Source organism: Neoarius graeffei, chromosome 18 (genome assembly GCF_027579695.1).
Source record: "Neoarius graeffei isolate fNeoGra1 chromosome 18, fNeoGra1.pri, whole genome shotgun sequence".
NCBI lineage: Eukaryota > Metazoa > Chordata > Actinopteri > Siluriformes > Ariidae > Neoarius > Neoarius graeffei.
In genome coordinates, this window is record NC_083586.1 from 69,567,522 (window position 1) to 69,639,610 (window position 72,089).

Consider the following 72,089-nt stretch of genomic DNA (forward strand, 5'->3'; position numbering starts at 1 on the left):
AGCTGAACAGAGGCTATGGAAGGGGTGATAGTGATGTAGATTTGAATATCATCAGCATTACAATGAAAGTTAAGGCCATGGTTACAAATAATCTGGCCTATAGGAGAAACATATAAAAAGAAGGGGACCAAGGACAGAACCCTGAGGCACACCTTGAGCAACAGTAACAGTGGATGATTTATGAACACCAATAGAAATAAACTGTTGCCTGTTTGCTAGATATGACTGAAACCAGGATAAAGCTAAGCCAGTAATACCAAAAGAAGACAGTCTGGAAATGAGTCTCTCATGATGTACGGTGTCAAAGGCAGCTGTGAGGTCCAAGAGAACAAGGACATTGAGATGACCAGCATCAGTTGAGAGCAGGAGGTCATTAACAACTCTTAAGAGAGCAGATTCAGTGCTATGCATCTTGCGAAAGCCTGACTGAAAGGGTTCATAGAGATCATTATGAGATGTTGATGATTTAGGTCATTGTCCTGACCCTGAAGGAAATCCTTGGCCCAGTTGCTCAAGATGAGACAAAACAGGGACAATAACAACGATAATAAAATAAATCAAATAGAGAGATATTCTTAGCTTGCATGCTAACTTCACCTTTAATATGTTTAACATGAGTGTATAATTATTCTTCAGTAAACACAAAGTTTAAAGGGAATAATTAAACTGAAAGTACTGGAGGTTAGTGGTTCCAAATAAATACAATACAAACATAGTCGAGCTTTTAAACAATTTAAAGCTCAAACTGTTAAATGAGACCTGTGGTATGAGTGTTCTATTTATGCTAATTTTATACACATTATAAAAATGATATAAAGATATTGTTAGCTTTCTTTTATCCAGCAATAAACAAATTGTTTTTATATTGAATGAGCTTGAGACTTTGATTTTTGAAAATCCCACTTCCGGTGTAGTTGCTGGTCTCGCCATTATAGTAGGTGCCTTCACACACTGAAATGCTTTGTGTTGCGTCACGTGTAGAAACATCACGTGAACAGGCTGGACTGAGAGGATTGTAAACATAGATTTACATAGAAGACAAGATTCCTCACCCGAACCCAGAGCGTCCGCACAGGGCGGCCATCTTACCACAGACAAGGGGTGTGGAGACTCTCACACGCCCAGCCCAGCACTCACATCATGATTTACAGGAAATCAAAGTACTGACTTTGATGACAAGATGATGTGTGTGTGTTTTAATTGTAGATGTTTATATCAGCATGTTTAGTTTTATTTTAACTGCACATTGGAGCCTAGTCAAATGAAATTTCAATCTTCTGTGCTAACATATATTGACTTTGACATGATAATCAGCTTTGAATGTTTTTTTTGTAAATGTAAAGATATCTTTTTATCCTTGGAAGTATAACCACATGTGATTAATTAAATGCTTTTTTTTGTCACAAACTACCGTGAGTCGCTGTCACTGTTTTATACTATTACTGACTCGGGCAGTGCATTTGTTATTATGCTATGATGTGAGTTTATATTTGTTATTATGCTATGCTGTGAGTGCATTAGGGTTTTGAGGTGGATGAAGTATTTCTGAAGTTTCAGAAGTGAGTAAGCTGTTTATTTAACTTTAGCTTCCCCTACGGCCCTATCACATGTAAAAATATTTTCACTAAAAATTGGAAATAAATTGTATGGTTATTTGTCCTAAAGCCGCAGTTATCCATAAGTATGCAGTGTTGGGCTTCTCACAGCAGAGGAATTTCAGCATGCATCCTGTCTTACAGTCTGTAGTAGACTGAAATATTTTCGCCAAGCTATGCGTATTTTTTTAAAACATAAAATGATTATTCATCATTAATATCATAAATACATACTTCCGTTTGTTTTATATAACAAACCAAACCGTTTGAATATCGATTGAAATTTGAGGAAGTTACGGTCATCTGAAAAGTACATATCGCTCCCAGCACGGTGGAATGGGTGAGCCAGCTGTCTGAGGGAAGATGGCCGCCATGTGCGGACGTTCCACTTCGTTGACGGGCAGCGGGGACGATTGTAAATCAGTGTGTGGAGAATCAAACCTGAATTAATAATAATAATAATAATAATAATAATGTAAAGTGGGCTGTTATGGCTGAGCCGGGCCGCGCGAGGGCGCTGTGACATCACGTTGCCGGATGTGATGTCACAGCGCCCTCGCGCGGTCCGGTTCAGTCGTGCAAAGTGACGCAGCCACGCAGAAGGTCGGTGAGTAGAGAGAGGAGAGAGAGGAGAGGAGAGGAGAGGAGAGAGGGATTTAACTCCTGCTCATCTCCCAACTCGGAAATAAACAACTGTATAATCAACTATATTCAAATACATTATTAAATGGGTGCGGTGATGTGTGTGTGTGTGTGTGTGTGTGGACAACATAACACTGATATTGTGTGTGTGTGTGTGTGTGTGTGTGTGTGGGGACAACATAACACTGATAGTGTGTGTGTGTGTGTGTGTGTGTGGACAACATAACACTGATATTGTGTGTGTGTGTGTGTGTGTGTGTGTGGGGACAACATAACACTGATAGTGTGTGTGTGTGTGTGTGTGTGTGGACAACATAACACTGATATTGTGTGTGTGTGTGTGTGTGTGTGTGTGTGGACAACATAACACTGATATTGTGTGTGTGTGTGTGTGGACAACATAACACTGATATTGTGTGTGTGTGTGTGTGTGGACAACATAACACTGATATTGTGTGTGTGTGTGTGTGTGTGTGTGGACAACATAACACTGATATTGTGTGTGTGTGTGGACAACATAACACTGATATTGTGTGTGTGTGTGTGGACAACATAACACTGATATTGTGTGTGTGTGTGTGTGTGTGGACAACATAACACTGATATTGTGTGTGTGTGTGTGGACAACATAACACTGATATTGTGTGTGTGTGTGTGTGGGGACAACATAACACTGATAGTGTGTGTGTGTGTGTGTGTGTGGACAACATAACACTGATATTGTGTGTGTGTGTGTGGACAACATAACACTGATATTGTGTGTGTGTGTGTGGACAACATAACACTGATATTGTGTGTGTGTGTGTGTGTGTGTGTGTGTGGACAACATAACACTGATATTGTGTGTGTGTGTGTGGACAACATAACACTGATATTGTGTGTGTGTGTGTGTGTGTGTGTGTGTGTGTGTGTGTGTGTGGACAACATAACACTGATAGTGTGTGTGTGTGTGTGGACAACATAACACTGATATTGTGTGTGTGTGTGTGTGTGTGTGGACAACATAACACTGATAGTGTGTGTGTGTGTGTGTGTGTGTGTGGACAACATAACACTGATATTGTGTGTGTGTGTGTGGACAACATAACACTGATATTGTGTGTGTGTGTGTGGACAACATAACACTGATATTGTGTGTGTGTGTGTGTGTGTGTGTGTGGACAACATAACACTGATATTGTGTGTGTGTGTGTGTGTGTGTGGACAACATAACACTGATAGTGTGTGTGTGTGTGTGTGTGTGTGTGGACAACATAACACTGATATTGTGTGTGTGTGTGGACAACATAACACTGATATTGTGTGTGTGTGTGTGTGGACAACATAACACTGATATTGTGTGTGTGTGTGTGTGTGTGTGTGGACAACATAACACTGATATTGTGTGTGCGTGTGTGTGTGTGTGTGGACAACATAACACTGATATTGTGTGTGTGTGTGTGTGTGTGTGTGGACAACATAACACTGATATTGTGTGTGTGTGTGTGTGTGTGTGTGTGTGTGGACAACATAACACTGATATTGTGTGTGTGTGTGTGTGTGTGTGGGGACAACATAACACTGATATTGTGTGTGTGTGGGGACAACATAACACTGATATTGTGTGTGTGTGTGTGTGTGTGTGTGTGTGGGGACAACATAACACTGATATTGTGTGTGTGTGTGTGTGTGTGTGTAGGGACAACATAACACTGATATTGTGTGTGTGTGGGGACAACATAACACTGATATTGTGTGTGTGTGTGTGTGTAGGGACAACATAATAACACTGATATTGTGTGTGTGTGTGTGTGTGTGTGTAGGGACAACATAATAACACTGATATTGTGTGTGTGTGTGTGTGTGTGTGTGTGTGTGTGTGTGTGTGTGTGTGTAGGGACAACATAACACTGATCTTGTGTGTGTGTGTGTGTAGGGACAACATAATAACACTGATATTGTGTGTGTGTGTGTGTGTGTAGGGACAACATAATAACACTGATATTGTGTGTGTGTGTGTGTGTGTGTGTGTGTGTGTAGGGACAACATAATAACACTGATATTGTGTGTGTGTGTGTGTAGGGACAACATAACACTGATATTGTGTGTGTGTGTGTGTGTGTGTGTGTGTGTGTAGGGACAACATAATAACACTGATCTTGTGTGTGTGTGTGTGTGTGTAGGGACAACATAATAACACTGATATTGTGTGTGTGTGTGTGTGTGTGTGTGTGTAGGGACAACATAATAACACTGATATTGTGTGTGTGTGTGTGTAGGGACAACATAACACTGATATTGTGTGTGTGTGGGGACAACATAACACTGATATTGTGTGTGTGTGGGGACAACATAACACTGATATTGTGTGTGTGTGTGTGTGTGTGTGTGTGTGGGGACAACATAATAACACTGATATTGTGTGTGTGTGTGTGTGTGTGTGTGTGTGTGTGTGTGTGTAGGGACAACATAACACTGATACTGTGTGTGTGTGTGTGTGTGTGTGTGTAGGGACAACATAATAACACTGATATTGTGTGTGTGTGTGTGTGTAGGGACAACATAATAACACTGATATTGTGTGTGTGTGTGTGTGTGTGTGTAGGGACAACATAATAACACTGATATTGTGTGTGTGTGTGTGTGTGTGTGTGTGTGTAGGGACAACATAACACTGATCTTGTGTGTGTGTGTGTGTAGGGACAACATAATAACACTGATATTGTGTGTGTGTGTGTGTGTGTGTGTGTGTGTGTGTGTGTGTGTGTGTAGGGACAACATAATAACACTGATATTGTATGTGCGTGTGTGTGTGTGTGTAGGGACAACATAACACTGATATTGTGTGTGTGTGTGTGTGTGTGTGTAGGGACAACATAACACTGTATCAGTATCAGTGTTATTATGTTGTCCCTACACACACACACAATATCAGTGTTATTATGTTGTCCCTACACACACACACACACACACACACACACACAGTGGACCTCATCTCTCAGTCCCGTGTGTAAATCACACAGACTTCACACATGATTCATGAAATGTTTTCTCTGTCCAATCATAGCAGCACAGTGATCAGATTTTTTTTTTTACATTTTACAATAAAGACAGACAAAAACAGCAGTCATTAAAACATTTGAAACAAAAACATGAACATTTCAGGGGGATTTTCAACTGAGCTCATTAAAATAACTAAATCAGTTACTAATAACTAAAACAGCTCTCTGATTGTGTGACTCAGTCATGGTTTGATGTTCTGCTTCGTCTCTTTTGTGTAGTTAAACCTGGATTTGTGAATGCGGTATCTTGCTGGTATTATGATCAAATTGATGATACAGAATTGTTTAGTTTTGCTGCTGTTGTTATTGTAGAGACCAAACAGTACATTATTCCAAAACAGACAGAACTCAGAATTGATAAAATCAATAATAAAGCGGGACACGTCTTTCCAAACATGAGTGGTATGGGACATTGCCAGAACAGGTGGAGTATGCTTCTCAAAAGGAACAGTTCACACACGTATCCTTCTTAAATTTAAGACAACAATTGGATGTTGATAAATGTGGCGGCTGAAAACCATCATCATTTAAATAACCACACCCTTACATATTCTCATTTTAGTGGCCACACTCTCAGACTTTAAGACATGAAGAGATGTAATACGGCCATGAAGAGAAACTTCTCCGCCCTCAAAATAGAAGTTTGAATGTCTCGTGTCCAAATGAACAACTTTCTGTTTGACAGCCTGAAAATTAGCATCAGCGAACATCAGAAAAAAGCAGTGTGGAAAGAAATCACTGCTGCGTTTAACAGCATTACTGTCGATACTTGAGCTCCAGATAATTTTATTAATTAAATTAAATTGTGGGCTGAAATGTAAAGTGTGATTATATTCAGTTCACTGCTCTCCGATAACCAACGATGGCGTACAGGGATAGCTGAAGGTAAACACATGTTTAAACTTTAGGATTAAAATATCTGACTCCAAAAAAAATATCTTCTCGTTATTAGAAGAAGTGTGTTAACTTAGTGTTCCAGTAACATTTAATTTACAACACTTTCTTGCAGAAGAACTACTGAGCAGATTGAGGTAAAATAACCAGTGGGTTTATTCTCCAAAATACAGATACAGTGTAGGTTCAGCAGGGCGGCACGGTGGTGTAGTGGTTAACACTCGGTGCGTTTACATGCACATCCAAATCGAGCTGCTGTCGGTAATCGAGCTAAGGGTCCCAGCAGGGGTGCCAGAGAAATCCAATCCTACATGCACACAAGGAAATCGAGCTATTGTGTGAGGTACATTGTGCACCTGAGCCACAGGTGGTGCTACACACCCCATCGTGTTGGTACACTTCCGGTTGTCATCATGAAGAAGAGCTATTCAAGAGCGTAAACAAAGTTATCAGTTCCGTGTTCTCCATTGCGCGTTTTTCTCCCGTCCATGAATTTTAATATATTCAACTCCTTAAGCTGAATGAGCATGAACTCTGTCTCCTCATTGCTCCAGAAGTGCACATTTCTGCTCGCCATTTTCTCTTCTTCGTGTGTTCCTCCTGACCTCTTCTGCTGCTCGCTACTACTGTTGTCATGCCGACCGAGGCTGTCGTGTTTCCCGCTTGTGGTCTCGTCACTCGTCACTTCTGGAAGGGGCAGTGCTGAAGTAAGTAGCTCGACTATGTAGCTCGATAGGGTTTGCATGCACTAAGTAGCTTGGCAAAAATCATATAATCTAGGTCGCGTAGCTCGATTCCGAGAAATCAAGTTCAGTTCAATTTCAGCCGAGCTAAGGTGTTTCCATGGCATTTAGAACTTCGATTTCAGTCAAGCTATGGCAGAAATTCGATTTTCTCTATGTGCATGTAAACGCACTCATTGTCGCCTCGCAGCAAGAAGGTTCTGGGTTTGAGTCCAACAGCTGACGGGGGTCTTTCTGTGTGGAGTTTGCATGTTCTCCCAGTGTCTGTGTGGGTTTCCTCTGGGTGCTCTGGTTTCCCCCACAGTTAGACATGCAGTTAGGTTAACTGGCTCCTCTGAGTTGCCCAAAGGCGTGAATGAGTGTGTGATGGTTAAGAGGAGAAAATAAGAAGTAGAAGGCAACTGGAAACCACAGCTGTAATTCTTCCCTTTGAAGAAAACTTTGATGGCTGAAGCCGTCAGAGTGGACCTGCCATCAGGCAGAACACTGAAGAAGAAGATAGGTTCAGCAAAATTGAAATCAGTACAGCTTCCACAGTTGCAGACCCTTGTGATGGAGAGGCTCTTTACACACTTTTATACCCCTGGGATTTTTGAAGTGTACGGTGACCAGGTGATCAAATGGAAGAGACACAAAGCATGTTCTTGCTGAGTGGACACCCCCCCCCCCCCCCCCCCCCCCACTGGACTGTGTGTGTGTGTGTGTGTGTGTTCACACAGGTAGTTGAGTCACAGTATCAGTTCCAATAACGTAAATTGCTGTGTTGATAAAAGCAGTGATTCCCGCCCTGTTTTCTGATCTGAAGAGACTGAAGAAATTTCCAAGCTTTCATTTTTTGACATCTTTCAGGGCAGAGGTGTTCATGCTTCTGCATGATTTCTCAGCAACATGACAAGCTGTGAATTTTTTGTCTTATTAACTTCTGGAGAGAATAAAGTGGCTGGTGAGGGAACAACTGTTTAAATAAACATTTAACATAAGTGACAACAGGAATTAACCTGTTTAAGTGAAATGTAATGATAAATGGATAAAAAGTATGACATTGTTCTTTAATAAATAAAAAATTGTAATTGTTGGCAAGTTGCTATGGTGTAAGAGGAATAAAACACCTGAGGATGTGCTTCTATAGGAAAATAATCAACTTCAGGGTGGTAATTGTGATTTATTTCAATACTGATTATTTTATTGTAACACACACACACACACACACACACACACACACACACACACACAATGACTGTCTGTGCTTGTTTCAGGCCTCCATGATGGCTGCTCAGTTGTGTTTCCATGGCAACAACTTAGTTCTTCAGGTACTGGGGAGGCAGGTGCGCTGCTTTTCCTCCAGTGTCTCTGTTGGACAGATCCAGTCTTGCAGCGAGCAGGGCCATCACACACGCAAACACACACACATCTCCACCCACTTTCCGTTCTCCCGTTCTGCCATCGGAATGTTCTTTCAGGAGCGGCCTCTGCTCAGGAACCCGTTTACCCAGGATGCACTGCTTAGAGGATACCTGCGCAGACACCTGCCTCTGCAGGTCAGTGACGGCACGTTAACACACCTCACCTGGACATCTGTACACAGCCACACCCCCAAGTGTGTTTAAGAGTGTGTGTGTGTATGTGTGCACTACAGGAGGTGCAGTTGGACCTGTCTGAATTTGGCGAGCGTGTTGTGTGTGAGATTGATGATCTAGGGCGTCAGTGTGAGCAGAACCCGCCCCGCCTCCAGCCATATGATGCATGGGGTCACCGTGTCGACCACATCATCACCTGTGATGCATGGACGCGCATGAAACACATCTCTGCACAGGAAGGCCTTGTCGCTGCTGGATACGAGCGACGCTTCGGCGAGTGGAGGTGTGCACCTCATCCCTGAGTGTGTTAGAGAACTAGAGAGAACGTAGTTTGTGATGTGAGCTGATGAACATGGACACTGCTCTGATCACACAGGTTTTAATGGAACATTCAAACTTTGATACTAAATGCAATAAATACAGGGACCATGCACTTGCTTAAGTCATAACCAGCAAAAAGTGTTTCTGAAACAGCGCTCTGAAGTCAAAGCTGAACATAAACCCATTGTGACTTATCCCCAACACTAACCCCTCATACTAATCACCAAATATATATCCTTATCAAAAATAACCCTAACAATAATCCCCGATACTAATCCCCAATAATACTAAACACTGATCATAAACACTAATCCCTAATATCGATTCCCATAACAAATCACTTATACTAATCCCAATACAAATGCATGATAATTATAATTCCTATCACTAATACCCAATACCAATCATTGATGCAAATCCATAATAATAATAATAATAATAATAATAATTCCTGACAATAATCCCCAATACTAATCCCTAATAATCCAAAACACAAATATTCAAAACAAATCCTTAATACTAATCCCAAAAACTACTCCACAAACACTGATCCCCAATACAATTCAAATACTAATCCCATATACTAGTTCCTAATTCTAATCCCCAATGCTAATCCCACAAAATGTTTCTCTAATGCTGAGCTGGAATGGTAACGCTGAACGTTTATAACAGTAATGATAACCCCAGTCACTTTAGCACATACTGACTTCTAACCTCTGTGTGTGTGTGTGTGTGTGTGTGTGTGTGTGTGTGTGTAGTCGTGTGTATCAGATGAGTAAATTATACCTGTATGCACCTTCTGCCGGCCTTTACACCTGCCCACTGGCCATGACTGATGGAGCCGCCAAAGTCATAGAGGTAACACACACACACACACACACACACACACACACACAAGTGATTGAGTACTTACTACACTAAAGTGTGTGTGTGTGTGTGTGTGTGTGTGTGTAGTCTCTGGGCATGCCTATTAAGGAGGTGTTTGAGCGTCTGACTACACGAGATGAGAAAAGATTCTGGACATCGGGTCAGTGGATGACGGAAAGAAAGGGAGGATCAGATGTTGGTGCGACACACACACACACACACACACACACACACACACACACACACACACACACACACACTCATGACTTAATGCTTATTTTGATGCTGCTGTAACTGGGTGTGTGGTTGCCATAGCAAATGGGACAGAGACGGTTGCCCAGCAACAGGAGGACGGGTCATACCGGCTGTATGGGTTTAAGTGGTTCACTTCGGCAACAGACGCTGACATCACACTCACACTTGCTCGCATTGCAGATCACCATGGCAACACCATACAGGTACCCCCCTCCACGCACACACACACACACACACACATTCAGACACACATGCACACGTTTGCATCACAGATCAGTGTACACACCAGTACACACACCCACAGACACACACATGCGAAACCTTTGAAAGTTCAATATTGCCATGACAGTCATGTCATTGCTCCACCCCCAGGGTAGTGTGGGTGTGTCCCTGTTCTGTGCAGAGGTGTGGGACTCTGAGGGCCGGACTAACGGAGTGGAGATCCAGAGGCTGAAGGATAAACTCGGCACACGGCAGGTGCCCACTGCAGAGCTGCTGCTGGATGGCATGAGGGCACAACTGGTACACACACACATATACACACACACACTTATGGTTGACCAAGAAGGTTATCATGGTGATAAATCCATGAAGTCTCTCTCCCTTTATTCCTGTCAGAATGAATCTATTTCTGTTTTTAATTTTATTTCTATCTTCAGTAGCCTGAGAGTTTAAAATACTGTGGTGAACATTACTGCCCCTCCGGTTCCTCCCTCACAAGGCGTAGGATAGGTCCGGTCTGGAAAAGTACATCATTAAATGCCCTCAGAACAGCCGGGAATTCTATTGTGAAAATAACATGGACTCGGCACACTGAGGTGTTTAACGATTTCCTCATGCACACCACATCTCCAGGTTTTAGCTTTCAGGATTAAAAACATTAACGGTTTACCAGAAAACTGTACAAGAAAGTTGAAAATCTGGGAAAGTCTGACATTTTTTTGAGGCAATAAGAGCATGAACTCACGCATGCTCAGTCAGGGATCTCAACCCTGTTTTCTGGAGAAACTGATCTTTTAATGGGAGTTCTGATCTGTTGTATGAGAATTAAATATTTAGGAATTCTTACATTTGTGAGTCTCAGTCGTAATCTGACTAAGCCTTGGAGAACCAGATGAACTTTTCTGTGTAAAGTTAGATTGCAGGGCAAGAGAGACAGTCCCTTAAAGAGTTACACTGGAATAGGAAGTGTGTTCTCACCTGAGTGCAGTTAAAGAGACGTCTGTGTTTTTTTTTTATTATTCAGTGGAGTTTTCAGATCCATTAATAGACGTAAAGAACTCAGCTTTGTCTTTTAATGAGTCACCCTTAAAGGGCTCCGGTTTATTAACAGTATAAAGGAATTAGCATATAACATATGAGTACAAATTAATCTGAAATCTAAAAGTAAAATGAAATAAAACATAGCTACCATGAGTAGTTTGATCAACAGTAAACCCGTGATAAAGTGAACATCGTATCTGAATCTGAGAGCAAATAAAAGATCTTCAGATAAACTGTCAGCAAAAAAGCTTCTATGAATGTCTTAAAATGTGGATTATCAGAACCTGAGTCCTCAGTATCCAAACCCCCTCATTTACTGGGATTTACCGAAATCTTTTATAGTTAAAACAGCCACGCATGATTCGAATATTACGTTGTGATTGGACATGCTAAATGTCCAGCAGGTGGAATTGTACCAGTCGTGCTCTGTGATCATACACGGTAAACTTATTTTTAACCACAGCAGGTAATGACTCGTAGGAGTGAGTGAGATAAAACTGGTTCTTAATCCACGACCCCTTGAGTTTGTTGACTGAAACACGGAGACTCCACTCACCTCCAGAGTTCTTCCACATTTTTGGTGTTTTCTTCATAAAGATGCACGAGAGAGCTCTCTCTCTCTCTCTCTCTCTCTCTCTCTCTTTCTCTGTCTGTCTCTCTCTCTATCTCTCTTTCTCCCCTTCTCTCTCTCTCTCTTTCACTGTCTCTCTGTCTGTCTGTCTGTCTCCTTCTCTCTCTCTCCTTCTCTCTCTTTATCTGTCTGTCTGTCTCTCTCTTTCCCCTTCTCTCTCTCTCTGTCTGTCTGTCCGTCTCCTTCTCTCTTCCCTTCTCTCTCTCTTTATCTGTCTGTCTGTCTGTCTGTCTGTCTGTCTGTCTCTCTCTCCTTTTCTCTCTCTCTCTTTATCTGTCTGTCTCTCTCTGTCTGTCTGTCTCTCTCTCGCTGTCTGTCTGTCTGTCTGTCTCTCTCTCTCTTTCTCTCCCCCTTCTCTCTCTCTGTCTGTCTGTCTCTCTCTCTCTTGCTGTCTGTCTCTCTCTCTCTCTCTCTCTCTCTCTCTCTCTCTCTCTCTCTCTCTCTCTCCTAACTCTTTGAGGGCTGTGATGCCTCTTGGCTCTTTCCTACTGCTCGGGTCTTTTCATCTGCTTTGGGGTCTAAATGCGCAGATCTCATGACACCGTTGGAGTTCATTCTTTTCCACACGTACTCTTACTTCCTCTATGGGAATTCTGACCCTTGGTATTATTTAATGGGAATTCTGTCCTTTCGTAGAGAATGCTGAGGCAGGAGATGATGTCATGTTAATAATCGTCTCTCACTGTGTGTAGTTGTCAGAGAAAGGAAGGGGTGTGGCCTCTATCGCCAACATGCTGACTCTGACTCGCATCCATAACACAGTGTCTGCTGTCGCTGTCATGAGGAGGTGTAAACACACACACACACACACACACACACACACACACACACACACACGTACATGTATACAGGTAGGCACAGAGTCATTATTGAGTGTGTGTGTGTGTGTGTGTGTGTAGAATAATCCAGCTGGGCAGGGAATACTCCACCAAGCGTAGTGTGTTTGGAAAACTGCTGAAGGATCATCCACTGCATGTACAGACGCTCAGCAGACTGGAGGTACACACACACACACACACACACACACACACACACATTTTGCAGGAACAGATCCAGGAAAATGGGAAGAGGGGGCATCAACTCAGTAAGGCCGGGGGTCCAGGGGCCACCAGAGGCCCCTGGAAGCTCTGCAGTTTTTAAATGCTCGGAAATGCATTTTGAGCTGTCAGAGACATGTTGTAAATGAAATCTCTTAAAGCAAAATTACCACATCAAAAATATGTTTTAAAAGTAGGAACTTTAAAAACCATTTTATTAGTGACTGAAAATGATATTGTCAGAGTTGCAGGTATATGCGTAGAACATAATTACAACTGATATATCGTCATATTGATGAAAGTTGCATTGTCATATAATGCATTACCACATAGCACACTACAGCGTAGTACACTGACCACAAAACACCTTCTATCAATAAACTATTACTGTTTTAGCAACTGCAGTCTAAGCTCCTGCTCAGGATATTCAATGTACAGATAAGACAGTGAATATACCCAGGTACACTGAGGGAATGTCAGGGGCCACTTAGGACAGAGCTTAATACCGAGAGAACTATAAACACAGACTGCAGGAGCTGCATTTCTATAACACAAGTCAAGTCAAGTTTATTTGTATAGCGCTTTTAACAGTAGACATTGTCGCAAAGCTGCTTTGCAGAATTTTAATGACTTTAAACATGAGCTAATTTTATCCCTAATCTATCCCCAATGATGAAGCCTGTGGCAACGGTGGCAAGGAAAAACTCCCTCAGACAACATGAGGAAGAAACCTCGAGAGGAACCAGACTCAAAAACATACTTGCCAACCCTCCCGATTTCGGCAGGAGGCTCCCGATTTTAGCTTCCATCTCCCGCCTCCCGATCGTATTTGTTAAAAACTGGATAATCTCCCGGTTTGGGGAAATCCCTACCACCAAGTTAAAAATACTCCCGATTATGTCCAATCAGAATCGTATGAGAAACACTGCTGACGTCAACTGACTTTTAACCAATCAACAAACAGAACGACAGTCACTTCCATAATGTAGGAGTCACCCAGGCTGTCCGACATTTTTTACAAGCAGTCATTCATCGTGGCCACTAAACCAAATCCCAAACAGCAAAAATATGAATGCAAATCCCAGGTTACATGGGAGAATGAATTTCCATGGATAAGCAAATGTTTGACCAGCCAGTTACACATTTTAAGGTAAAGATTCCTTAAATCAGAATATAATGGACATTTGAGTGTGAAATTAAACTAGTTTTCCGTACCATTTCAGAAACAAACTGTACAACTTCTAAAGTGTTTAGTGAAATTTTGCAGGACAGAGAATGTGTTTGGTGAGTGTATTTGAATGGTGTGGAAGTGTCTTAGTGCTATTTTGAATTTATGTTTGAAAGTTTTAAGTGAATTATCTGGAAAGTGATTGATTTTGATCGAGTTTTGAGGTTTTAAGTGAAAGATTACTAGTGAGTGTATTTTGGTCGGACTAAAATTTTGCATTCGAGTGAATTTCTTTGTGGAGTATATTTTGATAGTATGGTAGTGTTTATTAGGGTTATGACTGTGAAAGTGTTTTCAAAATTTCTACTTTCCTGATGTTGCATTTGGTGAACTTTTACTCATATATTACTTTTTTGAAGTTATTTTTATTGGGTCATGCAAAAACCTCCTGCACCCAACATCACCTCACTTTTGATAAATACATGTATATTAAATAAATAAATCATGATTATAAAATAAGTTCATTGAAAGATGTGTAAATTACTTTTATATAACAATAAATTGCTTAACAATTGTTGTAATAATAATTATTAAAAAGTAGTAATTGGTAGAATACAAACAAATACTCATGGATTATAGATAATTTTTTTAAAATAGTGAACATTGATATAAAATAACTGTACTACTACTACTACTAATAAACAATAATACTACTAGTAATAGGGCGGCACGGTGGTGTAGTGGTTAGCGCTGTCGCCTCACAGCAAGAAGGTCCTGGGTTCGAGCCCCGGGGCCGGCGAGGGCCTTTCTGTGCGGAGTTTGCATGTTCTCCCCGTGTCCGCGTGGGTTTCCTCCAGGTGCTCCGGTTTCCCCCACAGTCCAAAGACATGCAGGTTAGGTTAACTGGTGACTCTAAATTGAGCGTAGGTGTGAATGTGAGTGTGAATGGTTGTCTGTGTCTATGTGTCAGCCCTGTGATGACCTGGCGACTTGTCCAGGGTGAACCCCGCCTTTCGCCCGTAGTCAGCTGGGATAGGCTCCAGCTTGCCTGCGACCCTGTAGAAGGATAAAGCGGCTAGAGATAATGTGATGTGATGTGACTACTAGTAATACTTGTTGTTAATGTTATTATTATTATCAGTTCAGTTATCAATGTTCACTATTAAAAACAAATTATCTATAATCCATGAATAATTGTTTGTATCACTACTACTACTAATAATAATAACTACTTTTTAAATAATAATTTTAACTAATCTTATAACTCAATTTTATAGCATTTTAATAATCACTACTTATTATTTATTAGTATAATTTAGTAGTTGATGATAATTACTACTTATTAAATTACATTTTGATAATCACTGCTTATTAATTAAGTAGTAATAATACTGAATTATAATAATTGCTACGCTATTCATTATTAATTAATATAGCTAATAAGTAGTGATTATTAAAATGTTATAAAATTGAGTTAAATTTTTTTTTATTATTATTAAAAAAGTAGTTATTATTATTAGTAGTAGTAGTCAGGGGCGGATTTAGACATTTGGGGGCCCTAGGCAAAATACAAACATGGGGCCCTCCACCTTATACCCTCCAGGCATTCTGAGGCGATTTTAGTGTGGTTTTTTTTAATATAAATGTACAGTTACTTAACAAAAGTAACAAAATAAGGTAGTACTTGTTTTTGAGGTGTTCACCATGGAGGGGCAGACTGAGGGGGCCCCTACAGGGGGCTGATTTGGTACAGTTTCTAGGCAACTGCCTAGGTTCGCCTTATGGTAAAACTGCCTCTGGTAGTAGTAGTAGTAGTAATACAAACAATTATTCATGGATTATAGATAATAATTAATGATTATTTTGAATAATGAACATTGATATAACAATTGCACTGATGATAATTAGTTTAGTTATTGCAACACATTGATTAATATTGAGAATGGTTATAAAAGGTGACAGTTGTTTTTCTGTGTTTAATGTAACGCTCTGATGGTTGTATGACTGCATAAACAGGTTTATGCTGTTACCTGCTATAATGCAGAAGATACTCGAGAACTTCCTCAGGCTACGTTTACACGACCATATCTGTCTCGTTTTCTTCGCGGATGCACTGTCCGTTTACATTAAACCGCCTGGAAACGGGAATCCGCCAGCGTCCACGTATTCAATCCAGATCGTGTCAGCTCCGGTGCTGTGTAAACATTCAAAATACGCGGATACGCTGTGCTGAGCTCTAGCTGGCGTCTCATTGGACAGCGTCACTGTGACATCCACCTTCCTGATTCGCTGGCGTTGGTCATGTGACGCGACTGCTGAAAAACGGCGCGGACTTCCGCCTTGTATCACCTTTCATTAAAGAGTATAAAAGTATGAAAATACTGCAAATACTGATGCAAATACTGCCCATTGTGTAGTTATGATTGTCTTTAGGCTTGCCATCCTTCCACTTGCAAGTAGTAAGTGATATGCGCTGGGATCACACACACAGCGGCTCAGTCCCGAATCGTGGCTTGTGCACTTCACTCGCGCGCTGTGTGAGCTGCGCAGGGCCGGAGTGCGCACCCTCCAGAGGGCACTCGCTGTTCAGGGCGGACTGATTTGGAGCGCAGGATGCCTGCGGAGCCGAGCGTATCCGCGTATTGGCGTTGCTGTGTGCACGGCTAACGGTTTTAGTGTAAACGCGAATCGTTTTAAGAACGTTAATCTGATGATCCGCTGATTCGACGTAATGTAAACGTAGCCTCAGCCAGCTGTATACTGTACGACACGCAGACTGATTTTGCTGTCAGACACAAAATCACACATCATCAAAGATAATCTTTGGGGATTGAAATAGTGCCGGCTAAGGTTGTTCAGCTGGTTCTACTTGCCGTTTATTGTTTTTGTTTTTGCAATGATTCATGGTGTTTTCTCCAGTAAACACCAGTCTTCTCCTTGCTGCTACAGTAGTTCTGCAGGCCCAGAACACACGACTTTGCTTCAGCTGTTTGCATGTCTAACAGTTGCCATTTGTTTCTGTATCAGCAGCTCACAGAATTGTGTGCAAAGGGTGGCTTCCATCTAAACAAATGGATCAGTAATGACCGCACTGTTCTCTCTGCCATTCCCAAAAAGGATCGAGCAAAAGAAGTTAAAACACTGAACCTGGACAAAGAACAGTTGCCAACAGAAAGAGCCCTTGGTACGCAATGGGATGTGGAAAGAGATTGCTTTACATTCAGCATCACCATCAAAGCTCACCAGACCACCAGGAGGGGCATTCTGTCCATTGTCTGTTCCATATATGACCCCCTGGGATTTCTGGCTCCTATCATCCTTGTGGCGAAACAGATCTTGCAAAGCTTATGTAAGCTGAAGCTGACATGGGATGAGAAAATCCCACATGACGTCGCTCAGACCTGGAAAAACTGGATTGACTTGCTTCGTCTTCTGGATGGTCTTGGTGTCAACAGAAGCTTCTTTCCATCAGGCTTTGGACACATTACATCTGCACAGCTGCACCACTTCTGTGATACCAGTGAGGTAGGCTATGACTCTGTTTCCTACCTCCAGCTCACAAATAGTAAAGGTGAAGTCTGTGTGTCCTTTGCCTTTGGAAAAGCCAGAGTGGCACCCCTTAAATGCACCACCATCCCCAGGATGGAGCTTGCTGCAGCCGTCTTGGCTGTATGTCTGGATCAAATGCTTAGAAGAGAGTTACAGTTCACACTGGCAGACCCTATCTTCTGGTCAGACAGTATGACTGTTCTGCAATATATTGCAAATAGAAGCAGATGATTTAAGACTTATGTTGCAAATCGCATCTCTGTCATTCACTCTCTGTCTAAGGTGGAACAATGGAAGCACATCTGCTCCAAGGAGAATCCGGCTGATGCAGCTTCCCGGGGTTTGTCAGCCAAAGCCATTCTCCAATGTCAAACTTGGTTCAAAGGGCCAGAATTCCTCTCTGCTGACATTCAGTGGCCAAGCACAATAGAAAACATGGATATCATTTCAGGTCTGTGAAGATTCTCAGTCATCCAGGTCATAGTAAACTGTGGGTGGTAAAAGAGAGCAACTGGACTTGCTTGAAGATACTTGAAGATGTTTCACCTCTCATCCGAAAGGCTTCTTCAGTTCTGTCTGACTGGTAGGGAGCATCAGGTATTCAAGAATCTTCAAGCAAGTCCAGTTGCTCTCTTTTACCACCCACAGTTTACTATGACCTGGATGACTGAGAATCTTCACAGACATGTTTCCATGCACTTTGGGATGAGAACCCTTCAACTGGTGTGGGAGTATGAGAGGACTTCCAGAAAACTGGCAGACTACAGAAACCACCTGCGTTTCAACCTGAGATGCCGACAATCCAACATTATCCCCACTAGCCTACACCTGTTTTCAATGGTCAAAGGACACAGAGCTGAAATAATCCTCCAGAAAGCCCAGAAGCAGCTTCTCAATGAGAGAGTGAGACAAGTACATTTCACCATCGATGCTCTCCAGAACAAGACTGAACTGATGTTTGAAGAGTTGACAGTACTTCTTCCCAGTGAAGTTTTGGAACGAGTCTCTGAGTTCGCTGAGAAGGCACAGATTTCACAACATACCAAAGGCAAGGAACGACAGATGCACAAATTTCAAACTTTGCTGTCTAAAACCACCTCCTCCAGCAAGACAGAAGGGCTGACTTGGAGGAAGAAATCTGACCAGGCTACACAACTGGACATAGAAGAGAAATGGGTGAAGAACTTATCTGACAGGGTACTCACCCAACCAGAGAAAGATGTTCTATCGAAGGGACTTAACTTTGCAGTTTCACCAGAGCAGATACCAGTGGTAGACCTCATCACAGCCACAGAGTCAGCCATCAGAAACAACAATCTGACCAACACAGAGGCAGAACAACTTAGACTGAGGATATCAGCTGCTCTGTCCAGTGCGAAAGCACCCCCCTCCAACCTCACCATCCAAGAAAGGAGGGCTCTTACATTACTTCAAAGAGACCGGAACATCACCATCCTTCCTGCTGACAAAGGGAGATGCACAGTGTTGCTAAATACAGCGGACTACCACTCCAGGATGACCAGTCTCCTCAGCGACACTACCACCTATGAAACCTTGAGGTGGGACCCCACAAGTTGTTACAAAAAGAATGTTGTTAGCTGCCTGCAACAACTAGAAAAGGACCAAGCCATCAACCGATCTCTGTACTACAGATTGTACCCTGGGGAAGCCGTTCCTCTCATATACGGACTCCCCAAGATTCACAAGGAAGGAGCTTCACTCAGACCTATCATCAGCAGTATAAACTCTGTTACTTACAGCATTGCCAAACACCTAGCCACCATCCTGGCTCCTCTCATTGGGAATACGCCACATCACGTCAAAAACTCCCAAGATTTTGCTACTAAAGTTGCAGACCTCAAACTAGACTCAGATGAAACCATGGCTTCCTATGATGTCATTTCTTTGTTCACCTGCATTCCCACCACAGAAGCAGTTGAATCTGTTAGAAAATGACTCCTTCGAGACAACACCTTACTGGATAGAACGAACCTCACCACAGACCAGATTTGCACCCTGCTTGACCTCTGCCTGACTACCACTTATTTCCAGTTTAATGAAAGTTTCTACAGACAGAAGCATGGATGCGCCATGGGCTCACCGGTATCCCCTATTGTGGCCAATCTTTACATGGAGGAAGTGGAACATAAAGCTTTGACCACTTTTTCAGGAGTTGCTCCCAGCCACTGGTTCAGATATGTGGATGACACCTGGGTTAAAATCAAAACCCATGAGGTGGAAGCCTTCTCTAAGCACATCAGTGCAGTGGATATTAACACCAACTTCACTTGGGAGGACGTCAGTGGGAATAATCTAGCCTTCTTGGATTGTGATGTACACATTAGACAAGACAGAAGCCTGAGCATCGAGGTCTACCGGAAACCCACACACACAGACCAGTACCTACTCTTTGACTCTCACCACCCACTGGAACACAAATTGGGGGTCATTAGGACCTTGCAACACAGGGCTCAGAACATCCCTACAACAATAGAGGGAAAAGAGAAGGAGCAGAATCACATCAAGAAAGCACTTCAGAACTGCGGGTATCCCAACTGGTCTTTCCTCAAGAGCAGAAAAAGGAACATAACGGACAAGGAGGATAACAGGAACAAACGCAAGAACATTGTCATTCCCTACATTTCTGGTCTATCTGAGAAACTCAGGAGGATCTTCTACAAACACAACATTCTGGTACATTTCAGACCCAGTAACACCCTGAAGCAGAAACTGGTCCACCCTAAGGACAGAATACCCAGACACAAACAGGACAACGCAGTGTATGCAATTCAGTGTAGTGAGGAATGCACGGACTCGTATATTGGGGAAACAAAACAACCGCTTCACAGGCGCATGGCTCAACACAGGAGAGCCAGTTCCTCAGGCCAGGACTCTGCTGTCTACCTTCATCTTAACAACAAAGGACACTCATTTCAGGATTGCAACGTATGCATTTTAGCCAGAGAGGATCGTTGATATGAGCGAGGAGTTAAAGAAGCCATTTTTGTCAACCTGGAACGGCCATCACTGAACAGAGGTGGGGGTCTAAGACATCATTTATCAGCCACCTACAATGCGGTCTTTGGCACACTTCCCAGACAACTGAGGCTACATCCACACGACAACGGCAACGAGATGTTATTTAAAAAAATATCGCGTCCACATGGGCAACGAGCAGTAAAATATCAGGTCCATATGGCAATGCAACGCTTGCTGAAAACGATGCAATACACATGCCACACCTCTAGGGGCGCTGTAAGACGGTCCCTTCGGAGACACCAGAACAATAGAAGAAGTAAGGACGCATGCGCATAAACTATTATGCGTGAGACTTCATATTAGCCACAAAGTCAGAAAAATCTGTTTGTAAAATTACGTTGTAATGACCAAATACAATGAAAAGTATTTTTCCAGTCTCACCTGTGAAAGGTAATCCCATGTGAGCTCGTTTGGACGGCAAACCTGTTGGTACAGTTAAACGCAGCACATGAATGAGGCATCTTTATTCTCCGCTTTGACCCATCCAATATGGCGGCGAGGATGACGTATGATTCTACGTGGAAGGCGGCGTCTTTAATGGTCCGGAATAAATTGAATGCTACACGTTGATGGATTAATTTATTCTTCTGCGCCCTTTTTGAGGAATGTATTGTAGGACTTAAACCAACATCTGAAGAGGTGAGATCGCTCCTTTTTTTCCCTATTTTTGCTGGCGGGATTGACTCTGCCCTAAGGGCTATTCTCTCTCTCTCTCTCTCTCTCTCTCTCTCTCTCTCTCTCACTTTGCACCATTACACAATAAATATTCACAGTGGATATATTTTGTAAGCGCGTTTCATGAACCAAGTTATAGGATTTGTTGACAACTTGCATCGAGTTCGTTACACTTCTACCCGGCGTGAAGCACTCACAGTCATGTGGTTGTGATGTAATCGTAAACAAATCCGTTCTACTCATCCAGACGACTTCGCAACGGCAACGTTGCCAGATCTTTCCACTCTGGAACCCGTTCTCAAAAGATTGCGTTTTGGGGCACCCAAAACGCCGGTGCTGTGTGGATGCCAGGCCGAAACGATAAACAATTGTATCGGATTCACCTGAATCCGTTGCCGTGTGGACAGGGCCTGAATGCACACCAAAACCCAGCTGTTTTCAGTGACTCACAGGAGGACAGAGAGAATCAGCATTCCATTGATCACCCTAACGGGCAATCCATTGATCATCCTAACGACTCTCGAGGCTATTCACAACCAGCCCCCAGTGACCCACACCAACAGGATGACTCAATGACACCTTAGATGAGCTTTTCATCCATGAGAGGATAAATACCTGATGCTCCCTACCAGTCAGACAGAACTGAAGAAGCCTTTCGGATGAGAGGTGAAACGTCTTCAAGAATCTTCAAGCAAGTCCAGTTGCTCTCTTTTACCACCCACAGATATCATTTCAGATGACGATCCTGAGATAAAACAGGAAGTTTCTGTCCATGCCACCACTGTTCAGTCAATGAAAGAGTCCTGTCCCACCAGCAAGCTGTTGTCTTACTTTTCAAACTGGATGAACCTGAAAAGAGCAGTTGCATGGATCTTAAAAATCAAAGACACACTTAAACAAAGATGTGATGGAAAGACAAACATACGTGTTGTCATACATACCAAAGATATAAAGCTAAAGGTTGAAAAGAAAGAGTCCACTTACCTCTCAGTGAAAGATCTTGAACAGGTTGAAAAGGCAATAATCAGTTTTGTGCAAAAGCAGCATTTTCCTGAGGAAATATCAAACTTGACTGAAGGAAAAGCCATAAAGAAATCTAGTCATCTATACAAGCTAGAGCCTACAAAGGTTAATGGCGTCCTACGAGTAAGTGGTCGGCTGAGCAAAGCTGCATTGCCAGAAGAGGCGAAACACCCTGCCACTCTGCCAAAGAGTAGCAACATCTCTGAGCTCATTCTTCGCTATGTACACAAGAAAGTTGGACATAGTGGAAGGAATCATATGCTCTCCTTTCTTCGTCGGCAGTTTTGGATTCCTCATGCCAACACACTAGCCAGAAAGATCATCAGGGAGTGCATGACTTGCCGCCGCCTCCATCAAAGGCCTGGGGAACAGAAAATGTCCGACCTGCCGCCTGAAAGACTTGCAGTGGACCTCCCTCCATTCACTCTGGTCGGAATGGACTACTTCGGACCTATTGAGGTCAAAAGAGGCAAGAATACTGTTAAAAGGTATGGGGTCATATTCACATGTCTAACTTGCCGTGCTGTACATCTTGAAGTGGCCCATACGCTTGATACAGATTCATGCATCAATGTGATCAGAAGGTTCATCTGTCAGCGAGGACAAGTTAAAGAAATAAAATCGGATAATGGAACAAACTTCATAAGTGCAAATCGTGAACTGAAACAGGCACTACAAAACCTAAACCAAAACAAAATTCAGAACACTCTCAGGCAGGATGGAATCAAATGGACCTTTAACCCACCTCATGGAGTCCATCACGGTGGCGTTTGGGAATGCTTGGTACAGCAAATTAAAAGAATTCTCTGCTCAGTCACCAATCAGCAAGCAGTTGATGATGAAGCCCTCAGTACAATATTTTGTGAGGTCGAAGCTGTGCTAAATGACAGACCCATAACACCATCCAGCAATGACCCAAATGGTCTTGAGGCATTAACACCAAACCATCTTTTGTTATTAAAGGACAAGCCCATCCTCCCCCTGGTCTATTTGATAAGCATGAAACTTATGGAAGAAGGCGCTGGAAACAAGTGCAGTATATAAGTGACTTATTCTGGAAAAGATGGGCAAAAGAATACCTTCCCATAATGCAACAGCGCCAAAAGTGGAACAGGCCCCATAGAAGCTTCTCCATAGGAGACCTAGTCCTTTTAGTTGACGAATTAGCCCCTCGAAACTCATGGCCATTAGGGTGCATTATAAAACACAGTGGCAGATTCAAAGGGGTTTGTGCGGAAGGTACGGGTTAAGACCCAAACTAATGAATTAGAAAGGCCTATTACTAAGTTATGCCTTCTACTTGAAGCTGAATAAATAATCCTTAGTTATGAAATATTCAGTTATTGAACATTGAAATGAAAGATGGTTTATTGTACCTGAATGTAAATAATTGTGTTCATAAAGTAGGCCTACATTGTATGATTATTATGATGAATATGATTATGATGATGATGAATATGATTATTGAATTTTGAAAAGGTAACCCTCCTTTTTTGGGATCTGGATCATAGACCTCTTTTTTTGGTCTGAAGAACTTTTTTGTTTTTTACAAGCCTTTTTTGGATTCATATTCGTGCGTACATATGCATTTACATTCTTACATATATCTGAACAGACTCTTGCACACACAAAAGGACTTTGAAAAGACTTTGAAATTCTTTACTTTGAAATGGACGTTCAGTATGTCATTTGATATTATGCGCTATACAGAAGATGTATGTGCTTGGATGATAATATGCCTTTTGTTTGTTTATGACTTATTGGAATCTATAATGGCTATCCCTGTATGATTTATAATTTTGTTTTTCAAAATTAGGGGCTGGTATGTTATAGCCATTTCTTATTTTTCTTTGAATTATTACTTTTTGTTTTGAAGTATGGTCGTTTTTGTATGATTTATGGTTTTAAACTACATTTCCCTGCCTGACGTGGTGACCAACCATCTTTGATGTGACGTTGAAGGGGCAAAGGGTATATGGTGTTGGGCACAGGTGTTAGTTGGAGGCCGATGGATAATGGGAGGGCGGGCAATCACACTGTTTTTGACCACTCTCTAGTTTACATTCATTTCGAAACAGCTTTTTTGTTGGCATTACATCTATGGACTAATTTTACCACCACTTTTCTTTCAAGTTTATGTTTTGTTAACGGACAATAAATTCAATTTTCAGTGTAAACAAAGAGGTGCGTTAATCCCACCTGCTCTCCGTTGTTCATGGCTCATGGAAACTTGGACTTTAAAAATGGACATCATAGTACTGATTACATCACCTGTCACCAATTCACTTGCCAATTGCTTCGCCTATTTAAACCCTGCTCAAACACTCACTCACTGCGAAGTATCATTCTTTGTCCCATGCCTGACTTTACTAAGCCATTTGTTTTCTGACTGACTTCCTGTTTAAGACCACTGTTTATGCTCATTTCCCGACCTCATCTTCACATCTACTCTGTATGAAGCTGTTTTCTGATTGATCAACCTCCACGCGTTTCCTGACTATGATTCCTGCTCCACGATTTGGCTTAGTTTGCAGTTTGCGCCGCACTCGTTCTCCCCTGCAATTGCATCCGTAAGTGCCTGCACTCTGACATCGAGCATATCTTCTATAATAAATGTGCACCACGTGAGTTTGTGTACATCCTCCAACATAGCCCACTTCTGGTTCAAAGCCTCATAATTAGCATAATTAGCTACTGTATGATGTCACGTGCAAACGAAGAAATAATAAATACAAGCAGTAGCCAGACATCCGACACGTGTGTGTATGCAGTAAGCCTGCTGCAGCATCTTATAATTTTGGTTTGTGAACACGCATGTTAATGATACCATGAACATAAAAGGATGGTGCACACCCTTAACATGCAGTCTACGGTGCAGTCCAGGAATACAATGTTATTATGTCGATGCACGAAGTTCATGCAGCCTGTTAAAATCCTACAGGACTCGCCCAGCTTGCTTTTCACTGCATTTGTGTCATGAACGAATAAAACTAAACTAGGGCTTACTATTAAATGTAAATTTATAACATAAACTCTTCAGCTCAATCCCACATAACAGTTTATTTTTTTAAACCTTATTAATTAAATAAAAAATGCCAGGCATATCTTGGTGTCTGCAATACTAAAACTATTTTTTTTGGACAGGAGGGCACGCGCTGAGTGTGCCTCCCTTAAATCTGCACCAGCTTTATTTATAATAATGATTATATTTTACTGTAATATGAAACACTTATTCAGCAGAATGCTCTTCAGTCTGTATAATGAAGACATTTTGCTTGCTAATTGTGTTGCCATAGTAACAACTCACATTTTTAGCCACAATCAGCTGATGCTAATTGATGATGCACATGTAAATGAATGTACAAGTTCAGAACTCTTTATTTTTAATAGATCATTAATGTACTGCACTGTTACACACACACACACACACACACACACACACACATGTAATGTGTCCTTATTTGCTCCTCTACTAATCTTTTTGGATGCATTCATTTTGTGTGTGTGTGTTTCAGGTAGAGACTCGGGCTGCATTTCTGTTGATGATGGAAGTTTGCCGACTTTTAGGACGAGAGGAAACAGGAACAGCAACAGAGCGAGAGACACACCTCCTGAGACTGCTTACACCTGTAGCTAAACTGTACACTGGCAAACAGGTACACACATACACACTAATCAGTCACACTGTATACACAAAAACATTTTAAATGCTGAAACCTGAAGCAGTAGAAACAGAAGACCTTCTGCAGGCCCCAGAGGTTATATGAAATTTCCCTGTGATTGGATTCACAATCGTGGGTCCTGATGCAGTGTCAGTGTTTTATCTGTTTCTCATGGACCATAACAGAGATCCCTGTATTTAGGAAACACTGCTGGGGGAAAAGGCACCTAACCCGGGGAGCAGTTGGGGGTTAGGTGCCTTGCTCAAGGTCACTTCAGCCCAGGGCTGCGCCACGTTAACCTAACCGCATGTCTTTGAACTGTGGGGGAAACTGGAGCACCCGGAGGAAACCCACACAGACACAGGGAGAACATGCAAACTCCACACAGAAAAGCCCCCATCGGCTGCTGGGCTCAAACCCAGAACCTTCTTGTTGTGAGGCAACAGTGATAACCACGACACCACTGTGCCAATCTTAACCTCAGATTCATGAGAAATCAGTCGTGGAAGAGTGAGCCCCCCCACACACACACACACCCCACACACCCCCGTACTGGAGATTGTAGACCTCTCACCCCACCCCCACCCCATACCGGAGCTTGTAGACCCCACCCCCACCCTCTGTACCAGAGCTTGTAGGTCCCCACCCCCACCCTCCATACCGGAGCTTATAGACCACTGACCCCCCACCCCTCCATACCAGAGATTGTAGACCTCTCACCCTCAAACCCCCCACCCTGTACTGGAGCTTGTAGACCCCGCCCCCCACCCCTACCATCCATACCGGAGTTTATAGACCCCTTACCCCCACCCCCCATACCAGAGCTTGTAGACCCTTCACACACCCCTTTACCAGAGCTTATTGATCTCTGGACTGGAGCAAATGAGTCTTTTCAAACTGCCCCCATGTTCCCTAACTCCATCCTCTCTTGCTCCACAGACACCATGTCTTTCACCACATTATCCATGTAGTCTCCATGTCTGTCCACTTTCTGTCCTCACAGGAACCATTTTTGTCCCCTTCCTGTCTGAGTTTCTTTTCTCCTCTCTGTCCCAGCAAGACTCTGAGCTAACAATCACTGTTCCCATCATTACAGCTGTCCTATCCTCAGTCCCCATCTGTGTGTGTGTGTGTGTGTGTGTGTGTGTGTGTGTGTGTGTGTGTGTGTGTGTGTTTCAGGCGGTTGCTGTGGTGTCAGAGGGATTGGAGTGTTTTGGGGGACAAGGTTATATTGAGGACACGGGTCTGCCTGCTCTGCTACGAGATGCACAGGTACACACACACAAATGATGGTCAAACAGTTTGGTCTAAACGTCCTTTTAATCTCAGTGAGTCAGGTTCGTTCATCTCTGTAATCGTGATGGATCTTACAGGTTTCTCTGAAATCTCTCTCACACACACACACACACACACACACACACACACACACACACACACACACACACTCTACTATCTGTCTCTATCGCTATCCTTATTGTTCATTATGAAAGTTATATTTATGCGTGTGTGTGTATGTGTGTGTAGGTGTTGAGTATATGGGAAGGCACCACTAATGTTCTCTCCCTGGATGTTCTGCGCACAATTTCTAAATCCTCAGGCTGCGCACTGCAGGCCTTTTTCTTTGATGTGGAGGTGAGATAAAATACAGACACACACACACACACACACACACAGAGTTAATACCTGAACACGGATATTGCCGAATGCAGTGTGACTGTGGCAGCAGCAGTGTGTGTATCAGTGGAGTACTCACCTGCATGTGTAAGCAGCGCACACACATCTTTATGCTAATCATACCTGAATATGCTAATTGATTAATGAGGCTGGTTAACACTGAGTTCAGTCAGGTATGTAATTGTATGAGGCTAATTATGCTAATAGCAGTTAGTAACTGGCAGTGTTTTTAGTCAGAGACAGTCGTTATGGCTCTGCGTTAGCGTTCATCTGCATCAACGCTGCAGGAGTTATTATTTCTCAGTTTCTAGCAGTATTGTTAGTTCTGCACTCACTACTAACAAGGGGATAGATTAGGGATAAAATTATCTCATGTTTTAAGTCGTTCAAATTCTGTAAAGCTGCTTTGTGACAATGTTTATTGTTAAAAGCGCTATACAAATAAACTTGACTTGACTACTAGTGTTAGTGGTATTGTGAGTGTTAAGCTATTTTTTATTAGCTGAAATTGTCCACGTAGTTATACAGTGGTGCTTGAAAGTTTGTGAACCCTTTAGAATTTTCTATATTTCTGCATAAATATGACCTAAAACATCATCAGATTTTCACACAAGTCCTAAAAGTAGATAAAGAGAACCCAGTTAAACAAATGAGACAAAAATATTATACTTGGTCATTTATTTATTGAGGAAAATGATCCAATATTACATATCTGTGAGTGGCAAAAGTATGTGAACCCCGAGGATTAGCAGTTAATTTGAAGGTGAAATTAGAGTCAGGTGTTTTCAATCAATGGGATGACAATCAGGTGTGAGTGGGCACCCTGTTTTATTTAAAGAACAGGGATCTATCAAAGTCTGATCTTCACAACATGTGTTTGTGGAAGTGTATCATGGCACGAACAAAGGAGATTTCTGAGGACCTCAGAAAAAGCGTTGTTGACGCTCATCAGGCTGGAAAAGGTTACAAAACCATCTCTAAAGAGTTTGGACTCCACCAATCCACAGTCAGACAGATTGTGTACAGATGGAGGAAATTCAAGACCATTGTTACCCTCCCCAGGAGTGGTCGACCAACAAAGATCACTCCAAGAGCAAGGCGTGTAATAGTCAGCGAGGTCACAAAGGACCCTAGGGTAACTTTTAAGCAACTGAAGGCCTCTCTCACATTGGCTAATGTTAATGTTCATGAGTCCACCATCAGGAGAACACTGAACAACGATGGTGTGCATGGCAGGGTTGCAAGGAGAAAGCCACTGCTCTCCAAAAAGAGCATTGCTGCTTGCCTGCAGTTTGCTAAAGACGACGTGGACAAGCCAGAAGGCTATTGGAAAAATTTTTATGGATGAATGAGACCAAAATAGAACTTTTTGGTTTAAATGAGAAGCGTTCTGTTTGGAGAAAGGAAAACACTGCATTCCAGCATAAGAACCTTATCCCATCTGTGAAACATGGTGGTGGTAGTATCATGGTTTGGGCCTGTTTTGCTGCATCTGGGCCAGGACGGCTTGCCATCATTGATGAAACAATGAATTCTGAATTATAACAGCAAATTCTAAAGGAAAATGTCAGGACATCTGTCCATGAACTGAATCTCAAGAGAAGGTGGGTCATGCAGCAAGACAACGACCCTAAGCACACAAGTCGTTCTACCAAAGAATGGTTAAAGAAGAATAAAGTGAATGTTTTGGAATGGCCAAGTCAAAGTCCTGACCTTAATCCAATGGAAATGTTGTGGAAGGACCTGAAGTGAGCAGTTCATGTGAGGAAACCCACCAACATCCCGGAAACGTTTAGTTGCAGTTATTGCTGCACAAGGGGGTCACACCAGATACTGAAACCAAAGGTTCACATACTTTTGCCACTCACAGATATGTAATATTGGATCATTTTCCTCAATAAATAAATGACCAAGTACAATATTTTTGTCTCATTTGTTTAACTGGGTTCTCTTTATCTACTTTAAGGACTTGTGTGAAAATCTGATGATGTTTTAGGTCATATTTATGCAGAAATATAGAAAATTCTAAAGGGTCCACAAACTTTCAAGCACCACTGTATATGCTGTGCACACATGCCAATTAACTAAAATATTCCTTATAGAAAAAAATTGCTAGCTTGCTATTATTTAAGCGTTCTATGGTTATGTTGTACATTAGCTAAGCAAAAATGATTAAATATATCTAGCTTGTTAACTTTACATGGAAAAGGTAAGCATACAGAGCAGTAGTTAGCTACTACAGTGCTATAAAATAAAGTATTAAACATAAAGTATTTGTGAAGTGGCTGAGCATCCCTACATGGCTTCGTGAGCTCAGTAACAGCTGCGTACTAAACAGAATGTCACTGACTCGTTGCCTTGCTGCAGTAATACACAGGTGTCTCATAATGCAGGACGTTCGACTGAAGGTGTCTTCTAAGGACATTTGTTTCGAACAACCTGTAGGATAATGTTCACAGTGACGTGTGATGTCAGCATGCTGTATAACTAAACCAGAGAGTTAGCTCATTGACTAACAGCTGCTTCACAAATCAAACCAAACAAATGTATTTAGTTCCAGTCACTGGGTTATAACATAATTCAATGCTTATTTCTTTTCAAAAATTTAAGTGACAAAAGCCCAAAAATGTATATGAGATCAGTTTTCCGTGAAGTTCGGTCCGCTATCTTTTTATTTATTTTGTTGCTTGAGGGAGCTGCTGCACAGATTTGAGGAGACATTGATGTTGCCTTCAAATGGGGAAGTTTGAGCATCTTAGCAGACAGGAAATGAGAGTTCGATCAGTTCTGAGTGGTTCTGGATGCCTCACTTTCTTGTTAGACTCCTGAGGCAGCGTGTTGAACGCATCCACAGTCTCCGTAAAATAAGGTTTAACGAGAGCGAGCTGGCTTCTGCCACGTCAACAGAACATTGATAAATTTTTGTTTTTTGGCAGGTTTTTTTGCAAGTTGGGGGCAAATCAAAAGTTCCACTCAATCATTTCATTATTAAACGTGTTTTATGAGTGATTTTTTCCAGCTGCTGAATGAATGTGACATGATTTATCGTTTCACTTTTATTCCAACCCTTTTCTGTGAACTTCTAGGTGTTGTGTTGAATGAAAGCTTTACAATTCATTAAGTAATCTATCACTGCTTATAGAAAACAAGAGTTTAAATGTGTGTGTGTGTGTGTGTGTGTGTGTGTGTGTGTGTGTGTGTAGGAGCGATTGCGTGTTGCCAATCCCACACTGCTTCCTGCAGTACAGAGTCTAAGCTCATCTCTCTCTGCTTTAGCTCGGTTCATCCAAACTGCAGAGTCGCGTCCACCAGAAAGCCTTCAGCTCGCAGCAAGAGACTTAGCATATAGCATCGCACGCATTTACATGGGTAACACACACACACACACACACACACACACACACACACACTAATATTTCAGATAGTTACTTGATTATCACAGCTAAACATAAATACTTTAAAAAGCTTTATACTTTAAAAACAAACTTTAAAAGCACATGTATTTGACTGCTCCCTGACCTTTAACACCTGTGAAGTTGATGCCACGTTGAGTGATGGACGTTGGCACGATGTCACACTCCTGATTACATGATGTGAATTAATACCATCATGGCAATACTGTTCAAGATATCAGAAGTTCCTCCATAATTTATTCTCTTGGATCCTCATGCTGAATGAGTTTGGTGTAAATGTGACGATCCCTCCTGGTGTCAGTTGGTGTCGCTCTGACAACGAACCATTATTTACATGTTAATATCAGGGTTTTTTCTAGAAAAATTTAGTATGAGGGCGCTCACCATGGCGAGGGAGCGAAGCGGCGGGGGGGGGATGGTGCCGGTTGTCCCCCCCAGCCGTGCAAAGCCTTTGAAAAATGCTCCAATGGGACATTCTGAGGCTATCTGAGAGGGAAATTGTAACAAATTGTCTGTCAACATTGAAAAAGAAAGAAGTAAGGCCAAAAAAAAAAAAAAATAGTGTGTTTCCGGTAACATGAAATACTAAAATAAGGTCGGTAGGTAGGAAAGGTTTTTTTTTTCTTAATTTTTTTTTATTTTGTTCGAAAAAATTAACACAAGTAAACATCTTACAAAATAGTATTTTGGCACAGAATCCTTTATACCACACATCATAATAAAATAAGTGTTTTAAATCTTTAAATGAATAAAAAAATATCACGAGAGTTCGAGTTATGATCTACGGAAGCGATATTTCATGATATTTTCGTGTAATAACGTGAAAACACCTTATCAAGAAATAATGTGAAAATAACGTCCTAGGCTAGGCTACTTCCATTAAAAGCAGACGGCCTCGCCTACTGTAGAACTTGGGTCGGGCAAAAACATGGCTGAATCCTGAATGACTCCTATTTGTATAAATAGGGGACTACATAGGTGGCAAAATGTAGTGTTTTTCCCTGCCATGGAAGTGCACTTGTATACTGAAAAGGAAGCAATTTGCATTACAGCCTTGAATGAGGATTCAAAATGGCGGCTCGGCTCAGTTTATGGAGGAGGGCTGATAGAAGTGGCGAAACATTTTACTTTTTATCGTTTCTTTCACAACTTGAATGCGTTGAAACAAAAAATTATGACAAACTAACGCCGCTTACACTAAAATATCGAGGGAAATTTGTAATAAAAACTTTACAGTCGGCAATTTCGACGCGGAAATTCTCGATCGGTTGGGTTACTGGAAACACACTTTTTTTTTTTATTTGGCCTAATCTTCTTCTGCCCCGGACAGTCTTTGGCTTTCTTCCGCTTCGTGCCACGGGATGACATCTTTAAATGCCCAAGTGTCAACAAAAACAACTCGCGAACTACTTCTGTCAAAAGCTCCCGCGCCGGTGGGTGAAAGGTCATTCAGTCTCGAGAAATCTCGCGCTACAAGTCAGCTGACCTTGTATGTAACCCATGTCAAATCTCGCGAGAGCAGCCGCGACAAGTAAACAACTAAACAACATGGCGCCTCAGTCTGGAAAACGCCAATTTGGATTGTTTTTGCACCGTCTGGCGGTGTATCTACTATGATTGGAATATTTTTGGAGCAATTATAACGTATTTGATGATCAGACACATTGTCACGTAGTGTTGCTGGGATGTTTTCACGGAGTCGGTAAGGGGGCGCACGCCGAGAGTAAGAGGGCGCAGCGCCCCGTTCCCCCGTTTAGACGAAAGCCTGAATATGCCCATGACCCGTTATTGAACGTAAATGGGCCCCATTGCATGACATATAGTGGAAATATGCTGAACTTCCTGTTTGTGTACTGTAACATGATAAAAGCATTATTAAAATGAGTATGTGTTAGATGTTCTTGCTCAGCCTCATCCCTTCTGCTAGAACTTTCTTTTTAGGTTTAACTCAGCAGCTTCACACACTGTAGGTGCTAAAAAAAGGCAACTAGACTTGCTTGAAATCCTTAAAGAGGTAGTGGTCATGCAGAGGTCAAGCAGGGTGCAAATGTGGTCTGTGCTTGACCTCTGCCTGACCACCACCTATTTCCAGTTCAATGAATGTTTCTACAGACAGAAGCATTGATGCACCATGGGCTCACCAGTGTCCCCTGTAGTGGACAATCTATACATGGAGGAAGTGGAAAAACAAAGCCTTGACCTCTTTTTCAGGAGTCGCTCCCAGCCACTGCTTCAGGTATGTGGATAACACCTGGGTAAAAATCAAAACCCATGAGGTGTAAGCCTTCACAAAGCACGTCAATGCAATGGAAATCAACATCAAGTTCACTTGGGAGGACATCAGTGGAAACAATCTAGCCTTTTTGGACTGTGGCATGCACACTGAACAAGACAGAAGCCTTAGCATCGAGGTTTACTGGACCCCTCCCCCCCAACACACACACACACACACACACACACACACACACACACACACACACACAGAGAGAGCAGTACCTACTGTTTGACTCTCACCACCCACTGGAACACAAATTGGGGGTCATTAGGACCTTACGTCACAGGGCTCAGAACATTCTTACAACAATAGAGGGAAAAGAGGAAGAGCAAAAACACATCAAAGAAGCACTTCAGAAGTACGGGTATCCCAACTGGGCTTTCGTCAAGACCAAGAAAAGAAACCTAACAGACAGGGAAGTAAATAGCAACAAACGCAAGAGCATTGTCATTCCTTACATTTCTGGACTTTCTGAGAAATTCAGGAGGATCTTCTACAAACACAACATTCCTGTACACTTCAGACCCGGTAACACTGAGGCAGAAATTGGTCCACCCCAAGGACAGAACACCCAGACACAAACAGGACAACATAGTGTACGCAATTCAGTGCAGTGAGGAATGCACAGACCTGTGCATTGGGGAAACAAAACAACCGCTTCGCAGGCGCATGGCTGAACACAGGACAGCCAGTTCCTCAGGCCAGAACTCTGCAGTCTATCTTCATCTCAATAACAAAGGACACTCGTTTCAGGACTGCAATGTACGCATTCTAGCCAGAGAAGACTGGTGGTTTGAAAGAGGAGTAAAAGAAGCCGTCATCATCAACCTGGAATGACCATCACTGAACAGAGGAGGTGGTCTGAGACACTACTTATCAGCCACCTACAATGCAATTGACCTACAATGCTTCCGAGAAAACTGAATACACATCCACACCAAGACTCAGCTGACTTCAATGACTCACATGATGGCAAAGAGAGAGCCAATGACCCACAGATCACCCTAATGACCTTCTAGGCTGCTAACACCATTCACACCCGGCTCCCAGTGACCCTAACACCTACAGGATGGCTGAGAGGGTCAATGACCCATGTGACCTCAACAACTCTTCTTAGGGTTGCTTTTGGTCCACTAGAGGATAAATACCTGGAACTCTCCACTAGTCAGATAGAACTGAAGAAGCCTTTCGGATGAGAGGTGAAATGTCTTCAAGAATTTCAAGCAAGTCCAGTTGCCTTCTTTAGCACCTACAGTTTACTATGATCTGGATGCAGAGATGCCTACTAGTACGGATTGGCCGTATTTTGTACGGAAAAGTTACGTAAATACGATGTTACGGCAAACAGTGTTATTCTGTACGGAATTATTATAAAGTCTTAAAAAATTCCAGTGAGTTATTTTTAAATGTCCAAGCGACTTTTTCAATCCATGCGCGATTCATGGCTAGGCTATTTATTTTTACGACAACCACACATGCTGTGTGTGACATGCGCAGACTCCGCACATTTGTTCGCGCTATTTTCGATACGGTAGAATGGCCGTGCATTACACCAAGTCAAAAGGGCAATGGATACGCGCACTGCAAACTGTGTAGAACTGACATTAACATCACTCATGGTGGTCGCGATGACTGCACGCGGCATGTCAACTACAAAAAAAAAAACATATGGAGTATGCTGAAATGGCGAGTCAGGCGAAAAGTAAATCTGGGGGAATCCAGCAGTTTTTTACGAAATCTGTGGATGAAAAGACACAGAACGTGACGCGTGCTGAAGCGGTGATGGTTGACCTGTGCTTGGAGTTGAACTTGCCGATTAGTGCCATGAAATGTGAGTTAAACTTATTCAGTTTCTTTTTACATGTCTGATTTTTATTCACTGAAATATCAAACACTGGCTGTACTTCTTTAATTCAAAGTCTTTTCAGTGTTGCAAGTGCAAATGTACATGTAGTATGATCAAAAACAGAATTTTATGATTAGTGCTGTTGGGATTGTGGCAAAAAATTGATCATTCCACTGTTTTAAATACAATTATAAATGCCATTTTATTCAATGTCTCTTCTGAAGCATTATGCTGAAGTATTTATATATTGGGACATTAAGATAATGTCGGACTCTCTTTGGCATGAAATAAGAAATTTTTTATTTTATTTTATTAGAATCGGTTAACAGGAATCCGTTAACAGGTAGAACATTTTGCCAGGCAATATAATATAATACTTTTGAGGAGTTACATTCAATACCAATGATTGGTAGTCAACCGTAATGTCTGCAAACAGGGAACACTATTGTATTTATAAAAATGTGATATACTGTATGCTCTAGAAATTTGCTGAGTGGAAATTCAGTTGAGATGGCTGCTCGCGTTTTGTTTATTCAATTCACACAACAGTTCTTTTTAATAATTTAAATGTTAAACATATTGGTATATACACCTCTTTATAATGGAAATGCGCATAAATTAATGTTACTGAAAGTCATTCCAAAATACTGAAAAATGTTTTCAAGAATACTGAAATTCAAAATTTGGGGTAGGCATCTCTGTGGATAACTGAGGACCTTTACAGACATACCATCATCTGCATACACTGTGTTGTGTTCATGTGAGTATCCTCGCTAAAATTTAATGTGATTCTCTGATGTGTGTGTGTGTGTGTGTGTGTGTGTGTGTGTGTATATAGGAGCGCTGTTAGTGGATCATGCCTCATGGGAAGGAGCTTCTCACCCAGACATCTATGCTGCCCTTAGGTAAAGTGTGTGTTTGTATTTTGTAATATCTAACCTCCAGCTTCTGCTTCTCTTTGGTTCTGTTCCTTTATCAGTCCTTTGGTATTCTACTTCCTGTATTCCTTTTTTTGGATTGTGCCATTTCTCGGGATTGCCCGCTGTTTCCACACTGATTACTTTTGCTCCTTCTTTATTCTGAATCCTATCTGAAAGCTCTACAGGATCACAGCATTGTTGTTCTCTACTATGCCTTATGCAGTTTCTCAGGAAATTCTGACTTGTGTTACCTGTGAATGTTCCTGAATGCGATCCCTTCCATGTTGCTGAACTCGGCTGTAAATAAAGTTATTGGTCCAAGCAGGATTTTTTCGTTACTTGGACTTTTCAAACACTGCTAGCTTGCAAATTTCTGTTTTCACCCTCATCAGGACTTTCTACCAAACCCTGTACATTTAATAGTTCCTTGTCTATGGGGTGGCATCATCAAGAGTACATCTTTTTATCTTTAGTTAAAGAAGTTGGCTGATGGACCTTTTGAAATGTTCATCATCCAGCCCATGACCGTACCTCTCACCACCAGCAGAGGGCAGATGAGTTTCATCTCATTATCTGTAGCCGCTTTATCCTGTTCTACAGGGTCGCAGGCAAGCTGGATCCTATCCCAGCTGACTACGGGCGAAAGGCGGGGTACACCCTGGACAAGTCGCCAGGTCATCACAGGGCTGACACATAGACACAGACAACCATTCACACTCACATTCACACCTACGCTCAATTTAGAGTCACCAGTTAACCTAACCTGCATGTCTTTGGACTGTGGGGGAAACCGGAGCACCCGGAGGAAACCCACGCGGACACGGGGAGAACATGCAAACTCCACACAGAAAGGCCCTCGCCGGCCACGGGGCTCGAACCCGGACCTTCTTGCTGTGAGGCGACAGCGCTAACCACTACACCACCGTGCCCCCCCAGTTTCATACTCATGAGTTTGAATCAGTTGATCATTTCCTGATTATTTCTCAGTTTGCTGACTGTCGGCATCCATTCATCTCGGGAGTCAATGGTGTAGCACATTAGGTGCTGCCGCATTTCCTAGTTTGGCTGAAGAGGCCTACTCTAGAACAACAGTCTCTCGCACAATGGCTACAGATAAATGATGATGGCTCTCTTGAAGATGTTGCCCTCGCGTTCCTCTTTGCTCTTTTCACTGCGAGCTGGTCATTTCTGTCTCGTTCAGCCTTCTGCATACCGTTTCTGACTGCGGTCCTCCAAGCTTCATGCAAGTCTGCTGTCTTTTCCCAATTACTTGGATTGCTGCCCACCAGCTTTAAGTCTCTCTTACACGTCTTTAAAACGGAGATGCGGCCTTCCAACTGGACGTGACCCTTCACACAGTTCGCCCTACAGTACATCCTCTGGAATGCACCCTGAGTCAATGCGACGCACGTGGCCTAGCCACCTGAGGCATCTGTAGCCAAGAAGGGTGTACAAGCTTAGGATGCCAGCATGTTGAAGGACCTCTGTGTTAGTCAGTCTGTCCTGCCATGGAATGTTCTGGATACGCCAAAGGCAGCGGAAGTGGAAACTGTTAAACCTTTTTTCCTGCCTCACATATGTTGTCCAGGACTCACTGCTGTACAGGAGAGTGTCAAGTACACAGGCTTGGTACATGTGCAGTTTAGTGTGAGGGGGATGCTGCTCAGGTCGCAGCGCCTGGTCATGACAAGGTCAAGCTGGTACCAGTGGTGAGACTGTGAGTGCCTCCAAGAAACTTTGTGGATCTCCAAGCAATCTGACTGTTTTCATTTACCCTGCCGATGCCATGATGCCTGAGGCATGTGGGCCAAGAGTTTCTGTCAGATCCCACCCTGGTGTTAAAGTCTCCTAAGCGGTACATGCTTTCAGCACTGGGTATCCTGGATAGTGTAGCATCTAGAGCCTCATAAATCTGAGCTTTAGCCTTTGGCATGGAGTTGAGTGTTGGGGCATACGCGCTAATGACGGTGACAAGACCTGAAAGTGGTGACATGCGGACAGTGCGTATTTTCTCCGACCCACTTGAAAGATTCTCTATGGCAGCAGTAAGCAAGTTCTTCACAGCAAAGCCAACACCATGCTGTCTTGGTTGATCCTGTGCCAAGTGCTGCCAAAAGAAGGTGTGCTTTGACTCTCTGATGGAACCACTGTCAGCGAGACAGGTCTCCTGCAGGCAAGTAATATCAATGTTCAGTCTTGCCAACTCCTTGTTGATGACAGCAGTATTTCGTGCATCGTTAATCTGCTGAAGATCTTCGGTCAGTCTGGGGCACCTAGTGTGAACATTTCAGAGTTTATTCACTATATCAGCAATAATCATTGGGAAGTTTTGCCATTCTCTTGAACCGTGTTTCTTCTGATAGCTAATTCTGTATGTTGACCATTTTGCTCCTTGATATGTGACTATTCTTCAGTTTGCTCTTTTGTTTGATGACTTTTGATGGTATTTAATAAACTTGGCACATGGATTCTTCACTCTTCATGTCTGGTTTGTTATGTGGACTTTCCGGGAACAAAACTGTCCTTGCACAAAGCATTGGTGTTCTGACGGTGTACTGTCTGGGATGCATTGACTCCATTATGTCAGTGATGAGTGAGGACAATATCCAACCTTGTGCTACTCCAGAGACTTCAAATACAGCAGCATTAACACATTTATATTCCAGTAAAGTGCTGCACAGTCACTCCATCCATCAGTCAGTGCTTTTTTTTAATCTCTATTTTACTTTTTCAGCATTAACTTTCTCTTCTGTGTTGTGTTGTTAACACCCAGGTTTATCATGTGTGTGTGTGTGTGTGTGTGTGTGTGTGTGTGTGTGTGTACACTTAAAACACACATCTAACTGATGTCATTTCCTGTCTGTAGGAAATAAAGACTAATATGTTCCTCAATGTGAGCCATTACTAAAATATCAACCCCTGAGGAGGGTTTAAATGGCCCACTTTAATCTCTATTTATCTGCTTTGATGAAATGTTTAAGAAGTGATTTGATTTGCGTTTGAGAGTTGAGCATGGAATGAGAAATGTTAAACTACAATATGAATTTAAAATGTACAAATACGAATTTGAATGACTTTATTTATTTGCATTTGCAACACTGCTGCCGTAACACTATCAGGGAGCCACAGGTTCAATTGTCAGCATTTCAGCCAATCAGTAACTGGGGTAGTGTTCTGAAAATCTGAAGCTGAATTTGAAGAAATGAATGTGAAATGGTTTGTGCCACCCGAAACTGATGATTATAAAATTGAATTTGGAAACTTACACACAAGGTCAAGCTTTGGTGTAAAATTTCAATTTGCTGTAATTCATTCACAAAACATCACTTACAAATAAAGACATAATAATTCAGATTGTAGTGGCACACTTCTCATTCCCTAGTTGAGGGGTACACACACACACACACACACACACACACACACACACACCTGGTTTAATAATTTCATACAGTGGTCCACGCAGTGATGTGATGTTTATGATAGAGGACTGTTTCACACGTCTTAAATCCGTAGACTGAAGCATGTCATGTTTTCAGTGTCTGTTCAAATGGACATCAGAAAATAAGTTTGTGTTCTGTCTTTAAGGACACAAGTGAATACGAGTTCATGTCACATCCATAAAGCTGGAATTACTCAGTAGGTCTTGATGTTGTTGAATGGATTTCTCTCGATTAATTCACCACATCAGAGTCATTCTCCTGCGACTCGTGTATCGGCTTCAGAGTGGAAACCTTCAGTTTTATCTCAGAAACGTTGTGAAGTGTTGACCTTGTCTGTCTGAGTCTACTGCTTAATCCATTGTCCCCATCTCTCTCTCTCTCTCTCTCTCTCTCTCTCTCTCTCTCTCTCTCTCTTTCACCGATCGGATTATTGAACTTCTACATCTGTAGCAGTTTTAACTCTCTTCATGAACTCTTGAAAGAAATTCAGCCTTTTGACTTTTTTCTACAACCCCGATTCCAAAAAAGTTGGGACAAAGTACAAACTGTAAATAAAAATGGAATGCAATGATGTGGAAGTTTCAAAATTCCATATTTTATTCAGAATAGAACATAGATGACATATCAAATGTTTAAACTGAGAAAATGTATCATTTAAAGAGAAAAATTAGGTGATTTTAAATTTCATGACAACAACACATCTCAAAAAAGTTGGGACAAGGCCATGTTTCCCACTGTGAGACATCCCCTTTTCTCTTTACAACAGTCTGTAAACGTCTGGGGACTGAGGAGACAAGTTGCTCAAGTTTAGGGATAGGAATGTTAACCCATTCTTGTCTAATGTAGGATTCTAGTTGCTCAACTGTCTTAGGTCTTTTTGTTGTATCTTCCGTTTTATGATGCGCCAAATGTTTTCTATGGGTGAAAGATCTGGACTGCAGGCTGGCCAGTTCAGTACCCGGACCCTTCTTCTACGCAGCCATGATGCTGTAATTGATGCAGTATGTGGTTTGGCATTGTCATGTTGGAAAATGCAAGGTCTTCCCTGAAAGAGACGTCGTCTGGATGGGAGCATATGTTGCTCTAGAACCTGGATATACCTTTCAGCATTGATGCTGTCTTTCCAGATGTGTAAGCTGCCCATGCCACACGCACTAATGCAACCCCATACCATCAGAGATGCAGGCTTCTGAACTGAGCGCTGATAACAACTCGGGTCGTCCTTCTCCTCTTTAGTCCGAATGACACGGCGTCCCTGATTTCCATAAAGAACTTCAAATTTTGATTCATCTGACCACAGAACAGTTTTCCTCTTTGCCACAGTCCATTTTAAATGAGCCTTGGCCCAGAGAAGATGTCTGCGCTTCTGGATCGTGTTTAGATACGGCTTCTTCTTTAAACTATAGAGTTTTAGCTGGCAACGGCGGATGGCACGGTGAATTGTGTTCACAGATAATGTTCTCTGGAAATATTCCTGAGCCCATTTTGTGATTTCCAATACAGAAGCATGCCTGTATGTGATGCAGTGCCGTCTAAGGGCCCGAAGATCACGGGCACCCAGTATGGTTTTCCGGCCTTGACCCTTACGCACAGAGATTCTTCCAGATTCTCTGAATCTTTTGATGATATTATGCACTATAGATGATGATATGTTCAAACTCTTTGCAATTTTACACTGTCGAACTCCTTTCTGATATTGCTCCACTATTTGTCGGCGCAGAATTAGGGGGATTGGTGATCCTCTTCCCGTCTTTACTTCTGAGAGCCGCTGCCACTCCAAGATGCTCTTTTTATACCCAGTCATGTTATGCCGCTTTTCCACTACAAACGCGGCTGAGTCGGGCTGAGCCGTGCCGTGCTGAGTTGGGCTGAGTCGAGCTGAGTGGGGCTGTTGGAGTTGCATTTCGACTACAACCGCGCTGAACCGTGCTGGCTGGAAGTGGGTGGACACATTGGGTGGAGTTAGCAAAAGTGGGTGGACGTCAGGTGATGTCGTTAAGCAGCGCAAACAGTGACATCAGTGATCTTTTAAGTGGTAGTCTCACGACCCGAATAGTAAACAATAAACATGGAGGACATGGAGTCGTTAGTGTTGCTGGTCTTGGTGCTGTGGCTTGTTGTCACCGACAACGCGGACAGATACTGGCAAGAGCGCAGGCGCATAAGGCTTCAGAAATTCTCGTAATTCGTAATTCTTCTCCTTCCGGGTTTGCGGTGTTTACAGATCCCAGCGTGCTCGCGGGGCATGTGTGGGCATGTGAGGACACTCCTCCTCACCAATCAGTGCACAGGGGAGTGTCTGCTCACGCCCCCAGCCTCACTCGGCACGGTTTGGCTCGCTTCAGCCCCACTCCAAAACGGTGCGAGTTTTAGGGGCTAAGCAGGGCTGAAGCGAGCTGAGTCGTGCTGGTTTTTGGTAGTCGAAACACGAGCCGTGTCGGGCTGAAGTGAGCTGAAAAAGGGTAGTGGAAAAGGGCCATTGATGACCTATTGCCAATTGACCTAATGAGTTGCAATTTGGTCCTCCAGCTGTTCCTTTTTTGTACCTTTAACTTTTCCAGCCTCTTATTGCCCCTGTCCCAACTTTTTTGAGATGTGTTGCTGTCATGAAATTTCAAATGAGCCAATATTTGGCATGAAATTTCAAAATGTCTCACTTTTGACATTTGATATGTTGTCTATGTTCTATTGTGAATACAATATCAGTTTTTGAGATTTGTAAATTATTGTATTCCATTTTTATTCACAATTTGTACTTTGTCTCAACTTTTTTGGAATCGGGGTTGTAGTTCTCAGTGTAAACAGCTGTACTTTACACACTTAACTGCACAGTAAATGATCTCTTTATTTCAGATTGATCATCTCCTTAATTACAATTTTTTTCATGGTTTCAGTTCTCATCTCCTAGCTTCTCCTGATCTACCAACCTGCTTGGACCTTCCAGGGCTTCCAGTGCTCACTTCATGCCCTTCCCACAGCCCAGAGCTCTGACATCACCGATGTCGGGCTGCTCAGTCTTCTGTGCCTCAGCACAACCGTCCTTGTCCATGGGGAACTCGCACTGAGCCGAGCCTCCATGGTTCCATCAGTGCATGAATGTTGTGTGCTTTGTGGATGTCAGTCATTAGTGTACTTTTGCTGTCACTGTTGGATATTTCTCATGTTGTCTTGTTCCTGTGACTTGTTTTAGTTACTAAATCATAAATTCTGGACTCTGAGTGGTCAGAAGGTGTTGATTAATTTTCTGTAACAGCAGCTTTGACAGTAGTGCAGCTGCAAATTTATATTAATGCACTCATTCTAATAGGTTATGATTTCCATAGTAACCGCTTATTCACAGATGTGTACAGTGGACGCTCCACTGATAATTGTGGAGCTCCCTGCGTGTGGAGTGAAGCTCCATACTGAAGAGAATATGGTAAAGGAACTTATAGGAAGGTATCAGAACTTGTTCTTAATTCTAAAACTCTGTGTGTGTTTAGGTGGTGTGAGTGTGATGTGCATCCTGTAGTGAGTGGGGACAGCCGGGGGTATTACAGCACCGACGCTGCACTGACTGACTCTCAGCTTGTTTACCAAGGACTGGAGAAGCAGGACCTCTGAGCACGCGCGCGCACACACACACACACACACGATTATATGTGCAGTATATACACAGGCAAGATAATGACTCCCGGGATATACACGAACCTGAACAATGATGTGTTTATACAACAGTTAGTTCCAGTCCAGTGATCTGATTGAGCAGCGTTCCCAGAGTGTTCAGTGTTCTCAGAGTTCTGATTTCACAATAACAGCATTTAAATGTTTCACTGTGTGTATCACTCCACTTCTCATGTACAGTGTCTTCAAAAGTATTCATCTCCCTTAGTGTTTATCCTGTTTTGTCGCATTACAAGCTGGAATTAAAATGGATTTTTGGGGGTTAGCACCATTTGATTTACACAACATGCCGACCACTTTAAAGGTGAAAATAACAGTGCTTTAACAAGAACAGACAAATCGGTGTGAGCTAGCCAGCTAGCTGAAGTGCTATAAAATGACTTTGGCTTTTTTGGGATCTGTTTCCTCATGGAGCAAAAATAAATAGAACATTTGTCAATATTGTATCTGAAATCCCACTTACTCAGTATTAATCTCTTGGTTAAAGAACTGTTGTATAAAAGCAACATCACGTGACAGGAAGTGCTGTTGTACTGAATCATACCGGTTTCTTCCTCATGTCATCTCAGAGTTTTTCCTTACCACCATCGCCACAGGCGTCATCATTGGGGATAAATTAGGGATAAAGTTAGCTCATGTTTAAAGTCTTTAATTTTCTGTAAAGCTGCTTTGCTACAATGTCTGCTGTTAAAAGCGCAATACAAATAAACTTGACCTGAATATCAGCGTGGCCTGTAGCCGTGTGCCTGCGATCAAATCACAGCCATGCTGATATTCAGTGCAACAGCACTTCCTGTCATATGATATCACTTAAATGAGGCATTATCATAATAATATGAATAATGTTTATATTAATTTAAAAATGCAGTTTAAGGTGATTAGTGTGATTACAGTGAGAGTGTGATTGATTACAGTGTGAGTGATTGATTGATTACAGTGTGTGATTGGTTACAGTGTGAGTGAGCAATGGATTACAGTGACTGTGATTGATCACAGTGGGAGTTAGTGTGAGTGAGTAATTGATTACAGTGTGAGTGTGATTGATCACACAGCGTGAGTTAGTGTGAGTGATCGATTAGTGTGATTGGTGTGTTAGTGTGTGTGGTTGTTCACAGTATGAGTTAGTGTAATTGATTACAGTATGAGTTAGTGTAATTGATTACAGTGTGAGTTAGTGTGATTGATCACCGTGTGAGTGAGTGATTACAGTGTGATTGATCACAGTGGGTTAGTGTGAGTTAGTGATTGATTACAATGTGAGTGTGATTGATCACAGTGTGAGTTAGTGTGATTACAATGTGAGTTAGTATGACTGATCACAGTGTAAGTATGATTGATCACAGTGAGTGTGAATTAGTGATTGATTACTGTGTGAGTCAAGTCAAGTTTATTTGTATAGTGCTTTTAACAATAAACATTGTCACAAAACAGCTTTACAAAATTTGAACAACTTAAAACATGAGCTAATTTTATCCCTAATATACAGTGGTGCTTGAACCCGTTAGAATTTTCTATATTTCTGCATAAATATGATCTAAAACATCATCAGATTTTCACACAAATCCTAAAAGTAGATAAAGAGAACCCAGTTAAACAAATGAGACAAAAATATTATACTTGGTCATTTATTTATTGAGGAAAATGATCCAATATTACATATCTGTGAGTGGCAAAAGTATGTCAATCTTTGCTTTCAGTATCTGGTGTGACCCCCTTGTGCAGAAATAACTGCAACTAAACGTTTGCGGTAACTGTTGATCAGTCCTGCACACCGGCTTGGAGGAATTTTAGCCCGTTCCTCCGTACAGAACAGCTTCAACTCTGGGATGTTGGTGGGTTTCCTCACATGAACTGCTCGCTTCAGGTCCTTCCACAACATTTCCATTGGATTAAGGTCAGGACTTTGACTTGGCCATTCTAAAACATTCACTTTTATTCTTCTTTAACCATTATTTGGTAGAACAACTTGTGTGCTTAGGGCCGTTGTCTTGCTGCATAACCCACCTTCTCTTGAGATTCAGTTCATGGACCGATGTCCTGACATTTTCCTTTAGAATTTACTGGTATAATTCAGAATTCATTGTTCCATCAATGATGGCAAGCCATCCTGGCCCAGATGCAGTAAAACAGGCCCAAACCATGATACTACCACCACCATGTTTCACAGATGGGATAAGCTTCTTATGCTGGAATGCAGTGTTTTCCTTTCTCCAAACATAACACTTCTCATTTAAACCAAAAAGTTCTATTTTGGTCTCATCCGTCCACAAAACATTTTTCCAATAGCCTTCTGGCTTGTCCACATTGTCTTTAGCAAACTGCAGATGAGCAGCAATGTTCTTTTTGGAGAGCAGTGGCTTTCTCCTTGCAACCCTGCCATGCACACCATTGTTGTTCAGTGTTCTCCTAATGGTGGACTCATGAACATTAACATTAGCCAATGTGAGAGAGGCCTTCAGTTGCTTAGAAGTTACCCTGGGGTCCTTTGTGACCTCACCAACTATTACATGCCTTACTCTTGGAGTGATCTTTGTTGGTCGACCACTCCTGGGGAGGGTAACAATGGTCTTGAATTTCCTCCCTTTGTGCACAATCTGTCTGACTGTGGATTGGTGGAGTCCAAACTCTTTAGAGATGGTTTTGTAACCTTTTCCAGCCTGATGAGCATCAACAATGCTTTTTCTAAGGTCCTCAGAAATCTCCTTTGTTCGTACCATGATACACTTCCACAAACATGTGTTGCGAAGATCAGACTTTGATAGATCTGTATTCTTTAAATAAAACAGGGTGCCCATTCACACCTGATTGTCATCCCACTGATTGAAAACACCTGACTCCAATTTCACCTTCAAATTAACTGCTAATCCTAGAGGTTCACATACTTTTGCCACTCACAGATATGTAATATTGGATCATTTTCCTCAATAAATAAATGACCAAGTATAATATTTTTGTCTCATTTGTTTAACTGGGTTCTCTTTCAGGACTTGTGTGAAAATCTGATGGCGTTTTAGGTCATATTTATGCAGAAATATAGAAAATTCTAAAGGGTTCACAAACTTTCAAGCACCACTGTATCCCCAGTGAGCAAGCCTGTGGTGATGGTGGCAAGGAAAAACTCCCTCAGACGACATGAGGAAGAAACCTCGAGAGGAACCAGACTCAAAAGGGAACCCATCCTCATTTGGGCAACAACAAACATGACTATAACACTAACAGTTTTAACATGAAGTCAGTTTCGTTGATATTATAAACTCTTCACTGATGGAAACTTGAGTGCAAAACTGTTCATGACAACTGCAGTCCTAAAGTTAGCAAGTCAACTGTAGTCCTCAGCCATAAAAAGCATTACTGTAAGAGTCCAGAGCGTCCTCCAGGTGTGGCTTTCAACTGTCTGCATGGGGCCGTCCTCCACAGGAGCGATGCGATGAGACTCCAACCAGACACAGAGCACCAGGATGGATCAGGCAGGTCCGAGGAGCAGAAAAGGTCAGCATCTTGAGCTCAGGATTGACATGTAACTCAGAGGGACAGATTTTTTGTGGGGAAGAGAGAGAGAAAACACAGGTTGTTAGGTATGCCCAATGTCACCTGAATAAGTAGGAGCAGTATACATATTGCGCTGAGTACAAGCAGGGACTCCAGCAACTACCACTATGGCAGCATAACTAAAAGGGGAGAGCCAGAAGGTAACACAGGCATGAGGAGCCCCGGGACATAAAGCAGCAGCCACTACACCGTCAACAAACTTGAATGAGCAAGCGAGTGGGGACTGACAGCATTCATACATCCCAGTTTACCAAAACACTCTGTCTGAGGATCCTCCAGATCTACACCTTTACCTCATAAACACAAGGCTTGACTAAACAGATATGTTTTCAGCCTAGACTTAAATGCTGAGACTGTGTCTGATTCCTGAACACTACTTGGAAGGCTGTTCCATAACTGTGTGTGGTTGTTCACAGTGTGAGTTAGTATGATTGATTACAGTGTGTTAGTGTGATTACAGTGTGAGTTAGTGTGATTGAACGGAGTATGAGTGATTGATTACAGTGTGTGTGATTGTTCACAGTGTGGGTTAGTGTGATTGATTACAATGTGAGTGTGGCAGTGGGGGTGTGGTCAAGTGCCAGTTTGTGAATGGAGAGCGAAGCCGGGGATGGTGAGTGGCAGGGCTCTCAAGTCTCACGCATTGAGCGTGACAGTCACACTTTTTGGTCTTTTGTCATGCACTCCCACCACACATTGTATTTCTCACGCTGAAAAAAAATTATAATATAAATTTCTCTGGCACGCCGCTATCGCTATGGAAACGGCAGGAAACAAGCGCGTCTCCCATGAGTTGAGCCTGCCACTTACCAGCCAATCAAAAAAAGGAAAAGGGCGGGGCTACACAATAGCCAATCAGAAGCACTATTGTATCTGGGTCGATAACGCAACAACCAATGAAAAAAGCATTGTTATCCCGGGAATTGTTCACGTGATTCTGCTACAACCATCTTCTGAAAGTTTTGTTCAGTGGACACCATGAGGATGAGCTCCGAGCAGCACAGAGACCAGAGGAAGTCATATCCTGTTTTAATGTTACAACAAATTCACAACTTGTTTGACACAAGAATTGACAACTTGCCTGCTGTGAGAGAATGTTGCCCAGATAATTCTCATGGACATGGTGAGGTTTTACAGGAGCTGAGCTGTATTGCACCTGTTTAAATGATCCCCTGGCGAGCAGCTTCACTTGTTCACAGGCAATAACAGACGCTGGTCAGTAATAATAACAGCGACACTAACGTGTGTTTAAAGCAGCATGTGAATACCAGCAAGAGTGAAGACTTTTTTTTAATTTGTCAGCAGTTATGAAAGACCAGTTTGTGAAAGATTAAGTTTTTATTGTTCATAATATAGAAACTGCATGACTCCAGGGGAAGATATAGGGAAGAGGAAAGTCCAACTATTACAGATTACAGGACCCAACATCCTTTGACGTTGAGGAATTTGGGGGAAGAATGTCCTCAAAAAAGAACAAAGTAAGAAATTTTTTGCACACAACATGACTTGCTCATTATTAAGATAAAAGGAAAACATTTAAGTAATAGAGGCCCTTGGTTCCTTGTTCAAAGGTGACTGGCTTGAAACAATTTGGGAGGCTATCAAAGATAACAGCCTTGGTTTTGGTGCTTCCTCATTCAAATGCTGATGCCGAGAGGGTATTTTCAATGGTCAGTCTGAACAAAACCTCAACCTGAAACAGCTTCCCCCCTCCCCCCCCCCCCCAATCTGTCCCTCTGAGTTACATGTTGGTCCTGGGATTGAGATGCTGGCCTCTTCTGCCCCTCGGACCTGCTTGGTCCATCCTGGTGCCCTGTGTCTGGTCAGAGTTTTATCGCACTGCTCCTGTGAAGGATGGCCCCATAAGGACAGTTGAGGGTTATACCTGGAGTATGCTCTGGACTCTTACAGTAATGCTTTTATGGCTGAGGACTACAGTTGTCTTGCTAACTTTAGGACTGCAGTTATCATGAACAGTTTTGCACTCAAGTTTCCATCAGTGAAGAGTTTATAACATCAACGAAACTGTCCTCATGTTAAAACTGTTAATATTATAGTCAGGCTGTCTGTTGTTGCCCAAATGAGGATGGGTTCCCTTTTGAGTCTGGTTCCTCTCGAGGTTTCTTCCTCATGTCGTCTGAGGGAGTTTTTCCTTGCCACCGTCGCCACAGGCTTGCTCATTGGGGATAGATTAGGGATAAAATTAGCTCATGTTTTAAGTCGTTCAAATTCTGTAAAGCTGCTTTGCGACAATGTTTATTGTTAAAAGCGCTATACAAATGACTTGACTTGACTTGACTTGTCTCTGGACGGTACATTGGCCTCCATCATGACCCTGAAAATGGCTGGACTTGAGCCGAACTGTTTTAAGTGGGAGCCAACAACACAAATGATGAAGGACTCCAAAAAGGCAACAAACACTTACAATAAACAACACCAGTCATAATCTCTCTCTCTCTCTCTCTCTCTCTCTCTCTCTCACACACACATACACTTATTCAATACACGGAAATTGAATAAAGACTTTGTATTTGGTTGAATTGTCAGTGCCGTGTGTTATCCTTTCTTCTGCAAGTCTGAGCAGTTATTAATAACAACAACACTAATAATAATATTATTAATGAAAGACCCCCATTCTTGCGACCCGTCCAACCGGCCCCCCCAACGGGGGGGAATGTCACGCTTGCCTGCATTCAAAACTTGAGAGCCCTGGTGAGTGGCAAAGTGGAAGCACCTGTTGTGAATTAATGTGCTGTCTGTATGTGTTTGTGTGCAGTGAGATAGAGCAGATAAAAGGGGAAGAGGAGCAGAAAGTGAGGTTCTTCCCCAGGCTGAAATCATGCCTGTGCGTTGGGACATTGAAAATCCTTGAAGTCAGCTGAAAAGCATGGTTATTTATTTATTTATTTATTTATTTATTTATTTCTGGTTTGGAAATAAAACTGAAAATGAACTTGATCCTACCTGCCCGTGATTCAGTGTCCACTGTATCAGGTAAACGTTACACTGGTGCCGAAACCCGGGATGCTGGAAAAAGAGCCATTGCCATGGAGTCCTCCCCATTCAGAGAGCTGGTCCATGCCCTTGCCACCGCCCAACAGAACCAGCACCAGGTGCTGGTTGCAATGAGGATAGAGCAGGAGTGGTGCTTCGAGGCTCTGCTGCAGGCCCACCAAGATAACTGCCAGGTGCTCCTGCATCTCATCACAACCACAGGTGCACCAGCCCTGGAGTCTTTGGGATTCCCACACATCACCCTCACAAAAATGGGGCTGCATGATGACCCGGAGGCATTCATGGAGCTGTTCAAGAGATCCGCGGAGACATGTGGGTGGACACATGAGCAGCGAGCAGCCTGTCTGTTACCACTCCTGACCAGTGAAGCGCAGTTTGCAGCTCAGCAACTGCCCATGGAGAACCGGCTGGTGTATGTAGACCTGAAGTGCGCAATCCTCTGGCGAGTCAGCTGCTCCCCAGAGCAACATTGGCAGCGCTTCCATGACCTGATGCTGGACGAGGTCAGCCAGTCCTTTGCCTATGGCCAGCAGCTGCAGGACACCTGCTGGTGGTGGTTGAGAGCAGATGACCATGACATCGAGGGAGTCATTGATGCAGTGGTGCTGGAGCAATTCATCACTTGGCTGCCAAGGGGGACAGCGGAATGGGTAGAGTGCCACTGCCTGGCGTCACTGGATCAGGTCATTGAGCTGGTGGAGGACCATTTGGCAGCAATTCCAGTGGCAGGCGGACATCCAACATCATCTTCTCTCTCATTCTGTGCCCCCTTCCTCTTGTTCCTCCCCTCCCTCCCATCCCCTCCCCACACCGCAGAAGTGGGGGCCAATTCACCCATAGCCAGTTCTCGGAGCCCATGGTTCCCCTTCCCCCTCTTCCCTTTATGTTTCTGTGTCTTCCCCGCAGGTGAGTGCTCTTTGCCCCAGCAGTGCAGAGGTAAGGCCTGGGCCAGTGTGCTGGCACTGTAGGGAGCCTGGGCACTTCCAGGACCAGTGCCAGGTGATGGAGGTGGGGGCAGTGGTCTGGATCCCTGACGCACCAGAAGCTGCCCCGATCAAGCTGGAATGTACCGCATACCAGTGAATGTTCATGGGGGTACACATCAGGCATTGGTGGATTCGGGTTATAATCAGACCTCTATACATCAAAGCCTGATTCAATGCGGGGCACTGGGGAATGCATGCTTGGTGAAGGTTAAATGTGTGCATGGTGATATACACAAATATCCGCTAATGCCCATCATTATTAATTTCCAAGGAGAAAAGCATAATGTAGAGGTAGCAGTTAGCCTGAGCCATCCGCTGATCTTGGGAACTGATTGGCCGGGGTTTAAAACATTAATGAAACAGATAGGAGTGGGTGGGTCCTGCAGTAGCACATCACAGGGGAATCCTGCTGCAATGTTGGCTGGGGAGGCGGTCTCAGCATGTCCGCATCAGCTCCACATCATGATGACACAGAGAGTGGGGTGAGCTCTTCTCCCTATCCAGGCCCGTCGCCATGGGCGGGCCTTAGGGGGCCGTGCCCGCCCTGAGACTCATGTGGGCCTGCCCTTCTGGAACCCAGAGCAGAGACTTTTTTCATAGGAGACAGGTCACTGAAGAAATCGTCCACAGAAATGAATGGGGACAGTTCGTAACGGCAGCAAACATTCTAATCAACTGTCTCTGACGGCAGTACGGGTCTGCAAATATCCCGCCTGTTCCGCTGCCAACAACCAATCATATGTCGATCTGAACCAACAGCTTTCCAATCATCTTGCAGCTTCGTGCTCCGCTGTCCCTCTCCTGCCGTTATAGAAGTACTGCGCCTGCACAGTGTCAAAATAATCCACGAGAAAAGTGGATTTTAAAGCTTTTTCTGAGTCATGAGAACCAACCTAACACTCAAGTATAATCAACTTTTCATGGCGATTTCAATCATATGCTCTTCGCGACCGTTAGTTTTCACAGAGTCCAGTACTGATATCTTCCCATTCATTTTCAGAGGGTCTGGTCTCACTAATCCGAAAAAGATGCCTGAAAGTGGCCGGCAAGTGACAGTACTTGGCCTGATAGGAGCCCGTCACAGCTTCTTCTTCTTTGTTTTTTTTTTCCCCCTCAAAAAAAAAAACGTAAACTACAAGTCAAAGTTTTTCAGTATAACAATAATAAAGAAAAATGTGCTCAATTTAAAATGTATTGAAACTATTCGAAATCGGCTGATCGGTTCATTCATTATTATCCGTGAGTACAGAAACACTAGTAATAATTTCTGGATCATTGCTATAAACGTGGACCAATATTTCTTGGGAACCAATGGGTTAATGTCATGGAATGAACCAACCGACCAATCGCATTTTTTCTTCAAATGGTATCTGGGTAAATGAGCAGCTGTCTCAGCCAATCACATTTTATTGCTGGACGGGATCATATCACGACATCTTCCGGTAGATACCCGAAATCAGCTTTGTGCATTGTGAGGCCAGCGGAGAAAAAAAAAAAAAAAAAACTTTTAATATGCTGAGCAATGTTTGATACATTTTGGAAAGTTGTTTTGGTTGCTTTATAGGTTTCTTAGAATATTTAACTCGTCACGTCTGTGCTGCTCTCCTGGGTTGCTAGAAACAGTTGTGTTGCCCTGGCTTGGCGTATAAAATGTGTGCCCCCCCCCAAAGCAATTCAAGGCCCGTCCGTCAGTCCGTGTCTGGCGCCGGGTCTGTCCCTATCTGGGGAACCCCTCAGGGGATTTCCTATTGGGGCAGGCACGTGACGAGTCTCTGAGACATGCTTTTGACCAAGTGAAAGTTATTGATGGCCAAATCCTTCAGACTAATGTTGCGCTCTCCTGCCCATATTTTTGTATTATGAAGGATAGGCTATATCAAGTGATGCAGGACACTCAAACAAAAGAAGAGATGGCAGTTGTTAGTCCCGAAGAGCCATAGGGAACTTTTATTCCATGCGGCTCATCACAATCCTATGGCTGGGCATTTGGAGCAGGATAAAACACTAAATTGTCTCATGGCTCATTTCTACTGGCCAGGGATTTGCGCCTATGTCCACAGGTGTTGTGCGGCATGTCACGAATGCCAGCTGGTGAATCCAGCAGCCACGCCAAAAGCGCCATTGCGCCACCTCCCATTAATTGAGATCCCCTTCAAAAGAATTGGCATGGAACTCATTGGGCCATTAGATTGATCTGCATGCAGGTATCGCTTTGTGCTAGTCATTGTGGATTATGCAAAACAATATCCGGAAGCAGTGCCTCTCCACAATATCTCAGCATGTAGCATTGTGGAGGCACTCTTCTGCGTTATCTCCCGAGTCGGGATTCCGAAAGAAATCATGACTGATCAAGGCACTACTTTCATCTCATGCACACTGCACAAATTGTACTACTTATTGGGGATTAAATCAATTCGTATGAGTGTTTATTATCTGCAAACGGACAGACTGGTCAAACAATATAACCAAAGACTTAAAAATATGATTTGTAAGTTCATTCATGGGGATGCTAAAACCTGGGAAAGGTGGCTCAACCCTCTGTTGTTTGCAGTATGTGAAGTCCCACAAGTCTCCACCAGGTTTTACCCATTTGAATTCCTATATGGGCACAAGCCCTGTGGTGTCTTAGACATCATTAGAGAAAATTGGGAGGAGGGGCCTTCTCAAAGCAAAAATGAAATTCAATATTTTCTTGACCTGAGAGGGTGGCACGGTGGTGTAGTGGTTAGCACTGTCACCTCACAGCAAGAAGGTTCTGGGTTCAAGCCCAGCGGCCGGCAAGGGCCTTTCTGTGTGGAGTTTGTATGTTCTCCCCGTGTCTGCATAGGCTTCCTCCGGGTGCTCCGGTTTCCCCCAAAGACATGCAGGTTAGGTTAATTGGTGGCTCTAAATTGACCGTAGGTGTGAATGTGAGTGTGAATGGTTTGTCTCTGTGACAGCCCTGCGATAACCTGGCGACTTGTCCAGGGTGTACCCCGCCTCTCACCCATAGTCAGCTGGGCTAACCCTAACCCTAGCTCCAGCTCGCCTGCAACCCTGTAGAACAGGATAAGCGGCTACAGATAATGGATGGATAGATTGACCTGAGAGTAAAACTCCATGCACTGAGTCACATAACCCAGGAGAATTTGCTCCAGGCCCAAGAACATCAAGCTCGCCTGTACAATAGAGGGACACGGCTAAGGGAATTTGCACCGGGAGATGAAATCCTCATTTTACTGCCCACCTCAAGTTCAAAATTGCTCACCAAGTGGCAAGGGCCCTTTGAGGTCACACGGCGAATCGGGGAGGTCGACTATGAGGTCAAGTATCCAGATGGGGCGACGTCAAATTTACCACCTCAATCTCCTGAAACCATGGAGAGAGGAGGTTCCTGTGGCTCTGGCAACAGTAGTTACGGAGAGGGCAGAGCTGGGACCGGAGGTATGTCTAAAAAGTGTGGCCCAATTCATCCTGGTCCCCTGTGGAGACCACCTCTCACCATCCCAGAGAGCACAGGTGATTAGGTTGCAGGAATTCTCCAATGTGTTCTCACCCCTCCCTGGTCACACTGACCTCACAGAACACAACATTCAGACTCCCCTGAGGTGGTGGTGCACAGTCACCCGTATCGGCTCCCTGAACACAAGAAAAAATGTGGTTTGGGATGAACGCCAGGCTATGCTGAAGATGGGGCTAATTGAGGAGTCACACAGTGACTGGAGCAGCCCGGTGGTCTTAGTTCCCAAGACCAACAGGTCGGTCCGGATCTATGTGGACTATAGAAACGTCAACACGGTGTCTAAATTTGACGCATATCCAATGCCTTGCATTGATGAGCTGCTCGATCGGTTAGGCATGGCTCGCTTTTACTTGACACTGGATTTAACAAAAGGATATTGGCAGATCCCCTTGACTCCATTATCCTATGAAAAAAACCCTGGCCTTTTCCACTCTGTTTGGTTTACACTAATTTGTCACCCTTCCTTTTGGGTTGTTTGGGGCCCCCACGATGTTTCAGCATCTCATGGACTGAATTCTCCATCCCCACAATGCGTATGTGGCAGCCTACTTAGAGGATATAATCGTTTATAGTAATGAGTACCATCTATAGGAGCGGCATTTATAGGAGTGGCATCTACAACATCTCAGGGTGGTCCTGAGGTCACTGAGGAAGTGGGACTCACAGCAAACTTGAAGAAGTGTGCAATTGGATGGGTGAAAGTACAGTATCTGGGCTTCCACTTAGGTCATGGGCAGGTGCGTCCCCAAATTGATAAAACTGCAACGATTTCGGCCTGCCTGAGACCCAAGACCAAAAAGGGGGTGAGGCAGTTCCTGGGTCTAGCTGGCTATTATAGGTGGTTCATGCCTAATTTTTTGGATGTCACTAGCCCGCTGACTGACCTCACTAAAAAGGGAGCACCAGATCTGGTCCAGTGGATGGAGCCATGCCAACAGGCCTTTAACCAGGTAAAAGCTGTACTGTGTGGGGGGCCACTTTTATACTCCCCTGACTTCTCTCTCCCTTTTATGTTGCAGACTGGCGCATCGGACAGAGGGCTGGGGGCCGTTTTGTCCCAGACGGTGGAGGGGGAGGAGCGCCCTGTGCTGTACATCAGCTGCAAGCTCTCCATGCGGGAGATGAAGTACAGCACCATCGAGAAGGCGTGCTTGGCCATCAAATGGGCAGACCTCACCCTCTGTTATTACCTGCTAGGATGTCCTTTCACCCTCTGCTCAGATCATACCCTGCTCCATTGGCTCCACTGCGTGAAGGATGCCAACGCCCGGATCACCTGTTTGTATCTGGTGCTTCAGCCTTTTAAGTTTGAAGTGGTCCACAGGCCAGGGACATAGATGGTGGTAGTGGACTACCTCTCCTGGCAGGTCAGCTGCAGGCCAGATGGCACTCCGGCCTGAATTGGGTGGGGGGGGGGGGAGGTGTAGTCAGGAGCCAGTTTGACAGTGAGGCCAGGGAAGGTGAGTGGCAAAGTGGAAGCACCTGCTGTGAATTAATGTGCTGTCTGTATGTCTTTGTGTGCAGTGAGATGGAGCCGATAAAAGGGGCAGAGGAGCAGGAAGTGAGTTTTTTCCCCTGGCTGAAATCATGCCTGTGTGTTGGGACATTGAAAATCCTTGAAGTCAGCTGAAAAGCATGTTTTGTTTGATTTCTGGTTTGGAAATAAAACCGAAAGTGAACTTGATCCTGCTTGCCTGTGATTCAGTGTCTACTGTATTCGGGAAATGTTACAGTGAGTTAGTGTAATTCAGGGCTTTTCAAAGTGTGGGGTGCACCTCCCCTAGGGGGCGCTAGAGTTCTTCGGGGGGGGGGGCGCAACTTGAGGAAAAATAAACCAGAATAAGCTGTGGGTAGTAGAAGAGAGCAACTGGACTTGCTTGAAGATTCTTGAAGACATTTCACCTCACATCCGAAAGGCTTCTTCAGTTCTGTCTGACTAATATAGGGAGTATCAGGTATTTATCCTCTCATGGATGAGAAGCTCATCTAAGGTGTCGTTGAGTCATCCTGTTGGTGTGGGTCACTGGAGGCTGGGTGTAAACGGCCTTGAGAGTCATTAGGGTGATCAATGGAATGCTGATTCTCTCTGTCCTCCTGTGAGTCCCTGAAAACAGCTGGGTTTTGGTGTGCATTCAGTTGTCTGGGAAGTGTGCCAAGGACTGCATTGTAGGTGGCTGATAAATGATGTCTTAGACTCCCACCTCTGTTCAGTGATGGCCGTTCCAGGTTGACAAAAATGGCTTCTTTAACTCCTCGCTCATACCAACGATCCTCTCTGGCTAAAATGCATACATTGCAATCCTGAAATGAGTGTCCTTTGTTGTTAAGATGAAGGTAGACAGCAGAGTCCTGGCCTGAGGAGCTGGCTCTCTTGTGTTGAGCCATGCGCCTGTGAAACGGTTGTTTTGTTTCACCAATATATGAGTCCATACATTCCTCACTGCACTGAATTGCATACACTACATTGTCTTGTTCGTGTCTGGCTATTCTGTCCTTAGGGTGGACCAGTTTCTGCTTCAGAGTGTTACTGGGTCTGAAATGTACTGGAATGTTGTGTTTGTAGAAGATCCTCCTGAGTTTCTCAGATAGACCAGAAATGTAGGGAATGACAATGTTCTTGCATTTGTTCCTGTTATCTTCCTTGTCCATTATGTTCCTTTTTCTGCTCTTGAGGAAAGACCAGTTGGGATATCTGCAGTTCTGAAGTGCTTTCTTGATGTGATTCTGCTCCTTCTCTTTTCCCTCTATCATTGTAGGGATGTTCTGAGCCCTGTGTTGCAAGGTCCTAATGACCCCCAATTTGTGTTCCAGTGGGTGGTGAGAGTCGAAGAGTAGGTACTGGTCTGTGTGTGGGGGTTTCCGGTAGACCTTGATGCTAAGGCTTCTGTCTTGTCTAATGTGTACATCACAATCCAAGAAGGCTAGATTATTCCCACTGACGTCCTCCCAAGTGAAGTTGATGTTGATATCCACTGCATTGATGTGCTTAGAGAAGGCTTCCACCTCATGGGTTTTGATTTTAACCCAGGTGTCATCCACATATCTGAACCAGTGGCTGGGAGCAACTCCTGAAAAAGTGGTCAAAGCTTTATGTTCCACTTTCTCCATGTAAAGATTGGCCACAACAGGGGACACCGGTGAGCCCATGGCGCATCCATGCTTCTGTCTGTAGAAACTTTCATTAAAATGGAAATAAGTGGTAGTCAGGCAGAGGTCAAGCAGGGTGCAAATCTGGTCCATGGTGAGGTTCGTTCTATCCAGTAAGGTGCTGTCCTGAAGGAGTCATTTTCTAACAGATTCGACTGCTTCTGTGGTGGGAATGCAGGTGAAAAGAGAAGTGACATTGTAGGAAACCATGGTTTCATCTGAATCTAGTTTGAGGTCTGCAACTTTAGTAGCAAAATCTTGGGAGTTTTTGACGTGATGTGGCGTATTCCCAACAAGAGGAGCCAGGATGGTGGCTAGGTGTTTGGCAATGTTATAGGTGACAGAGTTTATACTGCTGATGATAGGTCTGAGTGGAGCTCCTTCCTTGTGAATCTTGGGGAGTCCGTATATGAGAGGAACGGCTTCCCCAGGGTACAATCTGTAGTACAGAGATCGGTTGATGGCTTGGTCCTTTTCTAGTTGTTGCAGGCAGCTAACGACTTTCTTTTTGTAACAACTTGTGGGGTCCCGCCTCAAGGGTTAGTAAATACAAATGGAACATTAAGTATAGCAACAACAAAAATTGTAAGGGGGGGGGGCGCTGTTGTTTATTTGCTCTCTGAGGGGGGGCTGACTCTCCCACACTTTGAAAAAACCCTGGTGTAATTGATCACAGTGTGAGTGTGATTAGTGTGAGTTAGTGTGATTACATAGGGTGAGTTAGTGATTGATTATAGTGCAAGTTAGTGATTGATTACAGTGTGAGTTAGTGTGAGCTAATGATTGATTACAGTGTGAGTTAGTGTGAGCTAGTGATTGATTATAGTGTTAGTGTGAGTGAGTGATTGATTACAGTGTGATATAGTGATTGATTATAGTGCGAGTTAATGACTCAGTGTTTAAGTCTCGGCTGAAAACAGATCTGTTTAGTCAAGCCTTGTGTTAATGGTGTTTATGAGGTAAAGGTGTAGATCTGGAGGGTCCTCAGACAGAGTGTTTTGGTAAACTGGGATGTATGGATGCTGTCAGTCCCCACTCGCTTGCTCACTCAAGTTTGTTGACGGTGTAGTGGCTGCTGCTTTATGTCCCGGGGCCCCTCATGCCTGTGTTACCTTCTGGCTCTCCCCTTTTAGTTATGCTGTCATAGTTAGTTGCCAGAGTCCCTGCTTGCACTCAGTGCAATATGTATACTGTTCCTACTTATTCAGGTGACATTGGGCATACCTAACAACCTGTGTTTTATCTTTCTTCTCCCCCCACCACCAAATCTCTCCCCCTGAGTTACATGTCGGTCCTGGGATCGAGATGCTGATCTCTTCTGCTCCTCGGACCTGCCTGATCCATCCTGGTGCTCTGTGTCTGGTTGGAGTCTCATCGCATCGCTCCTGTGGAGGGCGGCCCCATGTGGATAGTTGGGGGTTGCGCCTGGAGGACACTCTGGACTCTTGCAGTGGTGCTTTTGTGGCTGGGGACTGCAGTTGACTTCCTGACTTTGGGACTATGGTTGTCGTAAACGGTTTTGCACTCGGGTTTCCGTCGGTGGGGGGTTTATAGCATCAACGAAGCTGACTGTATGTTAGGACTCAATGTTATAGTCATGTTGTTTGTTGTTGCCCGGATGGGGATGGGTTCCCTTTTGACTCTGGTTCCTCTCGAGGTTTCTTCCTCATGTCATCTGAGGGAGTTTTCCTTGCCACCGTTGCCACAGGTGTGCTCGTTGGGGATAGATTAGGGATAAAATTAGCTCATATTTTAAGTTGTTCAAATTCTGTAAAGCTGCTTTGCGACAATGTTTATCGTTAAAAGCGCTATACAAATAAACTTGACTTGACTTGATTACAGTGTGAGTTAGTGATTGATTACAGTGTGAGTTAGTGAGTGATTACAGTGTGAGTTAGTGATTGATTACAGTGTGAGTTAGTGATTGATTATAGTCTGAGTTAGTGATTGATTAGAATGGGAGTTAGTGATTAATGACAGTGTGAGTTAGTGATTGATTACAACGGGGTTTGTGTGAGTTAGTGATTGATTACAGTGTTAGTGTGAGTTAGTGATTGATTACCTTGTTAGTATGATTGATCACAGTGTGAGGTAGTGACTGATCACAGTGTGAGTGATTAGTCAGAGACACAACCAAGAGGACAAGAACTCTGAAGGAGCTGGAGAGATCCATGGCTCAGATATCCTGTCCACAGGACAACCACACCCTGAACCCTTGCACTCCATTCAGCACAGACACTCCATTTACATTTACAGCCTTTGGCTGAAGCCCTTATCCAGAATGGCTTACAGAAGTGCTTTGAAGTCTCAATCAATAAATACATCCTGATATGGTTCACTAGATCACGGACTAAGAATACCATGAGTCTAAAACCTCAGAGAGAGTACAGTCAATAAAGCACATGGACAACACAATATTTTTTTTTAAATTGCTAATTTAAATACTTCAGGAAGAGGGAGGTCTTTATACATTGTTTGAAGACAGTAAGTGATTCAGCTGTTCAGACATCTAGGAGTTCATTCCACGGCTTAGGTGCCAGAACAGAGAAGAGTCTTGATGCTTGCCTTCCTTGTACCCTGAGAGATGGTGGGAGCAGTCCTTGAGTATCAGACGGAGCGTGATGCAGTGCAGGTTGGGACCACTGCTTTAAACTCAAACAAAACCCAAAAATAAATACTTTTTGCTGATCAAAGAAAGTGCCCTGATGTGCCTCTGCAGGTTTCAATTAAAAATAAAACTTTATAACAACAATTTAGCCATTTTAAAAGTTAAAATATTGCTAAAAATAGGCTTACCTGGGTGCGACCATTTGCACTGAAACCAAATATCTGCCCATAATGTGAATGGCTCACAAAAACGCCATTCACCTTCATTACACAAAGCCATCAAATAAAGGCTTCTAATTCTAGAAAAATTGCCAGGCACCACTTCTTTCTTTCTTTCTTTCTTTCTTTCTTTCTTTCTTTCTTTCTTTGTGTGTGTGTGCACGCACACACATTTATTCTATAATCTGAGCTGATGGATCAATACACACCCGGCCTTAAAGGTGAACACACCGTCTCCAATTACACCATCACCATCCTTTACTGCTGTCTCTCTCGCTTGCTCTCTTTCCCTGTCTTACCTTCTGTCTTACTCTTTCTGTAAAGTTCAACATCATAATGTGTGTGTGTGTGTGTGTGTGTGTGTGTGTGTGTGACCTTTCAGTTTGTGGTGTTGAGCAGCTCTTTATCAGCTCTGCTGGGTTATGGCTGATGAGTGGCCTTTCCAGCTACTAACTCTTCTGAACACACACACTCGCACTTTCCCTGTGTGAGTGTTAGCTGGAAACGTTTACAGAACATAAATGAGATCAATTTCAGCACCTGATCCTATGTGTGTCTCCCCACATATTTACATCATGTTACATTACACAAGCAGGACTACAGTGTGTTGCAGATGCACAGTAATGACCCTGAAGAACACAAGAACAGTAATAATGTAATATCACTGGTGTGTGCTCTGATGTAAATGGTGTATATATGGTGTGTATGATCCATATATGAAGAGCTAATATAGCATGTCTTAATTCACACCTTAGTCTGGACAGTATAGTTGGGTCACTGTAGTTACCAAAATGTAAATAAATGAATATGATGTAATGACCCTGACGAGGCAGTTACTAAGTAGGAAGGAGTGAATGCTGGAAACACATCTCACAGTGCAGCACGCTCATATTTATGGTCATATTGATGAAAGCAGGACTTACTTCATCCTGTGAGTTTTATATTTATCCATGTTCTTGTACTTTCATGAAAGTAAAAAAAGCTCCCAGTCAACCAGACACCTTTCTGATGTGCAAAAAACTGTTTTAAAACACAATCTGTTCATCTTGAACTATTTAACTGTGTTTGGTTCCACAGATTATTTCTTTATTTATTCATCTAGCTGCACATATACACATTATGTGAACACACACCATTATTGAGGATGTTCAGCCTCCTGTTTCGATGCTAAATGCTTTTATAAAACACACACACACACACACACACACACACACACACACACACTCTCTTTGTAGTTGTATGTGATATTCTTTCATCAGCTTCTTTCTCTGTATATAAAGTGTGTGTGTGTGAGAGAGAGAGAGAGAGAGAGAGAGAGAGAGTGACCTTTTGGTTTGTGGTGTCGAGCAGCTCTTTAGCGGCTTCGCTGGGTTACAGCTGTTGAGTGGTCTTTCCATCTACTCACTCCTCTGAACACACACACACACACACACACACACACACACACACACACACACACACACACCAAATATTGCATATAATATAATGTGTGTGTGTTTGAGTCCCCAGCTTCCAGTCGTGCAGTGAAGTGCATCTCAGGCTCAAGTACAAATCTTTAACAAGAGAACTACTGCACACACACACACACACACACACACACACACACACACAGACACACACTTCCTGATTTGGGGTGTGTGTGTGTGTGTGTGTGTGTGTGTGTGTGTGTGTGTGTGTGTGTGTGTGGTGAAAGCAGGCTGCAGCCACAGCAAAATGAAATAAAAGTCCTGTACACTGAAGGACAGAACTCCCCAATCACACAGCGCTTGTGAACTCTCTTCTCTCTCTCCACAGTGATCCTGCATTCACACTCATAGTGACACCGTGAAGAGAGATCATCATTTTCCGTGTGTGTGTGTGAGTGAGAGAGAGAGAGAGAGAGAGAGAGAGAGACATGGAGCTACAATTTCAACAACAAATGAAATGTTCCCAGTTCTGTGTAAATTACTGAAGACTGTACAGAGTGATAAATCCAGATGATTGTCCTGATTGGTTCCTCAGACCAATCCAGGGGTGCATGTGGTGCAATGTTTTTCAATTCCCCACCCACAGCTTTAGGTCCAGCCGGCACTTCGCTCCCATTTATTGACACAAAAATGAAAGAAAACTTGTTTCATCTTCTCCTGTCATATACGACCTCTCATGAAACATGTATAGAGACATTACAAGGAAAAAACAAGCTTGGAAGGACGTAGCAGAGATTGTTCCTGTCTCTGGTGAGTGTGTATCGCGAGTACAGTTAGCTTGCTTTGCTAATTTATGCTGAGAACAAAATGAGTACAAAACCCAGCACATAATGTAAATAAAACAACCAGTTTTCACACTAATTAGTGTATTATTTAATTAGTGTTTAATTAGTAAGCTTCACAAGCTATATTTATATTTGTAGCTTGTACTGTTTTTCATTAATAAAAATGCTGGATAAGACACGCCCACAAGTGACAGCAGTAACAGCTGCTACACACAAAAGAAGAACTACAAGCAACACAAGAGAGATGTGTGACTGTTTCTGGTTCTCCAGTTTCCTCCCACCTCCCAAAAACATGCAGGTAGGTGGACTGGTGACTCTGTGTGTGTGTGTGTGTGTGTGTGTGTATGTGTGTGTGTGTGCATATGGTGTCCTGTGATGGACTGGTATTCCATTCCCAGTGTTCCTGCTCCAGATCCACCACTGAACAGGACAGAGTGCGCCTGAAGATGATTGAACAGTTCCTCCAGTGTTCCTCCACCTGAACAGTTCCTCCAGCATGACTCAGACACTTCCTGATCATCCAAGCTTCTGCTCGCAAGGCAGGAACCTTGAGCCTCATTTATCCTGCTGGATACAGATGAATTTATTTATTAGTTGTTCATGGGAGTAAGAAATGTGGTGTTTATGAACATTCAGAAAGTGATGCTCTTTTAACCCCAGGTTCATCTCAGAGTCAGACAGAGAGTGAGGGGAAAAAAACACAAAACAACACAGTACAAAGAGACAGCTCTTATAAACCACTGAATTAATTAATGCCCTGTACTCAGTCTTTCTCTGACAGACTTGTCAATGGAGATTAATGCACTCTGCTCCTTCTCCTCATTCACCTTAATCATGAAGCATAGAGAATCCCGAGGGCTGGAGGTCACAGTTCACTCATGGTTACTGCATCACAGAAATGAAAAGCCTCGGAAATGGACAACATCAAAGCAACAGTGTGTGTTGTTTCCATAGTGACCTTTAACATCAAAGTGCTTTCAGTCAACAATCTGCTCTGATGGTGATGATGCTAATGCGTTAACCTTAGCACAGTAGGCTATCAGCAGCTCACTCACAGACATATATCCAGTCTGGAAGAACAACACAGTGGAATCTGTAATGGACTCAACCACCAACAGACCTACAGACCACATTCCAAACCCCACCCCTTCTGTTTCACTGGGCTTTTATGTAGAACCAATCAGAACCCTTTCTGCACTGGGAACAGGTTCAGGTGAGTAAACCTGGCTCCTGTCAATAATTCACCAGTCTCTCTCTCTCTCTCTCTCTCTCTCTCTCTCACACACACACACACTGCCCTCCTGATGTTTGTGTGTGTATGATGAGAGATGTATGATGTAATTGGTGTGTGTGTCTGTTATGGCAACAGTAGTGTGAGTTTGTTCATTAAGTTCAGTTTCCAATAATGGTTCAATCCATATTTCATTGACACTTAAGAATGTGTGTGTGTGTGTGTGTGTGTGTGTGTGTGTGTGTGTGTGTGTGTGCATGGCTGTATTGGTGAAATGTGAACTTCTTGGTTGTGACTTTCAGAAGGAAGAAAAGTTATTTCAGTAACAAAACACAAATCCGATAAATTCTCCATGGAGAGTTTGATGTTGAAGCTTTATTTCTCTCTCTCTCTCTCTCTCTCTCTTTCTCCCCCCCCAGTCATTTATGTGTGCTGAGTTGCAGTAATACAGTACGGACTGATAAGATCAGAACCACACACACCCTCTGAGGGAGATGGGTTCGGGTTATTATACCACACTAATCGTTTTAAATCTCTTCCATGGAAGCTCCACAGGGCGGCTCAGTGGTGCAGTGATTCACTGTCGCCTCATAGCAAGAAGGTTCTGGGTTCAAGCTGAGTGACTGACTCGGGTCTTGCTGTGTGGAGTTTGAATGTTCTCCTTGTGCCTGCGTGGGTTTCTTCTGGGTGCACTGGTTTCCTCCTACAGTCAAAAGTCTGTGATTGGTGATCTGCCCAGTGTAAACCCTGCCTATCACTCAAAGTCACCTGGGATTGGCTTCAGCTTCACCCATAACCCTGACAGATAACTGGCATAGATAATGGATGGATAGAAGATACATTGAATATAGTGATGATGATGATGAAATAACAGAGAATTATTATTTTTTAAATAATGTATTACATTTTTTCATTTTATTACACTTTCATTTTCATTTCATTTCTTCATTTTTCATAACAAATGGTTGTAGGACCTGAGCAGTATTTTAACTGTAAAAGGCAATAATTGGTGGTGAGTGTGAGTGAGCTGTGAAGGGAGTGATTTAGGAGCTGATGTGCAGCAGGGGGTGTCAGAGAGTCACTCAGCTGGAGGAAAGGAACAACTGATTAATCACTTTAATGCCAAACCCCTGAAACAGCACAGTGTTTATGATCACACCAGCTTGACAGCATTCAGGTCATATTATCTGCAGTACAAGTACTTCAGTCTTGTCAGAGTTAAGCAGAAGGAAGTTAATAAGCATCCAGTGTCTAATGTCCTTCACACATTCCTCAATTCTATTAAGCTGGTGTCTCTCATCAGGTTTTGCAGAAACATACAACTGTGTGTCATCAGCATAACAGTGGAAACTAATACAATGTTTACGAATAATATCGCCCAGAGGGAACATATATAAAGAAAAAAGCAGTGGACCCAAGACAGAACCTTGTGGAACACCAAACTTTACTTCAGTACAGTGGTGCTTGAAAGTTTGTGAACCCTTGAGAATTTTCTATATTTCTGCATAAATATGACCTAAAACAACATCAGATTTTCACACAAGTCCTAAAAGTAGATAAAGAGAACCCAGTTAAACAAATGAGACAAAATATTATACTTGGTCATTTATTTATTGAGGAAAATCATCCAATATTACATATCTGTGAGTAGCAAAAGTATGTGAGCCTTTGCTTTCAGTATCTGGTGTGACCCCCTTGCACAGCAATAACACACCTTGTCACACAACACAAATTTCAATGTCTCATAAGTACTTGTTACATACACATGTACAAATGATCAACTATTTTTAATAAAAAAATAAGAACATTAAGAATTTACATAAAAGGGTGTGAATGACTTATTGTAGTTTTGAAGAATATGTAATTTTCCTGCTTTTACCCCACCATAAGGTTGGGATAATTGAATCTCAATTGAATAATTGGGATAAATGAATCGCTTTGTAGTCTTACCTTGCAAAATGCATTGGTCTGGCTGGTTGAACATTTGCTTATCCATGGAAATTCATTCTCCCATGCAACCTGGTATTTGCATTCATATTTTTGCCATTTGGTATTGGGTTTAGTGGCCATGATGAATGACTGCTTGTAAAAAATGTAGGACAGCCTGGGTGACTCCTACATCATGGAAGTGACTGTCGTTCTGTTCGTTGATTGGTTAAAAATCAGTTGACGTCAGCAATATTTCTCATACAATTCTGATTGGACATAATCGGGAGTATTTTTAACTTGGTGGTAGGGATTTCCCCAAACTGGGAGATTACCCAGTTTTTAACAAATATGATCTGGAGGCGGGAGACGGAGGCTAAATTCGGGAGCCTCCCGCTGAAATCAGGAGGGTTGGCAAGTATGCATTTACATCAACATACTGATATTAAATTAAATTAAATTCTCCCGCATTCTCTCAGTGAGAAAGTTTCATACTTTAAACTCAGTGTTTTTACTACATAAAGTTTATCTCAAAATATCCTAAAACACCACAGTGCTGCTCTCACAGGAAATATGATTAGGCGAAGAAGTACAAGACCTAACACAAGTGTAAATTAAAAAAAGAAAGATTAAACCAGTATAACACATAAACACGACTCATATAAAGTACAGATTTAATAACACTTTAAACAAATAAACAGTAATTATATAAGAAACTGAAGTGTGATTAAGTGCTGGAGTATAGTGGTAACACACACACGCACACATGCACACACACACACAAACCCATATCAAGCTTTAATGAGCTCCACATTAGACAGCAAATGGAATGAGAAACCTTGGCCCCCATCACACTTATTCGGAATTAGCAGGAATCAAGCAGAACCAGCCGGAACGAAAAATTTTTCAAAATTCATGCCACATTTGGGCAAGAATTTCAAACTGACCAACATTCTTACAGCTTTGTAAGAATGCCGTTCGAATACTTAGAATGCGCTTCGAACCCACCTCGAATGATTCTTGCACATTCCGGGTGTATTAACTTTCGAATGCAGTTCAAATGTGGTTGGAACACAGTAGGAATACCTAGAATGCTGTTAGAATGCAGTAAGAATATTAAAAATGCACTTCGAATGCTGTACGAGTGCGGTTCGATTGCTGCCCGAATACCACCTGAAGTCTGGTCGGAAGGTGCCTCGAATGCTGTACAAATTCACCTCAAATGCAGTCAGAATGCTCCCGGAATAGCCGCCGAATATGTTTCAAATGTCTAAGAATTCAAAGAGAATGCAGCTCGAATACTTAGAATGTACTTTGAATATCCCGGAATATATGAAGAATTTTCATTCTTATGGCATTCCGGCTCATTCGAGGCACATTCGGGACATTCTGGCAGGATCTGAAGTGGCTTGCCATTTCGATTTTCTCCTCGAATGCGATCAGAATGCTTCGAATGCTGTTGGAATGCTGTAAGAATATTTAGAATGCAGTCAGAATGCAGTTAGAATACACTTTGAATGCCGTTCGATATTTCTCCTCTTCAAATGCACCTCGAATGTTTTGAGCATGAGCAAAACATTCGGGCCGGCCACAAGAATGGGCCTGAATGTTTGGAATGCACTCGGAATGCAGTCAGAATTTTTAGAATGCACTTCGAATATCCTGGAATATACGAAGAATTTTCATTCCGACGGCATTCCGGCTCATTCCGCCTCTAGTGTGACTACCCTATGATTTGGGGCACAACTGTAATGTGTGAGAACAAACAGGTTTTGTGTGTGTGTGTGTGTGTGTGTGTGTGTATTAGTTATGTATCATCTCTCTCTCTCTCTCTCTCTCTCTCTCACACACACACACACACACACACACACACACAGAAACACACATCATTAACACATTTACAATAAACCAACACACTTCATCTAATGAACTGAGTGATAATTAAATCAGTTTAATAAAGAGGATAATAATTAAAAAAGCAAAATTTAATTTTTTATTAATCACTTTAATTCTATGGAAAGTAAGCTTCACACTTAATTCATTCAGTTTAATGATTCATTACATCACAGTTTATAAAACTGTCATACTCTGGTGGTTCATGGGAAATGAGGAAGTGGGAGACAGGCTTGAAAACTCGAGATACATTTTATTTTTCATTTCAAGTTCACTTTTCAGCGACTTTATTTTGCTCTCTGAACTTTACGCGTGCGCACACATACACACACACAGACGATGGTTTGCTCAGCTCTCTCTCTAGTTACTGGCTTCTCTCTGCAAGAACACAAAAGCCACACATAAATAAAATGCCAGTAATCAGACACAGGTGAAACCCTACACGTTACCTGCCGACTCTACCTGACTGCCCACAGCCGATGCTCAATCATGCCCCCACTGCCACATACCCTTACCCGGCCTGCACCTGACTCCATCCCCTTGTGCCAGAGGTAATCCCTCACCACCATCTGTACCCCAGCCTGTGGACCACCTCGAACTTAAAGGGATGAAGAGCCAGATAGTAATGAGTGCTCTGCCCATTGGCATCCTTCATGTGGTGGAGCCACATGAAGGATGAAGTGGGGTGTGGTCAGAACAAAGAGTGAAAAGGCATCCCAGCAGGTAGTATCAGAGAGTGAGGACCACCAATTTGATGGCCAGACACTCCTTTTCTGTCGTGCTGCACTTTGTCTTTTGCATGAGAACTTGTGGCTGAGGTACAGCACAGGGTGGTCCCAGGGCCATCTGCGTCAGCTCCATGTCAGGGGGACATGGAGGAAATCCCAAAGGGAAATCACTGCAAAGAGTGGATGGGATCATCTGCTGCTACAAGATAGATGAATCTAAGTGCAGGAAGAGTGTTTATTTACAGGCATGAAATTTAAATCAAGTTTATTTTTATAGCGCTTTTAACAACAGACATTGTCACAAAACAGCTTTACAGAGAATTAAAGACTTCCAACATGAGCTAACTTCATCCCTAATTTATCCCCAATGAGCAAGCCTGTGGTGACAGTGGCAAGGAAAAACTCCCTCAGATGACATGAGGAAGAAACCTCAAGAGGAACCAGACTCAAAATGGAACCCATCTTCATCTGGGTGATAACAGATAACTTGCTTCTATAACAGTGTCCTATATAGTCACAAAGTATAACTGGGTAACCAGGAAATTCATTATAGTTTTAACATGAAGTCTATTTTGTTGAAGTTATAAACTGTTCATTGATGGAAACTTGAGTGCAAAACTGTTCATGACAACTGCAGTCCTAAAGTTAGCAAGTCGACTATAGTCCTCAGACATAAATGCATTACTGTAAGAGTCCAGAGCATCTTCCAAGTGATGATGGGGGGGGGGGGGGGGTTAACAAAAGCAGAATCATAAAGCAGAGTATGTAAACAGTGTTATAAACATAGCTAGAAACAAACATGACAGTGATAATGATAATGCTTCGCAAAGCTTTCGTGAAAACAGCTTCCATATCTGTGCTGATTGTGCTCAAATCAGCATCAGGTGTTTCCTATAACGGCCGGGTCCCAAGCACACACAGAACCTGCTCTGTGAGCATGCGTGGCCACTCGAGTTGTGCCAGACTCAAGCACACAAAGGTGTGACAGTCAAGTGTTCACCTACTGCGTGACCACAAATTTTAGCTCATGTGCCATCAAAATGCCTCATTTTCATCGATAACCTATTGCAAAACATTGCGAGCTGTAGTGTGACCGTAGCTTAATGAGGCGGATGTGACGTCAGATGCAACCCAGCAATTGTACCCTACTCCGAGTAAAAGTTAGCTTCAACTTAAAAAAAAAAAAATCATGGCCCACTAATGGACCACGGCCCAGTGGTTGAGAAACACTGGCTTAGAGCACACATTTATTACCTGCATGAGTCCTCTTCCTCTTCTCCTACACCTTGACTGTATCTGTGGTGAGTGAGCTTCTACCCCCTTGCTTCATTGCTGTTGCCAGTCTGGTTTGTTGTAAGGGCAGCTCACCTGCATTTCTCACAACTTCTACCTGGTCATGTAGTGAGATTTGAGTTGACTAACATGTGTGGTCTGAGTTAGTGTGGTGTTGTGTGATGTTCATTTTTCTCTTCTTTGTCATGACTATTGCTGGTGTCCGGAGTCTCACTCCCCATTTTTGTTTTTGGCCTGGAGTTGTGCTGCATGTTTTTGTTTTTTATTATCTGGTAATGCAGCTTATATACTCTTGGACTGAACTAAAACATCTTGACTGCCACATCCGCCTGGATCCTGTGTCTGCATCTGATCAGGGCTGTGTCTCGCTGCTTGTGTTGCTTGACCTTAGTGCAGCATTTGATACCATTTGATCATTCCATTCTTCTGGATAGACTAGAAAATGTTGTGGGAGTTAAGGGAACGGCCCTCTCCTGGCTCAGCTCTTATTTAACTGATCGCTATCAGTATGTTGATGTAAATGGTGATTTTTCGAGACATACTGAGGTAAAGTTTGGTGTTCCACAAGGTTCTGTCTTGGGTCCACTGCGTTTTTCTTTATATATGTTACCTCTGGGTGATATTATTCATAAACATTGTATTAGTTTCCACTGTTATGCTGATGACACACAGTTGTATGTTTCTGCAAAACCTGATGAGAGACACCAGCTTAATAGAATTGAGGAATGTGTGAAGGACATTAGACATTGGATGCTTATTAACTTCCTTCTGCTTAACTCTGACAAGACTGAAGTACTTGTACTCGGACCACATGCAGCTAGAAGTAAGTTTTCTGATTACACAGTAACTCTGGATGGCCTTTCTGTTGCTTCACGTGCAGCAGTAAAAGACCTCAGAGTGATTATTGACCCCAGTCTTTCATTCGAAACTCACATTGATAACATTACCTGGATAGCTTTCTTTCATCTCAGAAATATTGCTAAGATAAGAAATTTAATGTCACTACATGACGCGGAAAAATTAGTTCATGCTTTTGTTACCTCCAGGTTGGATTATTGTAATGCCTTACTGTCTGGATGTTCCAATAAGTGCATAAACAAGCTCCAGTTAGTTCAAAATGCAGCAGCAAGAGTCCTTACTAGAACTAGAAAATATGACCCCATCACCCCTGTCTTATCCACTCTGCATTGGCTCCCAATCAAATTTCATATTGATTATAAAATACTACTACTGACCTTTAAAACACTGAATGGTCTCGCACCACAGTACCTGAGTGAACTTCTGGTCCTCTATGACCCGCCACGCCTACTTACATCAAAAGGTGCAGGCTATCTGCTGGTACCTCGTATAGTGAAGACTACATCAGGGGGCAGAGCCTTTTCTTACAAAGCCCCACAATTATGGAACAGCCTTCCAAGTAGTGTTCAGGAATCAGACACAGGTGGGGTTTACATTAGACCGTATCAGCGGATCATCAGATTAACGTTTTTAAAACGATTAGTGTGCACACAGCAACACCAATACATGATTCGCGTGCACACAGCAACGCCAATACACGGATACGCTCAGCTCCGCAGGCATCCTGCGCTCCAAATCACTCTGCTCTGAACAGCGAGTGCCCTCTGGAGGGTGCGCACTCCGGCCCTGTGCAGCTCACAGAGCGCGCAAGTGAAGCGCACGAGCAGTGATTCGGGACTGAGCCGCTGTGTGTGTGATCTCAGCGCACATCACTTACCACTTGCAAGTGGAAGGATGGCAAGCCTAAAGACAATCATAACTACACAATGGGCAGTATTTGCATCAGTATTTGCAGTATTTTCATACTTTTATACTCTTTAATGAAAGGTGATACAAGGCGGAAGTCCACGCCATTTTTCAGCAGTCGCGTCACATGACCAACGCCAGCGAATCAGGAAGGTGGATGTCACAGTGACGTTGTCCAATGACGACGCCAGCTAGAGCTCAGCACAGCGTATCCGCGTATTCTCAATGTTTACACAGCACCGGACCAGACACGATCTGGATTGAATACGTGGACCCTGGCGGATTCCCGTTTCCCGGCGTTTCCAGGCGGTTTAATGTAAACGGACAGTGCATCCACGAAGAAAACGAGACAGATACGGTCTAATGTAAACTTGGCCACAGTCTCAGCGTTTAAGTCTCGGCTGAAAACATATCTGTTTAGTCAAGCCTTGTGTTAATGGTGTTTATGAGGTAGAGGTGTAGATTTGGAGGGTATGGATGCTGTCAGTCCTCCACTTGCTTGCTTACTCAAGTTTGTTGATGGTGTAGTGGCTGCTGCTTTATGTCCCGGGGCTCCCTCATGCCTGTGTTACCTTATGGCTCTCCCCTTTTAGTTATGCTGTCATAGTTAGTTGCCGGAGTCCCTGCTTGTACTCAGTGCAATATGTATACTGTTCCTACTTATTCAGGTGACATTGGGCATACCTAACAACCTGTGTTTTCTCTCTCTTCTCTCCCCCCCAAATCTGTCCCCCTGAGTTACATGTCAGTCCTGGAATCGAGATG

The 72,089-nt window shown here is 43.0% G+C and overlaps 1 protein-coding gene across 2 annotated transcripts; it reads left to right on the forward strand.

Annotated features, from left to right (window-relative positions):
* The first annotated feature begins 2,164 nt into the window (after positions 1 to 2,164).
* On the forward strand, positions 2,165 to 43,652 carry LOC132866540 (acyl-CoA dehydrogenase family member 11-like). 2 transcript variants are annotated; one of them, XM_060899371.1, is made up of 15 exons: positions 2,165 to 2,202; positions 8,172 to 8,453; positions 8,552 to 8,775; positions 9,572 to 9,671; positions 9,768 to 9,879; positions 9,996 to 10,138; positions 10,308 to 10,457; positions 12,522 to 12,616; positions 12,729 to 12,828; positions 25,836 to 25,976; positions 27,162 to 27,254; positions 27,507 to 27,614; positions 30,860 to 31,025; positions 36,029 to 36,095; positions 43,033 to 43,652. In XM_060899371.1, the coding sequence occupies exons 2-15, from the start codon at positions 8,178 to 8,180 to the stop codon at positions 43,151 to 43,153; spliced, it is 1,896 nt and encodes a 631-aa protein (XP_060755354.1). In that variant the 5' UTR covers positions 2,165 to 2,202; positions 8,172 to 8,177; the 3' UTR covers positions 43,154 to 43,652. The 2 variants fall into 2 exon arrangements, with proteins under 2 accessions (XP_060755354.1, XP_060755355.1); XM_060899372.1 differs by having other exon boundaries at positions 2,168 to 2,198.
* Positions 43,653 to 72,089: the final 28,437 nt, after the last annotated feature.

What these genes read in the sequence shown, in the direction of transcription:
- LOC132866540 (XM_060899371.1), top strand. Translation starts at nt 8,178, where the DNA reads ATGATGGCTGCTCAGTTGTGTTTCCATGGCAACAACTTAGTTCTTCAG. An exon ending in AGACGCTCAGCAGACTGGAG is followed by an intron (nt 12,829 to 25,835) that starts GTACACACACAC and finishes TGTGTGTTTCAG; the next exon opens with GTAGAGACTCGGGCTGCATT. An exon ending in GACATCTATGCTGCCCTTAG is followed by an intron (nt 36,096 to 43,032) that starts GTAAAGTGTGTG and finishes GTGTGTGTTTAG; the next exon opens with GTGGTGTGAGTGTGATGTGC.